Source organism: Podarcis erhardii (genome assembly GCF_964252035.2).
Source record: "Podarcis erhardii genome assembly, chromosome: 5".
Lineage (NCBI taxonomy): Eukaryota > Metazoa > Chordata > Lepidosauria > Squamata > Lacertidae > Podarcis > Podarcis erhardii.
This window is the reverse complement of record NC_138509.1, coordinates 81429175-81496552: the sequence shown is the minus strand read 5'-3', so window position 1 is coordinate 81496552 and position 67378 is coordinate 81429175. Positions and strand designations below refer to the sequence as shown.

The 67378-nt window shown below is 43.9% G+C and overlaps 1 protein-coding gene across 1 annotated transcript; it reads left to right on the top strand.

The window, feature by feature from the left end:
- Window positions 1-19570: 19570 nt before the first annotated feature.
- On the top strand, window positions 19571-49055 carry LOC309342200 (uncharacterized protein). The gene is made up of 16 exons (XM_081862572.1): window positions 19571-19827; window positions 29998-30029; window positions 32893-32940; window positions 33807-33857; window positions 34618-34647; window positions 37290-37340; window positions 38407-38450; window positions 38566-38615; window positions 40493-40713; window positions 40814-41064; window positions 41893-42024; window positions 42220-42358; window positions 44366-44419; window positions 44734-44814; window positions 47148-47420; window positions 48024-49055. The coding sequence occupies exons 1-16, from the start codon at window positions 19790-19792 to the stop codon at window positions 48050-48052; spliced, it is 1524 nt and encodes a 507-aa protein (XP_081718698.1). The 5' UTR covers window positions 19571-19789; the 3' UTR covers window positions 48053-49055.
- Window positions 49056-67378: the final 18323 nt, after the last annotated feature.

The following is a 67378-nucleotide window of genomic DNA, read 5'->3' as shown; positions in this document are numbered from 1 at the left end:
AGATTCATCCATATACTCAGACCCTTCTAACCCAGGGGGCAGAGCCATGGTGTCTGTGCAGTTTGAGACAGAGACAAGTGAGGTACAGAGGGCTCGGATTAGGCTTCATAAGCATCTTAGGGGGTGGCTGTCTCACCCTGAAGATCTGATGCGGAACTGGACTTTGGCAGTCTGTTGGGGTGCTTAAGTTGTACCTCCACCCCTGCACAACCTGTCTGTCGGCAAAATACTCATGCAAAGTAAGCATTGCACACCTGGAGGTTTCGCAGCTGTGTGTGTTTCAGGCTACCTGTGATGTCTATGAGTAATTGGGTGGCTTGGAGAGGATCCAGAAATGATGGATCAGCATAAAACCCAACATCCTTTCCCCCCTTTTGGTTGAACTGTTTCACTTTACTGAACAGATACCATAACTTAATTGCAAGAGTTTTATCAACTAACATTCCAAGTTGCTATGAGAGAGCTCCATCTGCTGGACATAGTTAGAAATTGTATCTCAGGCAGTCTGCAACAGAAGTCCTTTGCATTTATTTAACTTATGCTAGCAACGAATCCCAACATTTGGAACTGGAAGGAACCTATTGGATTTATTTAGTTCAAACTTCAAGATAAGATATATGCTGCCTAAAGTATTATCTTCGCACTGGGGCTTTCAAATGATACTGTTCACTTCCCTAAAAATAAATTATTTACATAGCATCAAACCAACTGGGTTGCAGTTTACGTGAATATAGGCCAGAGGTTCTCAGTCCCCAAGGCACAACTTGGGAGAGTTCTTCATCACGCCAAAGCTATGATTATTCTGCGGTTGCACTAGAGCCTTGCATTTTTCAGGTCCTGCTCTGGGCTTAGGCGTTCTCTGGTGTGACAGTCAGCCATAGTGGGCTTCTGTAGCTGTGGTGGCAGCAATCCAAGCAGTTCTGGGTCAAGCCACACTTGAAATTTCCCACTGTGTAACTTCCCACAATGTCCCAGGATGATGCAGAGTCGGGAGCATCATGAGAAGTTTAAGAGGGTGGTTGGATCCAGTGGTTTGGCACTGCTCATAGGCCAAGCAGCAGCAGCAGCAGCCCCAGCCCGGGAACTGAGCTCCTGGCCTCTGCTCAGTGGTGCCAGATGCTGGTTCTGTCCCTGCTCAGTTTCAAAATAATGCCCTGTTGGTGCATTGACCAGCAAGGCAACCCTGTGAAGGAGGAGGAGCAGGAGGAGCAGGAGGAGCAGGAGGAGCAGGAGGAGCAGGAGCATCTTATCCACCCTTCCTACTTGTCCAGTGGCAAGGCTCTGCCAGCTGCCAGCTTACTCAATGACATGATTGTTGGGATGCGTCCGGGGAGACGGGGGCATTTGGCAGCCCCCCAGCTGGCTCCAGCCACCGGCCGGCAGCTGGGCGGACTCCGGTTCTCGGAACAGGATCAATCAGCGACACAAGCCTCAGAGACCTTTAGAGACTTGGCATGCTCTAATCAGCAGAGTGAATAAATTCTCACAATGGAAGTGGCGGACAGAAACATGTGTAAGCATTATCTACAGCATCAGGAAACAAAGGAAAAACATGTCTGCTTCCCTTCGTGTCCAAGCAAAACAGCAGCATAGCAAAAGCAATATACAAACAGAAGTTCCCAGCAAGCTGTGCTGGAATGTAAACAGACATGTGACATACAACTATCCACACATCTGTTCTAAAGGTGGAATGGAACTATATCCCAACAGTGATGACCTTGTGATGGCTATGGTCTGCCTATACCACTGGAAGCAGTCGTGGTGGCTGGGAGCCACGGGGGGGGGGACAGTTGCTCTTGTGCTTGAGCCTTGCTTGCTAGTTTCCCACCAGCATCTAGTTGGCCACTGTAAGAACAGGATGCTGGGCTAGACGGGCAGGCTCTTCTTCTTATGTACTACTGTTTATTTCTTCCCCTCCCAGGAGTGGGTCTTGCCAACATGGCTCTCTGTCTACTTGCCAACTGGTACAGGAATTATTATGTTTGCTCACAGAAAGCTCATTGCTTACTTGGGTGGTGCCTTAAGTGGCTTCATAGAGTCACAGAATCGTAGAGTTGGAAGGGACCTGAAGTGTCATCAAGTCCAAGCCCCTGCAGTACAGGAATCTCAGCTAGAGCATCCATGACAGATGGCCATCCAACCTCTGCTTTGAAAAACCTCCAAGGAAGGAGAGTCCACCACCTCTTGTAGGAGACCATTCCACTGTTGAACAGCTCTTACTGTCTGAAAGTTCTTCCTGATGGTTAGTAGGAATCTTCCTTCTTGTAACTTGAAGACACTGATTCGAGTGCTACCCTCCAGAGCAGGAAAAAACAAGCTTGTTCCTTCTTCCTTGTGACAGCCCTTATATTTGAAGATGGCCATCATATCTTTTCTCACTCTCCTCTAAACATACCCAGCTCCTTCAACTGTTCCTCATAAGGCTTCGTTTGCAGTCCCTTGATCTTCACATGGTGACTCAGTTGAACTTTGCTGCCCTGAGACTCTCCCAGCCTCTCTTGTTCTGTGTGTCTGTTGACCAGACAGCCAATAAACTACTGCCACCTCCATGGGAGAGAAGCGATTGAGCCTGCCAGTCAGGATGACTAGAGCATGGCCACAGTGTACCCTCTTTTCCCAAAAGGCTGGGAGTGATAAAGTCTCAGTTTCCCCCGTGTTTTGTTTTGTTGGAGCTTCCAGAACATCTTGCCCTGAAGACTAATGGCGCTTCCAGGCAACCAAAAGTAAACTGTTTCTTAATGTATGGGGCCAAAGTCAAGGGTGATGGACCTGGGATCCTCCAGATGTTGTTGGACACCATTCCTGACCGTTGGCCATGCTGGCTGGGACTTGTGAGAGCTGGAAGCCAGCAGTTTCTGAAAGGCCACAGTCCATCAATCCTGGACAAGCTCACTGCTAGTGAACATTAAAGAACCATATTTGAAACCCTCCTCACCTATTTGGAACCCTGGACTTATGAGTAAGCTAATATGATGTCAGGGGCTGAATTGAGGAGGAATGATGGGAACCCACCGCCTTTCCTGCACCTTCCCGAGAACAGTGGTTTGCAGAAGGTCATAGTTCAGAGGCTGCAGAGGGGAGAAGCTGGATAATATTGGGAGAGGAGCAGGAGGGAGAAGACGCACCAGTGGAGAGACAACTAACAGACTCAGTGTCTCTTGAAAGCATTCCTGATCCCCCCCTCTCAGAACCAGACGGCCCTTGAGAGTAGTAGAACAGAAAACTCAAAGGCAGAAAGCACAGATTAGCTGTGCTGGTCCGGGGGGGGGGGGAGGTTACCGTGGGGCGAGGTCCAGGACCTGAGTTGAGGGTCGGCAGACAGTCCTCCTCGGGCGAAGCGGGGTCCACAGAGGGAAGCCGGGCAAGGACAGGAACTCTGGGGGAAACAGGACTGGATGCTGGCCGAAACAGCTCATTAACGACGTTGCTCCCGCAACCTGGGACCGGGCTGACTGGCCTTTATCTTCTCTGAGGCCAGGGGCGGTCCCAGCCCCCAGGAGACCCGCCTCTCCTGGCCTTAAGGCGAGCACTCCTCCTGGGAGAAACCAGTTCCCTTCGCCTCTCTGCCCTGAGCCTCTGCAGTTCAGGAGAGGCTGAAGGGTTACTGGGCCCAGGGGGAGACTCACCTGTAGGCACTGAGTCCTCAACCACCTCTGGAGCCAGAGTGGATTCACCTGGTTCCTGCTCCTGAGCATCCGGCACAGGTGCAGGCGCTTCAGAATCAAGGCCCTGCCCCAGTTCAGCCGGCCCTGGAGGCGGGGACTCCTGTGCAGGCTGGGATTCCTCCGGTTCAGCCTCTGAATCGGATTCCCAGGCCATCACATTAACCAGCGCAGGGGTGACGTAGAATAGGAGGGACTGAGGGGTGGGACTTTACTTGGAGCGATGCCATTATCTAAGAGAAACCGCATTCCTTCATCTCTCTGTGTGAATATTGAATAAACTACTTGATAAGAACTCTTCTTGGGTTGTTGTTTTTTTTGCTTATTCTCACCATGAGGGATAGGGATAGGATTCCCTGAAGCCTTGACACCACCACAGAACCTTGGGTGTGGAGGAAAATAGATGCCCCTTGTTACTTCTATCCAGGGCTCTTTTAGCCAGAACTCGATGAAAATCAGTTCTAGCACCTCTCAGCTGGACGCCATTGCCATTATAAGGGAACAAGGGAGGTGTTCATAGTGACCTCCTTTTCTAGGAAAAATAGCACTGTGTCTGCATGATCTTGTTAATGTTGTTATTAATTCCTATGCAGAATTTTATTATCCAGATAGGCAGTCTGATTGTATACCTTATGAACAACTTCACCTTTTTAGGTTAAAATGTGTTTTTTGTTTTCAAAAAAGATGGTCAATCCCTGCAGAGGAGTCTGTGGCGATCACAGTTTAAAGATAAAAAGAAGGTAACTTCTTAAGATTACCACACATTAAACAACAGACTAATACAGTAGAGGGCTTACTTGCTTCGGAGTTATGATACTGGAAACAAAGGGTAGGGAAGAAAAGTATTGTTTTAAAAAGTGTATAAGCTGCTAATACAGCAGGATATGAGTAAAGCCAAGGGCCTAAAACACCTGCAAGAAATAGACTGGGGAATAGAAATTGGGGGTTGGGTGAGGAGAGAATGGATTTGGATTTGGGAGAAATTCTCATGTCAGCTAAGATTAAAGAGATAATGCAAAAACTTCTGTACATTCACAAAAACATTTTGGCATTATTATGCCAGCAAGACTGTAATGATAGGGGTAGTTATAGCCGTATGTAGTGAAAGCATCAACATTCTGGGATTGGAAAAATGAGGAAATTGGCAAAATCACGTGTCAGCAAGTTATGAAAACCCCAGAGCTGGCACTGTTAAACTTACTTACAAATGAAAATCCGGGCTTGACTGACAAACCTTTCATTGGAGTCCTTCTGGTGACAGCACATGTGGTCATTGCCCACTTCTGGAGAGGCCTTCAAGGGGCTACTTTAAAATCTTTTTATAGAATAGTGTGGCGTGTAGCCCTTACTGGAAAGCTAACACACCAATTATGCCTGGCGAGAGCAGCAAAACCCAAGGGTACTTTTGCTGGAGAGTGGTGGAACTTTATTTCCTTTACAAATACTCTAGAAAGTGGAAGGCCCGTCCCTGGGGTTTGCACTAATATATGGATTTCATGATAACTGCCCCTCATTTATATGAATGCCTGCCACTATTATGCGAGAATAGCGATTATTACAAGGGTGAAGATATCTCCAAAGTTGGGAGCTGTGCTTCTTTGGTTTTAATGACTTTGATGATGTAACACAGCTGCAAAATGACAATAAAAATGTTGTGATTAATTGATGCAATATGTTTTGCGTTGTACATTGTCATCGCTTTTTTCTCATGAAGCAAAATAAAAATATTTAATAAAAGAATGTGTTTGTCTCGATTAATTTAGATCAATCTTCCAATGAGTGGGAGCAAGGAATAATGGCCATTCCCATCACCAGGCTGGGCAGTGTAGATGATGAGAATGACAACAGTGAGGATGAACATTGCTCCATCTCTGCAGGTGCTCTGCACATTTTTCACACACACCTCAATTTGTGGGGAGCAGGTAGTGGCAGGGTATTGGGGAAGGCTTGGAGGGCTAGTTTAGGCTTGCAGGCCACCAGTTCACCACTCTTCAACTAGAAATATTTGCACTCTGAAACATCCTTTCTCCACCTTGGGTCACCAGATGTTGTTGGACTACAACTCCCATCATCCCTGATCACTGCTAGCTAGGGATGATGGGAATTGTAGTCTAGCAACTTTGGGGAATCCAAGGGTGAGAAAGACTGCTCTAAAGGCTGGAGTGTGTATTTTGTGGAAAATACAGGTCTCTGGGTTTTTATTTATTTATTTGGTGTTGTACCGGTTTAAACAGTCATGGCTTCCCCCAAAGAATTCTGGGAAGTGTAGTTTGTTAAGGGTGTTGAGAGTTGTTCAGAGGCCCTGTTCCCCTCCCAGAGCTACAATTCCCAGAATTCCCTTGTGAGGAGGACTTGATTGCTAAACCACTCTGGGAACTGTAGCTCTGGGAGGGAAATCAAACTGGTCTTCTAACAACTCTCAGCACCCTTAAGAGACTGCAGTTCCTAGGACTGGGGGATACCATGACTGTTGGTATGATAATACCAAGGTATGATAATACCTTAAATGTATAGCTTTCATGCAGGTGTATAGTTCCACCCAAAGCGGTGGTTTCAGGGGAACTTACTGTCCACCTAGTTCAGGACACTATAGAATGGAAAAGTAGAAAGAAAACAGGAGGGGGGAAAAGTTCAGTTAATTTTTCTATATCAGGATTGTTTCGCCCCCAGCATTCATGCTTGAAGTACAGGTGGGTTGAATTTGGGTGCCATCCTGCTGCAGAATGCCCCTCTGCAGACAACCTGTCCTCTGCTACAGCAGTATTTCAGCTCACACCCTTGTTATATGTATAAGCAAATGGTAACCTAGCAGTCTCATTAGCTCAGCTCTCTTTGTGACCTTTCCATTGTCTGCAACACTTTACTCTATATAACACACTCAGCAGTTTCTGCTGTTCTGTGATATTCTCAAAGGGAGAGGAGATTAGAGCTTTCCTGAGAATTTGCATTGTACGGCAAAAAATTAAAAATAAATAAATAAAAGATCAAGAAACTTTGAAGAGCGGGAAGGACAGAAAGGAAGAAAGCCAAGACAGAATGAAAGAAGAGGTTGTTTTTTTTAAAAAAAAGTCTGAAATAAGTAGTAAAATAAAAAAGCAGAGTGCAGAGTTATTAAGTTAGGCTTTTACTCTAAAGCTTAAAGCCCCAAGAAGCTATCTGGATGTTATGAAAAATAATGAATAAATATGATATTCCCAAATCTGCTACCTTTAAAAAAATTATATAAGAAAGGGCGTAATTTTAAATCCAGTTTTGAAAAGCTGGCTGCTGAACTGAGTCAGGTTAAAGAACTTCAGGTCAGGGTGATGGTGGAATGTGGCCCTCCAAGCCTCTCTTTGTGGCCCTTGGGATAGTTAAAAGCATGTGACCTGCATAGCCGTGGCAACTCATGATGTCAGTGCGTCCCCTCTAATTGTAAATGCTTCAAAGCCCATTCTGCCATGTGGCTCTCACTGTGGCCAATGGTTCCTTATAGTATTCAAAGCTTCCTTCAGACAAGGCAGCACAATAACTTTGAAAGATTGGCTTCCTGATGTCTGCAAAGGCTTATTCCTTTGCCCCAACACCTGGGTGCTTAAGGAGTCCAGGCTGCTGCTGCTGCTGGCTAACTCAGGTTTTATGGTGATGTGCACAAGAGGGCCTCATTGAGTACATGGGATGTGGGTGGTGCTGTGGTCTCAACCACTGAGCCTCTTGGGCTTGCCAAACGTCAGTGGTTCAAATCCCCACGGTGGGGTGAGCTCCCATTGCTCTGTCCCAGCTCCTGCCAACGTAGCAGTTTGAAAGCACACCAAGTGCAAGTAGATAAATAGGTACAGCTGTGGCAGGAAGGTAAACGGCATTTCTGTGAGCTCTGGTTTCCATTGCAATAGAAGTGGTTTAGTCATGCTGGCCACATGACCTAGAAAGCAGTCTGTGGACAAACGCCGACTCCCTTGGCCTAAGTGCCACAACCCCATAGTCGCCTTTGACTGGGCTTAACTGCCCAGGGGTCCTTTACCTTTTTATCTTTTACCACTGAGGGTACTACATGAAGGCTGGTTGTTGCTGCTTCTGTGCTTTCCAAGTTCACCCAATGCATGGAACAGCTTTATCATTAAAAGTAGCTTTCCACTTTGCTTGTTTACCACGTTCCTTTCTTTGAAGATAAAAGTCCATGCATGCCAACTAGAATTCAGTTTTGGGGATGCAACATCATTTTTATGGACCTGTGAGCATGTGGGAATCAACCTTGGCTTAGGTAATAGCATCTGGATCAACTGAGCCTACTTCTTGCCTGCAGATGTGCTTGGTAGGCACATAAGTGTCATCCAGATGATATAATGATTAATTCCTGGTGGGAAGGATGAGTCACAATTGTCAGGCTTTGAACTGATAATTCTCTCCAAATGTGAACCATAGAATGCTATGTAGTGTTCAGATAATTTGGTCCAAAGTGCTGTTGTGCAAGACATGGCAGGCAACTGTCTATCCGAGTCTGATGGGGTGGCAAAAGGTTAACATTGCTGATGAAGCCAGGTGTAAGAATGTTATGTACTGAGTTGAATAGGATTCAGAATGCAGCAGTCTGATTGGTCCACAGGAGCCACCCAATCCAGCTCCAGGTGGAAGTGAATCCGCGACCTGATTGGCCTACAGCAGAATCCTGGAATTAGCCAATCATGTGGGGCCCATTGTGTAAATAATGTATATAAAGCAGACATTCCGGGACAAGAATCGACCAAATATGGATATCTAGAGGTCTGGCACCCAAGGTCAGAAAAGTGGAAATCTGCCCAAAGACCTGCTCCGACCATAATGCGCTGAAGATGGATATGACATTTTTGCCAACCGGCTCCTTTAGATGGAAGATGAATGATAGCTTGTTTAGAGATCAGGAGATTGTCAAGAAGGCCCAAAAAACTCTAAAGGATTATTTTGAAATAAATATGAACACTACGGTGGAAAAAAGAACTATCTGGGACGCAAGCAAAGCTGTGATGAGGGGGTTCTTGATACAACAGAACACTGTAAAGAAAAGAACACAAAATGAAAGGAAGGATAAGATTTTGCAGAAAATCAAAGAATTGGAGAAGAAATTAAGATCAAATCCGAAGTCACAGCCGATTCTGAGAGAAATTAAACTGTATCAAGCTCAATATTCCAAATTGATAAACCAAGAAATAGAATGGAAGATTAAATTAATGAAACAAAAAACTTTTGAATCGGCAAACAAATGTGGGAAACTGCTAGCCTGGCAGTTGAAGAAGAGACAGAAACTAAATACAGTTACAAACCTAGAAATTGAAGGAAGAAATATCCAGAACCCCATGGAAATTAGAAAGTGCTTCCAGAGATACTTTAAAAAATTATACACTCAAGGGCCGCAAGATGAGGTTGAGATTAAACAATTTTTGGAAAGAAATGGACTAACAAAGTTGTCACAAAAAAACAGATTAATCCTGAACAACAAAATAACACAGCAAGAGATTGAACAAGCTATCCAGAACATGCAATTGGGCAAATCTCCAGGGCCAGACGGTCTGACCTCCAAGTATTATAAGACACTAAAAGACTATCTGATCCAACCATTGATGGAGGTCTGTAATGAAATTATGGAAGGGAAGAAGGCGCCGGAATCGTGGAAGGAAGCTTTTATCACATTGATACCAAAATCTGAAGCTGAAAAGACACAACTTAAAAACTATCGTCCCATCTCCCTTCTGAATGTGGATTACAAAATATTTGCAGACATTTTGGCAAGTAGATTTAAAAGAGTTCTTAATGAAGTAATTCATAAAGACCAGGCAGGCTTTCTCCCAGGCAGACATATGTTTGCAAATACTAGGAACATTATTGACGTTTTGGAACTTTTGCAAACAGATATAAATACAAAAGCAGTGTTAATTTTTATAGACGCGGAGAAGGCCTTTGACAATATTTCTTGGAAATTTATGAAGGGAAATTTGAATGAAATGGGAGTGGGACGGGGGTTTGAGAATGGGATTGACGCAATATATTCAGAACAAAAGGCTAAACTAATAGTTAACAATGTGGTCACAGAAGAGTTCAAAATTGAAAAAGGAACACGACAAGGCTGCCCGATTTCCCCTTTGTTATTTATTTCGGTTCTGGAGGTGCTCTTGAACTTGATCAGAGGGGACCGGTTGGTGGAAGGGATTCAGGTCGGAGCGAAACAATACAAATTGAAAGCTTTTGCAGATGACCTAGTTTTGACTCTGCAGGAGCCAGAATCTAGTACGAAAAGAGTATTACAACTGATACAGGATTTTGGTCGGGTGGCAGGATTTAAATTAAATAAACAGAAAACTAAAGTGTTGGGAAAAAATTTGACAGATACAGAGTCGGAAAGGTTTCAGAGAGAAACAGAACTAACTATGGTTAAAAAAGTAAAATACCTAGGGGTAAACATAACAGCAAAAAACCTGAGTCTATTTAAGGATAATTATGAAAAATGTTGGTCTGAAATTAAGAGAGACTTGGATAGTTGGACAAAATTGAAGCTTTCTTTGTTAGGCCGAATTGCTGCTATCAAGATGAATGTATTGCCAAAAATGTTGTTTTTGTTTCAAACATTACAGATCGTGGACAAAACGGAGTGCTTCCGGAAGTGGCAGAAAGATATATCCAGATTTGTCTGGCAGGGCAAAAAGCCCAGAATTAAGTTTAAGATATTAACAGATGCGAAAGAAAGAGGGGGCTTTGCCCTGCCAGACTTAAAGTTGTACTATGAAGCCGCAGCTTTTTGCTGGCTAAAAGACTGGCTACTTCTCGAAGACACTGACGTGTTGGACTTGGAAGGTTTTAACAATGCTTTTGGTTGGCATGCATACCTATGGTATGACAAAGTTAAGATCAATAAGGCCTTTAAGAACCATATTGTCAGGAAAGCAGTGTTTAATGTCTGGACAAAATACAAAGACTTACTGGAAAATAAAACTCCAAGGTGGCTCTCACCTCTGGAGGCTAAGGCCCTAAAAAGACCCAATATGGAGGCTAAATGGCCAAAATATTGGGAAATATTAGAAAAAGATGGAGACAATTGGAAATTGCAGAGTTTAGAGAAAATGAAGGATAAGGTGCGAGACTGGTTACATTATGCTCAGATTAAAGAAGTTTTTAAAAATGATAAAAAGTTAGGGTTCCAGGTGGAGAAATCGAAGTTAGAAACTGAATTGTTAGAACCAAAGACTAAGGTATTATCTAGAATGTATAACTTGCTGTTAAAATGGAATACACAAGACGAAATGGTTAAATCGGTTATGATAAAATGGGCACAGGACATTGGGCATAACATTATGTTTGAGGACTGGGAAAGGTTGTGGACCACTGGGCTGAACTTCACCGCATGTAATGCTCTGAAGGAAAATGTAATGAAAATGATATATAGATGGTACATGACCCCAGTTAAACTTGCCAAAATATACCATTCGTCTGATAATAAATGTTGGAAATGTAAAGAAAACGAAGGAACATTCTTTCACCTCTGGTGGACATGCCCTAAGGTGAAGGTCTTCTGGGAAATGATATATAATGAGCTGAAAAAGGTATTTAAGTATACCTTCACTAAGAAACCAGAGGCCTTCCTTCTGGGTATTGTCGGCCAGAAGGTGTTAAAGAAGGACCGAACATTCTTTATGTATGCAACAACGGCAGCAAGGATACTCATCGCAAAAAACTGGAAAACTCAAGATCTACCCACACTGGAAGAGTGGCAGATGCAACTGATGGACTATATGCAACTGGCCGAGATGACAGGCAGAATCCGTAACCTGGGAGAAGAGAAGATGGAGGAAGACTGGGAGAAATTCAAGAAGTATCTACAAAAACATTGTAATTTGGTTGAATGCTAAGAAGGATGCTAGATTATAAAAAACTGGCCACCACTAAATTAGATTTGAAATTTGATGATAAGTGAGACTAAAGAAAATATAAAATTTTTTGGAAGAAGTGCTAGATTATATTTGAATGAGTGGACATGAGATTGTAAACAAGTTGATAATTTGTTTGGAAAAAACTTTTAACGATGTAAATGGGAGCGGGAGACGTGAGGAAGTCCAAAGAAGTGATGAAACTATGTCTGTGATAGAAGTAAGACTGTTTATTATTTGTGCATTTATATTTAAAAACTTTAATAAATATTTATAAAAAAAAAAAATATATATAAAGCAGACATTCCGGGGGAACTTCCATTCCTCCTCACCACTATGAGCTGAATAAAGAGCATGAAATCCACTCTCGACTCCGAGTATATTTCAAAGAAGCAGGAGAATGATCTATAATTTTGCCTCATCATTATTATTTATGGAGGATGGGGTCCACCTTTTAACACAGCTATCTACAAAATTGGATGATTTGGGGTGATTTCCCCCTTTTCTAGCAGCCATTCGTACCCTGCTGGTTCAGGTTCTCTGGCTCTGGGTATAGCCTGGGGGGGGGGGGAGGTGCAGGAAAAAGAAGAGAGGAAACTTTCCTTCCATGAACTTCCTCTCGTTTGCTTATCTTAGGCTCCAGACAATTGTCTTTCAATGATGGATGGCTGCCAGCAACTGCATGACAGCACAAGCCAAAAACCCGACTGTGGTTAAAAAAATTACTGTTGTAGAATCAGTCAGCATATAGTTTCAGGTACATACTGAGTGTGAATCACACTTTTGTAAATAAACATGCTGTGTAATTGCCTTAAGATCCTGATAATTTAAAAGATAAGAATTTTGAAAAGCTTCTCTGTAAGAGAGCACAAGCAATAGGGTTAGAGCTTCTTGCTAGTCCTTCAGCTCAATTAAGATACATGCTGGTTTGAACAGATTTCAAACCTGTGTTAGAAGATGGGGGCCAAGCAGCCTTGCCTTGGACCCCTTTCCTATAAAGAGCGGTGTGAAACAGGGTTGTGTTCTCACCCTAACTCTTTTTGGTCTGTTGTTCTCCCTGTTGCTCTCCCATGCCTTCAGCTTGACTGAAGATGGCGTTTGCATCCATCCAAGAAGTGACCTGGCACATCTCCATGCCAAAGAAAAAGTTTGGTAAGTCCTTATGCAAGAGATGTTGTTTGCAGAGGTGTAGCTGGGGGCACTGGGCACCACACTGCGGCGGGCAGCACTGCAGCGCGCCTGAGCCACACATCTCTCCTGGGAGTGGCTCAGGTGCCTGCAGGCTCTGTGCTGCCTGAAATGACAGCGTGGGGCTGCATCTGTCCACCACCTCTCCCTCAGTCACTCTACAGCTGGGGGGGGGCGGGCAGTGAGGGTCCTCCCCCAGCTTGCCCCACCCCCACGGGTGGCTTGCCCCGCCCCTGGGCACAGGGCATACACACCGCCCTAGGCGCCCAAGCAGCTAGCTATGCCACTGATCATTTGCAGGTGACATGGCACGCTCCGAGGAAGGTCTACAGAGACTCATCAACCATTCTGGCCAATATGGGAGTTTGGCCTTAACATTACCCTGACAAAGACCAACATGTTGGGTCAGGATGTTGTCAGCACTCCACGCATCAGCATTGACGACTGCATGCCTGAGGTGGTAGATGATTTTGTCTACCTGGGCTCCACCAGGACCAGCAAGCTTGGGCTCATTGATGTTGAGCTGAACAAGCGTCAAGGCAGCTACAGCAATGACTCGCCTCTCCAAAGGGCTATGGGAGAATGTGATGCTAAAGTCCAATACCAAGATAAAGGTCTACCAGGCTTGTATGTTGAGCACGCTGCTTTATGGTAGTGAGTCATGGGAGACTTAAACCTGCCAGGAGCAATGCCTCAATGTCTTCCACGTGCAATGTGTCAGGAAGATTTGGAGCAGGACAGAATCTCAAACAAAGATGTGTTCTCCCAAGCTCACATTCCCAATACGTTCGTACTCCTGTCTCAGCGACATCTACGCTGGCTTGGTCATGTCCACAGAATGGAAGAGTGCAGGATCCACAAGGATGTGTTCTACAGGGAGCAGGTGCCAGACCTGTTGGCAGACCAATTCTACATTACAATGATGTCTACAAAGTGTGACATGAAGGCTGGCAACGTTAACCCCGCCATGTGGGAATCAAATTTGCAGGCTATTTCAGACAGTCCCTGTTTATAACAAGAACAACAACAAAAAGGAAGTGGGAGTGAATCAGAATTAGTTTCAACGGAAAGTGTTTATGAGCAAATCTGTTCATATCAGGGATATTCAAATCTGTTCATATCACGGAATACTTTTCTTCTTTTTTAAAAAAGGCTCACCTTTTAAAATGACTTTGGTGCAAAAACAAACATGCAAAAGTGAATATCCTACAAAAATGAAAATGGGATTGATAGGAGAGAATGGGCAACATTCAAAGAGGCAAAATGAAGTTCAAAAGGGAAAGTTGAATGAATCACCAATTTCATGTTTGGTTTCTCAATGTGTCTATTGTGCTGCTAGGGGAAAACCCTCTTGAGCAGGTGGCCTGACTAACATTGTAAATAAAAGGCAGGAGCAAAACACAGAATCCTCAAGTTTAGAGATCCAGGCAGTTGCTGCTTTTGTTATAGCTTCCTGCAATTGAAAATAGCATAGTTATAGAACCCTGGGAAAGTAAATATTTGAAACCAAAAGAGAAGGAGTAAACAAGAAGTAGAAGCACATACAGTGGTACCTCGGGTTACAGACGCTTCAGGTTTCAGACTCCGCTACCCCAGAAATAGTACCTCGGGTTAAGAACTTTGCTTCAGGATGAAAACAGAAATCGGGCAGCGGTGGCACGGCAGCAGCGGGAGGCCACATTAGCTAAAGTGGTGCCTCAGGTTAAGAACAGTTTCAGGTTACGAACAGACCTCCGGAACGCATTAAGTTCTTAACCCGAGGTACCACTGTATAGGTAATATATCTGCATTCTGTTACAGAGATAGCTAACTGGTGACCCATGGGCCAAATATAGCCCCAACTAATATTGCCCAGCAATATTATTGTGGAAAATTGCACAATTTTGTGGATGCTACAACAAATTTTAATCAAATCTTGGTTAAGCAATTTCTCCGCAGTATCCCTTCTGAGGTAAAACAAAATGTTTTCACAACTAAAGCAATAGAGAGATTAGGGACACAGGAAGATGCATTATGTATTCTAGCTCCCCATTATTGGCACTGACTGAGAGTGGCTTTCCAGGATTTCAGACAGGGTTCTTTCCCAGTCCTACCTGGGAATTAAATCTGGGTCCTTCTGCTAAGCAGATCCCCCACCTCTGAGCTAAACCTTTCTCTTTCGAATTGTGTGTGTTAGGTGGGTTTAATAGGATGTAAATGTATATGTATGTATGTATGTATATGTCAGTAAAATGAGATAAAACAGCTAACTAGCAGATAAACTAAAACATGACAACTTTAAAATGCCTTGCAAAAGGATGTTAAGTGCTCCTGGGAACATAGGAATCTGCCTTATATAGAATCAGACCATTGGTCTCTCTATCTCAGTCTTGTCTGCATTGACTGACAGCAGCTCTCCAGGGTGTTGGATGAAGCTTTCTCCCAGTCCTACCTGGAGATGCTGAGGATCTTCTGGGAACTTCTGCATGCAATGCAAATGCTGTACCTAACAGGAAGGGCCATAACTTAGTAGAAGAGCATCTGCTTTGCACGCAGAAGGTCTTGTGTCGGCAGAAAAGAACAGTGTTTAAGAAACGTGCACCAGGACTTATTTCTGGGCAGAAATTCATTGCACAATTGCAGAATGCACAAAAATTATGCATTTCCTACAAAAGAGACACAAAGCTTTTGAATCTTGTGTGTATGAGCGCACATATATGTCTTCATGTAACTCATTCACACTTCCATTTCCCCTGCTGCTTTTGCCCAGGAGATCCAATTCTTTAGTGCTGAATCAGAGCAAATGTCAGTTGGGTTTTCTCCGAATTGATATTTGATCTGATTTAGTGCTAAAGAGAGAGTTTTCTGGGGGAAAGGAGCAGGGCAAAGGGAAAACCTCTCAGCCTGGAAAGCACAGAACAAGTGGAAGTGTCGGTGAGCTTTGTCTCTATGGAACTTACATCTCTGGAGGTTTACCAAGTGCATGCAACGGTGCCAGTGTCTTTTTTTCTTTTTAAGGAGAAAGGTAATTTCTGGGAAGAGAGCCAGTGGGTCTTACGCAACAGGGCAGTTTACAGACTTGTTGGCATTTGAGACAGTAACGTTTTCACGCAGGTATAAACAAAGAAGAAGCAATGCAACATGGATGCAACATATTCCTTTGCAAACTTGTACAGACAATAACATCATCTTTCTTCAAACTTCCTGGTGGGAGTTGAAGAAAGCCTTGTAGGCAATTTAGTTCAGCTCCCCTGGTTAATATAGGAAACCCAGATGTTCTTGTGAACAGAAGCTGGTGGATGTTCTTATACTGTGGAATAAACACTCTCCATGACTGCTTTCACTGTGCACACATTTACAGCCTCCAAATTGAAGGTGTACTTCTTTTTCCTCTTCGTTCATGGAGATGTAGAGGGGAAAGGGACCCTGAGGAGTCCAGCTTCCTGCAATGCAGGAAAATGCAGCTGTCCCAGACAGGGATCGAACCTGCAACCTTGGCGTTATCAGCACCAAGCTCTAACCAACTGATCTATCCAGCTAATCTATCAAGCAAGCTGTCCACTTTCCTGTTTCCCCAAACATTTCTAGCATGTTTACTCACAGAAACATTTGTTCAGTGATATCCCCACCCCCAGTTCATCTATCTGTGTTCTTCTTGTTTTACTGTTGTTCTACTGTGACTGACACAATCAGTACTTAGCACAGTCCCACCAGTCACAAATAGGAAGAGCAGGTTTCCCCTGAACTCCATCTGTGTGCAAAGAGGGTACCTGTGTCCACTGAGCATCTTTTTTTGCTAAGCTTCCTGCAAATAACCACAAAAACAGGCAGTAAAATGCAAAGGAAACCGATCACTTCTCACTAGGCATATCTTGCAGCTGTTTCATACATAAGGTTATTTCCCCCCCCCCCAATAGTTTGCTGTAAGTTAAAACAGGCAAACAGGATCCTATTATCTATTTCGTTATCTCTATACATTATTCAAATATTCACTTGCTGTAGCTTTTGTGTGCAAACCAGGGACAAATAATTGCACCAGGAAAAGGAAGGACAAAGTTTCCCTTGCAGCAGGAGAATAAATAGTCCTGTTTGTTTTAGCCATTGCTACTTGTACATGCAGACAAATGCACCGAAGGTAAGCTTTGTAGAATGCAGTGGTCAGGTAGCAATGATCTTTTCCCTATGGAAACCCTAGTCTCTTCTTGCCCCCAGCCCCAGAGCCACCTTGTTTCCCATTACAGCCAGCAGATATCACAATGTTCATCAGGAAGGAGTGCTTTTCCTCCCCGATATGAGTTTCATCCCTTGCCTCCTGGGCAGCAGCTGCTGTTAAAAAAAATGAGAGGCAGAACGTGGAGCTGGGATAGGCTTTTTTCTCCAGCCCAAGGGCCACTTACTCTGATGAACAACCTTCCAGGAGCCACATCCCCAGTGAGGGGCACAGGCAAAAGCATGTGGGGCAATGGATGCATGACTGTGTGAAGATGAATTCCATCCACACAAGTGTCACTGATGTCTCTATCAAGGCAGGCAAGCAAGATCCGCTATCACAGGTCAAAGGGATTCCATCCAAGCAAAGAAGAAGGCATGGAGCAGGGCCGAAGGGGCACATTTGGCTCATGTGGATTCCCCAGCCCTAGTGTAGGGCAAAGGCATAGGCCTGGTCCGTGCACACACTCTCTGCCCATAGATGCAGTGGTTTAATTCATGACATCTTCCCACCTCATTTATTGGAGGGGAAAGAATCATTTGAAACAGGTCACTGTCCACATGGGCCTCTTTGGGCCCTGTGGTGAGCAGTGGGTGCTGCTTCTCTGCCACCCAAATTGTAGCCCTGGCCTGGTGAATATGTATGTGTCAGGCCGTAGAATCGCAACTTCCTCGGAATGTCATTTCAAAGGTCGATGAATGAGTTTATTCATTCTTGGAATCTGAATTATTGGGGGGGCTTTCTTAAAAACCTATTTGAGATTGCATTAATTCATTGTGTATGCAGCTATGCTCTTTTCCAGAATCAGTGTGCTACTGCTCACGTTCCAATTGACCTCATGTTCAGTTGACTAAAGCTGAAAAGTATTTATGCTTATGTACTCTGAAAAATAAGTCGTGTCAGACTAACCTGATCTCGTTTTTTGACAGAATTACAAGCCTGGTAGATGAAGGGAATGCAGTGGATGTAGCCTACCTTGATTTCAGCAAGGCATTTGACAAGGTGCCCCATGATATTCTTGTAAAGAAGCTGGTAAAATGCGGTCTTGACTATGCTACCACTCAGTGGATTTGTAACTGGCTGACTGACTGAACCCAAAGGGTGCTCATCAATGGTTCCTCTTCATCCTGGAGAAGAGTGACTAGTGGGGTGCCACAGGGTTCTGTCTTGGGCCTGGTCTTATTCAACATCTTTATCAACGACTTGGATGATGGACTCAAGGGCATCCTGATCAAATTTGCAGATGACACCAAACTGGGAGGGGTGGCTAATACCCCAGAGGACAGGATCACACTTCAAAACGACCTTGACAGATTAGAGAACTGGGCCAAAACAAACAAGATGAATTTTAATAGGGAGAAATGTAAAGTATTGCACTTGGGCAAAAAAAATGAGAGGCACAAATACAAGATGGGTGACACCTGGCTTGAGAGCAGTACATGTGAAAAGGATCTAGGAGTCTTGGTTGACCACAAACTTGACATGAGCCAACAGTGTGACGCGGCAGCTAAAAAAGCCAATGCAATTCTGGGCTGCATCAATAGGAGTATAGCATCTAGATCAAGGGAAGTAATAGTGCCACTGTATTCTGCTCTGGTCAGACCTCACCTGGAGTACTGTGTCCAGTTCTGGGCACCACAGTTCAAGAAGGACACTGACAAACTGGAACGTGTCCAGAGGAGGGCAACCAAAATGGTCAAAGGTCTGGAAACGATGCCTTATGAAGAACGGCTAAGGGAGCTGGGCATGTTTAGCCTGGAGAAGAGGAGGTTAAGGGGTGATATGATAGCCATGTTCAAATATATAAAAGGATGTCACATAGAGGAGGGAGAAAGGTTGTTTTCTGCTGCTCCAGAGAAGCGGACACGGAGCAATGGTTCCAAACTACAAGAAAAAAGATTCCACCTAAACATTAGGAAGAACTTCCTGACAGTAAGAGCTGTTCGACAGTGGAATTTGCTGCCAAGGTGTGTGGTGGAGTCTCCTTCTTTGGAGGTCTTTAAGCAGAGGCTTGACAACCATATGTCAGGAGTGCTCTGATGGTGTTTCCTGCTTGGCAGGGGGTTGAACTCGATGGCCCTTGTGGTCTCTTCCAACTCTATGATTCTATGATTCTACTTCTCAGTCCCATTGATTTCAATGACAGAAGGAAAGGACATGCTAAAATCATCTCTTGAAATTAATGAGACTTAAAGCGGACTGTGCACCTTGTAATAAAAGGTTGGCTGGCCATCGGTCACAGATGATCTAATTGAGCTTCCTGCATTGCATGATGTTGTTAAGGACAGGAGAGCGCTGCAGGCAAAAACAAGCAAGATGCATTAACAGTCATGAGATTCCTGCATTACAGGGGGTTGGGCTAGATGACCCTTGGGTGCCCCTTCCAACTCTATAATTCTGTGTTAACTCTACAGCTGTGCGGTTTGCTTTTGTGGTGTGGAGAAACACACTCTCCTCGCACTCAGGGACGTTCTCCTCTTCACTGTGGCTTCACTGTGGTAACAACAACTAAGAGCCTCGCTCAATCGGGTCGAGAAGCCCAAGAAGGAAAAGGACTGCCCTCATTTCATATCTGAACTGACGAGGACCACCCAACACCTTTCGGAGCTAAGCGCGGAGTAAACCGCGCCCGGCTTCCCTGCCCTCTCGGGATTTCGCGCCTTTTCGATAATTGCCTCTCGGTTGCCAAGCCAACGCGCGGGGCTGGGCTTCGACCTGCTTGGGCTGCTGCTGCTGCTGCTGCTGCTGCTGCTGCAGGCGCCACTTCCCCTCCGGATGCGTCCTCGCCCGCCCCCCACCCTCCGGCCGCGCTGCCTCGCAGCTCCTCATCCTCCTCCGCGCGAGGGACGTTTCCCCCCAGCGCCTCGCCTCCGTGCACAATGACCAGCGGCCAGGAGTGCGGGCAGGTGCAGGCCAGGTGAGCCCGGGGCCCAGCGCGCGGGAAGCGGGCGGCGGCGGCGGCGGCGAGGCGAGGGTACCTCGGCGAGGCTCGAGTGGCACCAGCGCCGAGCCCTCGCTCTCACTCGTTTCGGCGCCAAAGGTCGCCGACCCCGCGCGCGAGGAGAGCGGCTTGGAGCGCGCGCGCGCTTCCTCACGTCTCCGGCGCCTGGACGCGGCGGCGGAGGGAGCACGCGGCGGCGCTCGGCGCGATAACAACAACAATGCAGGGCGCCATTGCATAAGCCGAGGAGGATAAGAAGTCCTGGCACTGAGGGGAAGGGAGGATGGCGGGAACGTTTCCACACCGTCGCCAAGGATGGGGGAAATGAGGCGTGGGGGGGGGGCATGAATCGATCCCTTCGCTCGAGGGGCGGTGTTCTGTGGTTCTTTGTGCCTTTCCCTCTTCTTCACGGAGGCAGGGGAAGTCTCTCTCTCCCCCCCCCCCCGACCCCATGCTCGGCTCCCCTCTCCCCACAGCCGCTGGGCGCCTCTCTTTCTCCTGAGGGAAGGCGCGGGCGCCTTTGAAGCGCCTTTGGGAGAGGCCGAGGGGAAGATGGAGACGAAGGCTGCGCGCAATGATCCGACCCCGGGGCCGGTGATTTCGCCTTGCTCCTCCGTGATGCGGAGGCAGGGCTGGGCACGGGGAGAGGGCCGCGTTTGCTGACTGGTAGGTAGTCCAAGCGAGGGTAGGGGAGTCAAACCGAAACGGAATACATACAGAAGAGCTCGCCAGGGGGAATGGAGAGTGACATGATAAACCAGAGTCTGGATAGCTCAGTTGGTTAGAGCGTGGTGCTGAGAACAGCAAGGTTGGGGGTTCGATCCCTTGCAGATTCCTGAAGTTGCACGGACTAGAGGATCCTCCGGGACCGTTCCAACTCTATGATTGTATGGTACTACTCACCTACGATTCTAAGTGTGTTGTGGTATAAGTAGGTTTCAAGGGACCTGCACAGAGACAAAGAAATATCCACATCACCTATTTGCACTCTCTATCTGTGGGAAAAGTGAAATGACGGTTGGCGATCTTTTAGGAAAAGGGATCAGAAGCAAAGTTTGCATAGTGCCACTTAACAAGTCCAGGATGTGACCCCTACCTGCCGGAATGGCAGGCGCCATTCTGATCCACTGCACCTCAAAATGGATATTGTAGACAGAAAAAGTTCCCCAAGATGATCTCTCTGCAGAAAGGTTGCAAAGTTTGGGCGCCTAGGGGTTATAAAAAAGGCAAGAAAGGTTGGAGCATGATAGAGGTGCATAAAATTATGCATTGTGTAGGGAAATTGGATGGGGAGAAGTTTCTGTCTTTCATGATACTAGAACCCTGGGCCATCTGCTGAAGAAGCCAATTAGTGGGAGATTCAGGATAAACAAATGGAAGTACAGTGGTCCCTTGGGTTAAGAACTTAATTCGTTCTGGAGGTCTGTTCTTAACCTGAAACTGTTCTTAACCTGAAGCACCACTTTAGCTAATGGGGCCTCCCGCTGCTGCCGCGTTGCTGGAGCACGATTCCTGTTCTCATCCTGAAGCAAAGTTCTTAACTTGAGGTAATATTTGTGGGTTAGCGGAGTCTGTAACCTTAACAGTATGTAACCTGAAGTGTATGTAACCCGAGGTACCACTGTACTCATTTGCACAGTATTTGCATAGCTGGGATGTTAGAGGAGGGGTAGTACTTCTGGTGGGGGACATGTCATTTTCCTTCTGGGGTAGTTAGTCCACCTGCACAGGAAAAACTTTAAGAACTTGAAATGTGCTACTTAAATACTAAGTATTATCCACTATAATCTCCAATAATAGGAGCATCAGCAGTAAAGGTAAAGGTTTTTTCTTTACCTAATAGGAGAATATTGGACTACTGTAGTGCCTTCCTTTAGAGAAATCCTTTAGACAGCTTCAGACTCAGCACTTAAGGTGCAAGTAAAGAAATAGGGACACGGGTGGCGCTGTGGGTAAAACCTCAGTGCCTAGGACTTGCCAATCGTATGGTCGGCGGTTCTAATCCCCGTGGCGGGGTGAGCTCCCATCTTCGGTCCCAGCTCCTGCCCACCTAGCAGTTCGAAAGCACAATTAAGTGCAAGTAGATAAATAGGTACCGTTTTATAGCAGGAAGGTAAACGGCGTTTCCATGTGCTGCGCTGGTGCCAGCTCGCCAGAGCAGCTTCGTCACGCTGGCCACGTGACCCGGAAGTGTCTGCGGACAGCGCTGGCTCCCGGCCTCTTAAGTGAGATGAGCGCACAACCCTAGAGTCGGACACGGCTGGCCCATACGGGCAGGGGTACCTTTACCTTTACTTTAAAGAAATAGGTCCTTACCAGCAGTCAGGATGCTTTTCAGCTGTTTACTGAAATGCCTGAAGGCAACATCTCTTTCCCTGCTCCCCACAAAATAACCATACACTGTTTCTTAGGCTAGACCTCTGTTCTAGGTCTGTAAATTTTTTGACCCACATATTCTGCAACTTTTAATTCAATCAGCTGAGATGTATTGCTTGAGAAGAGTGATACTTTCAATATTACTAATAAGCGGAACAGAAGAAATATAAGTACTAGCAAATGGTGGGTATGAGACAGGAAATACTTTTAAATATTGTATGGCACTATTATATCCTTTGTTATATCCTGCTATATTTCAGAGAAAGGGCGAGTAAGGCTGGATCTAGACACATCAAAGAAGCGATTCAGTTAAATGAATTGTAAACTTCATACAGTGGTACCTCGGGTTACAAATGCTTCAGGTTACAGACGCTTCAAGTTACAGACTCTGCTAACCCAGAAATAGTACCTCGGGTTAAGAACTTTGCTTCAGGATGAGAACAGAAATCGCGCGGCGGCGGCGCAGCGGCAGTGAGAGGCCCCATTAGCTAAAGTGGTACCTCAGGTTAAGAACAGTTTCAGGTTAAGAACAGACCTCCGGAACGAATTAAGTTCTTAACCCGAGGTACCACTGTACAGGAAAATCCCATTGGTGAAAAACGGGACTCCACAGCACCATCTGGTGTCACAGTGTTATAACGCATATAAAGTGCTTTATATTTATGAATGTAGCTGAGTCCTAAGACAGAAGTGTGTAAAATTATGCATGGCATGGAGGAAGTGGTAAGGTGTTAAGTGGTACATCAGTTGCTGAAATAAAAATATAAATAAAACAAGCCATAATAAAATCTGTTAGTGTTTAATGCACCACTTCCCTCTTCTCATCCCTGATCACCTGATGTGCCACTATTTCAAATCTTACATTCTTTGCTGGTGCACTTGAACACAGGAAACAATGGTTTGCAATTAAACAAGGATCCCAAACCATGGTTTGAGCCAAGCTTAAAAGCAAATGTAATTTGGTCAAGCATGTGGTTTTGGACTGGATTTGCTGGGAATCTTGAATTATGGTGCATGGGGGAAAGGAAGGAGCCTGAGGATTGTTTATGCAAGGATTGCTAAATATATGGCTCAAGGTTACATCTGAATGCACCTAGTTATAGGCATGGTTCACACCCTGTTTTGTCTCACAGAGTGATCACTTTTTGCTACCTTGTCAGAGAGAGAAACTTCTAGAGACAAGATATAAAAACACTGAGAAAATGACGGCCACATCCATCTCACACAAGGCCGCTCAGCCAAGTACCCATTCAGAGAGAATTGCTTTTAGAGAAAAGTCTGAGGAGATTATGCAAAAACATATACCTCATTGCCCCTGACAGATTCTTATCAAAAACACATTGAGCTTTTCATGGCCTCATTAATTGGTTTTATAGGTTGATGCTTTCTGTATATACAGCCATACCTCGGGATGAAGTAGCTTCAGATTGAGCGCTTTTGGGTTGCGCTCCGCGGCGACCCGGAAGTAACGGAATGCGTTACTTCCGGGTTTTGCCTCGTGCAGACGGTCAAAATGACGTCATGCGTGGAAGTGCCGAATTGCGAGACGCGTGGACGCGGGTTGCGTTTGCTTCAGGATGCAAACAGGGCTCCGGAACGGATCCTGTTCGTATCCAGAGGTACCACTGTATGGTATATATATTTTGAACTTTTCCAATTTTTGAATGATAAAAAAGTGTTTTAATTGTGGAGAAAGAAGTTGTTCCTTAGCAATTAAAAAAAGCATGAATAGGTTTGTCCTCTGAAGCTACACCTCCTGCCCCCAGTAATTTGGGGCCTATTCTTTTTTGTGTGTGTTTCACGCCTCTAGTTTTTCCTCTCCAGCTGGAATGATTAAAAGCTTACTGTTTCTTTTACATTTATGATCCTCATAAAATCATTAGCTACTGCCATGAGTCAGAGTTAGGTCATTGTCAAGCATGTCATTCTGTGTATCTCTTTATAATACACAGAGGGCTGACAACTCAGGTTTCAAAGTACATACTTCAGTATTATCTCACTTTGGAAGCAATCCTATGCACAAGAAGCTGGTGAAAAGCAAGCAGACATAAAGCCATCGCAGAGCTAAACCCGGTTCAGCAGTAGTGCTGCTGCTGCTGCTCCTCTGCCTAAGCCTGGCAGAGGCAAGAAAATAGTGTTCTCCACCAGGTTGCCAGGTCCTGTGACTGGGCTGAATGGGCCTAGGAACATTTATGGTCCTACCTCCACCATGCTGCTGGAATGCCTCTCTTTTGGGACTTATATCAAGCTCAGCTCAGCCAGCTTCAGCATATCACTAGCTGAGCCAAAGAACGCCAGCTGAGCTGGAGATCTGCTCACCCTGGCAGACATTGCCACCTTATCTGCCAGTTTTTGACCCTGCCCTTGTAGCCTCTTCTGTTCATTTGATACAGAGGTTTTGTGCAAGAGCAGTCTTGATGGACACTTCCATATTGACAATAAAGTTTATTCATTATCATTTTTGTTTACTAAACGACTTACGTAGTTGTAGATTGTGCTGGCTTCCCATACGTAGGATAGATCCCTTAAGATTGTATTCAACTGAGGCTTACTCAGAGTATACTCATTAGAACTAATGCACCCAATGTAATCGGGTCCATTAATTTCAGTGGGTCTTCTCTGATGAAAACATAGTTGAACACTGCTATATTCAATAGAAAAATGAACAACAATCAACGGCATCCTTTTCTTTTTGTAAGTGTGCTTTTATTATTTCTGGATCAATTTGTAGACAGATCTGTGGTCTGAGAAACACTGTTTTTTTTAAAATAATATTTATTACTTTTAAAAGAAGAAAAAACAGAAGCAAAGAAAAAAAAAACAAAAGAAGAAAGAACAGGAAAAAAATACAATAGAATACAACATAAAAACAGTACAAAACACAACCTAATCACTATAAACTAAACTAAAAAAACCCACTCCCTAACCCTAACCCTAAATAAAACAAATCAAAAACAATTTTTTAAAAAAATTACATCCCTCCTTTTCGAAACTCTTTCATTCCCTTGTTTCCTTGACCTCCTCTCACCTCCCTTTTTGTTTTCCACTTCTACTAGTTGTTTCAGCAAATCCTTTCCATCTTTCTCTATTCTCTATCATATTATACATAACATATTTTTTTTAACCTTATTTTAACGTTAAAACTAAAATACTTAACTCCTTATAACATTTCTGCTAAATCCATAAAATATCAATCCACCCATTTTCTATCACTCATTAATTTTGCAATATTTCTATATATAAACTTTAAATTTTTCAATCTTCTTCCATCAACTCCTCTCCCTGGTTTCAGATTCTGCCAGTCCTTTCCGTCAATTCCATATAGTCCATCAACCTGGAGATCTTATGTCCGAGGCTCTTAACTCTTTTCCAGGTCCCTTCTGCCGATCTTGTTCATATTCTTTAATGCTAGAGAGCAAATCTCAAGAAAACTCCATCTTAACAATATTTTTATTCCTTCTGGACAGTTCAGCCAGATTTCCATAGTTGAAGCTAGGGTCTATAAAGTGTTTCAGGTCGTATTTCAAGATTCTTCCAAATCCAAAGGCCCCCAAAACTTCAATCTCCTCCAAGTCCAAGTCCATGTCCCCAAAATCAATTAATCCCTGGATAGAGGGATCATTCCGACTTTCCTTCTTCAGTCCAAACCGGGAACCAATCCTCGAAATCTGACTTTTTCTATATTCAGTCACAAAAGGCATCAATTTATAGTCCTCAATTTGCTTCTGTAAAACTAAGAGTCCCACTTGTGTTATTTTAGGTTCGAAAACAACAACTTTCTCCTTTTCCTCCACCATTTGTTCTGCCAAAGTAGGTTCCTGTGCCAAGTCCTGAATTATTCCTGTGTTGATGCTCTCTTCTCGTATCAAATTAGTCACTTTCTGTTCCAAGTTATCAACTTTAAAAGTCGTGGCATCCGTCTTTTTATTAAGCTCTTCCAGCGAATGATTTATTTTACATAATAGAGTCACAATATCTTCTCCTATCAACATTTTGAATAGTCCAAGGTCAATCACTGGTTCTCAGAATCCTTATCTTGCAGCTGGAGATCCCCCAGTTACACTCCTATAACAGTTTCAAAAGCTCCGTCTAGAGGGAAACAGTCTCCACTTGTATGAGTTCTTTCAAGCACATAAACAAAGTTTCGATTTTCGGTTACTTTTCCTCCATTTTGAATGCAGAAGAGGACAATGGAAACAGTATCTTGCTCTTATTTCAGCTAGCTGTCAAATCCGTTCTGTCAGCGAACTTTCCCAAACGTCATCTGGTAGCCCATCCCAGTTTCAGAGCTGAGGTGATTTGATTTTCCCCTCACTCCTGCAGGCTTACTAAGTTCAAAATTCAAAGCTTCCCCCCTCTTCACCTGCCTCCAAGGGGGGTTCTGTATTTTTAACTGATGGAAATTTTATCTTTTATCAAAGGCTTTCAAAGACTTTAGCTTGTAACGTCTTTGCTTCAGTCTATTTACAAAAGCGGAAGGCGGACTTCCTGTTTATGACCCTCCCGCTTCAGCACCAAATTAAGATATTTAAAGATCCAATTTTCCATTCTACTCACGGGTAGTTATTTAAAATCCAATTGTCCACAGGAAAAAGTCAGCGCTCTCCAGCAACAGCAATGCGGCTTCACTCCATGAAAAAAGCAGTCGATTCAAAGCACCGCGCCGCTCACCCCACGTCGCTTTGGAGTCCCAAAACAGGGTTTCCCTGCGAGTAGGGGAGGCGCAAAAGGTGCCAGCCGAATCCCAGGTTCACAAGCTTTTCCCGCTTGTGATTTCAATGGGTCTCCACCTTCGCCGTGGCGGTCAGACCCTGTTTTCCACGGAGTAAGTTCCTCCTGATCGGAGGAGCTCAGCCATTGCCGGAGGCGCCAACCCGGAAGTCTGAGAAACACTGTTGTTGAAGTGGATAAATAATTTGAATAAATATTTTGCAGTGTTGTAAATGGTGTTATTTTATAATGAATTAAAAAATTGTGTGTGTGTGGGGGGGAGAAATGAAATTCAAACACAATGTAACCATAATTCTGGTGCACACATACCCTTTCATTTGTTATCTCATGCAAGCAGTCACATAAACAGTTAACTGGCACAGAAGGAAAACAAAAGCGTGCAAGGCACTCCTAAGTTTGTATCATTATTTGCAGATGGAAAGCTTAGTCATAAGTCTCAAACGGTTCATAGAGTTGACTGTCAGACTTTTAGGTCAATGTGATCAGCTATCAGTTTTTCTGAAGCTTATTGTTTCTCTAGCAGTGTTAGGAAACTGAGATATGAAAGATAGGAGCTAAATAGCACCTTACTCCTAGGTTATGGGCGCAACAGCAGAACATCTAGATGTGCTTTTTAAATAACAAGAATACAAAGCTGAAAATGAAAAAAAGCCAACAAGATGCCTATGGGGAAACCAGCAAGCAGGTCCCATTCACAAGAGCACTATCCCTTTCCACAGTTTCCAGCAATGGGCATTCAGAAACATACTTGTCTCTGACCATGGAGGCAGAGTGTAGCCATCATGAGTAGTAGCCACTGAGAATTATACCCTTCATGAATCAGTCTAATCCTCTTGAAAAGCCAGTATATCTGAATATAATTTATACTATATTCAGATGTCTCTGAACAGCAATTTAGCTGAATATCGTAGCTGAATATATGTCTTAAACATTCTCTGATTGTCAGCTCTTAACTTTGTTCTTCTGAGGCTGTGACTGTGTATTTTTATATCCAACACTTTTATTTAATGGATGGTTCACAATGCCAGTATGCAATGGATTGATATTTTGTAATCTGCCCCCCCCCCGAATAAGTATCAGCAGGAAACCATGCACAGAACTACAAAACTAGATATACCTTTAGTTTAAAATCGCCGCCTGCATGAACATAATGCATGAAATGGCAACATTTAATATTAGTGACAACACATTTTGAGAGAATTACATTTAAGCTAAGACAAAGGTTTCGTTGTTTCATTTTTAATCAGTGCTATAATGCTTATTGATGTTTTGGAGAAAACAAACAAGGCACTTAAAATGACATGTCTTCTTCTGCCCTACCCTTCACTACTGTTTTCTTCTTTGGTTTCCTAGGAAAGAAAATACCATTTCTCAGTGTCTGTTTTGTGGCTAGATAGCTTTATTTTTTCAGTTGCAGTGGCTGTTTTGTTGCAAAACCCAAAATGACTTGGTGATAAAACTTCAGGCACGAGCAACAGAAACCCAAGATGCAGTGCGTGTTTAAATGTGTAGAGATGTGGAAGAAAAGGCACACTGAAATAAAAATAGCAATTTTTAAAAAGCCACAATTAACAGGATTAAGCAGCATATTAAGGAAGTAATTCTAAGAATGGGAACCTGGCTTAAAGTACATACGGCATATCGAGACTCCGTTCAGGAGCGGGGCTACAGCTGGCTAAGCTGGTCTATGCCTGGCAGAGGGAAAGCAAGCCTTTAAAATAGAGTTTGATCTACAGCACACTTTTTGTGTTATGCTGGGCTGCCAGGTCATGTGACAGAGCTAAACAGAGTTAGCCCTTGCCTGATCTTGTCCCCGCCACTTCCTTAGAACACCCATATTTGAGGGCTTATGCTGGTGTAAGTTGACCCTTTTCCTTAAAAAAATAAAATACAGGTTTGCTGAAGGAATAGGATACATGTGGCCATTCGGGAAGGTGGGGGGGGGGGTAATGTTTACACTGTGGCTCAGAGTATATCTACATCAGCATTTTTGCCAGGGGCATCTGCACCATGAAAGCTGAACCAGAATATTCAAGTAGCATCCCAGTACAGTCACAATGCTGGTTTAGATGATTACAGAGATCTTATAAATTTGGCGTTATTTATTCCTACTCATTTGGAGGAGGGTGAAGTGGCTGTAAGCTTAGAGAGAGTCGGTAGGGTGAAAAAGAGAGAGAGACTTGCTTTGTTGGAGGCAGAGTCCTGGGTGTTATGTACTGAAGTTCTCACCCTGAGCCAGCAGGGGGATACTGTAGATAGTTTTCACTCAGGTCCACATATGCAAATAAGGGATTGAAAGTGACGTTCAGTGATTGGATAGTTACAGAAAGTGGTTACTCTTGCGTTGTAGTGGAGCTCTATATAAGCAGGCTGGCTGAACCCTTCAGTTCAGTTCTGTTCTGGCCTGTGAATAAACAGGAGCTGTTTGAAGAATCGCTGTGTCGTCTGATATGTTCACCCACAACTTAACACTGGGCACCTGAGGTGGACCCCAAAATGGCGCCTCCTTCCCCATCAGGAACGAAGGATGGTCGGGGAAGAGCTATAGTGGAACTCAGGGAGAGGGAGAAAGAAAGATCAACACTGGGATCTGCTACCCCAGTGGACCCTCTTGCCTGAGGCTTCACTTCACCAGGCCTCAAGGGCAGGCCCTTGTCACACACTGATTCCTCAATCAGCAGGATTGATGTACAAAGCCTTGTATTGATGCTGCTGAGCTTTGACTCTCTTTTCTAGACATGCTAGCGTAGAAACAGGACTGTGGAGGGGATAAGGGGTAGTAAATATAAGAATCCTGCACATTCACTCTCCTAAACAGACAACTTATTCATAGACTTCTCTGGTTAATCTGGTTGTTACAGTATAGCTTTATGTGATGGACAACACAGAAATGGTTAATGAATGAATGTATTCACTATTATGTTTGTGACTCAGTTGAACAATTATTTAATGCTTCAAAAATGCTATAGGAGAGCTCATATTTTAGTTCTGCAGTAACCAAAAAAATAAATAAATGGTTACATGTTCTTTATTTTCCAGTGAATCGGAAGTTTCAGCTTTGGATGATAAAGGTAACTAATTTTTGAAAGCCTATCATTTCCCCCCCAGTAGATTTGTTTCAAAGAATCATTAATTCTGTTGAAATAGATGTGGATCATGTTTGTATGCATGGTTGTATTAAATGCTGCACCAGTGTTAGGTCTCTGAAACGGTTTATTTTGTTTTTCTAATGTTTTATCACTGTTCTTCCTGCAGAGCTTTGTTATGTATTCTTATAAATGTATTTGAAATTAAGTAGTAATTTTTGAGACATCATATTCTATAGTAATCCTGAAGTAATACTTCTGAAGTTAATGGTCCCATGATGGCAAACAGCGGATTTGTGTTACAGATAGGTAGCCGTGTTGGTCTGCCATAGTCAAAACAAAACAAATTCCTTCCAGTAGCACCTTAAAGACCAACTAAGTCAGTTCTTGGTATGAGCTTTCGTGTGCATGCACACTTCTTCAGATACACAGCGGATTTGTGGTCAACATTTTACATTGATGCTTCACTTGAACTTTAAAAAGTCACCACTGCCTTTTAAACAAGAAACATTTATGTTTGTTGTGGGTTGATTTTCATGGAGGAAGGGCTGTAGCTCAGTGGCACAACATCTGCTTTGCATGCAGCAGGTCACAGGTTCAATGCCCAGCACGCCTGTGAATATTCCCTGTCTGAAACCATGGCTTACAGTGCAATTCTATACATGACTATTCTGAATCCCATTTCCCTGGAATTGACTCCTAGGTAAATAGATATAGGATTGCAGCCCAATCTTATGCATGCTTTCTCAGAAGTAAGTGTCCATTTAGATAAGTTTAATTCCAGTTCATGGCAATTTTTGCAGCTTCCGTTTTTAATATTTCCCATCCCGTACTATTCCCAAAGTAATATGTGAATGTTTAAAGAGAATTATGCACAAAATACTGAAACTCCGTTTTTTAAAAAAGCAATACAGTGGTGCCCCGCAAGACGAACGCCTCGCAAGACGGAAAACCCGCTAGACGAAAGGGTTTTCCATTTTGGAGGCGCTTCGCAAAACGAATTTCCCTATGGGCTTGCTTCGCAAGACGAAAATGTCTTGCGAGTTCCTGCGGGGTTTTTTCCCTCCCCCCCCTTTTCCTAAGCCCTAAGCCGCTTATCATCTGATCCGCTAAAAGCCGCTAAACCGCTAATAGCGCTAATCCGCTAAGCTGTCAATGGGCTTGCTTCGCAAGACGAAAAAACCGCTATACGAAGAGCCTCACGGAACGGATTAATTTCGTCTTGCGAGGCACCACTGTACTTACTTTTAAGATGTAGTCTTGGGGCTGCCTTAAAAATGTTTTTCTTCTTTCTTAGAACGGTTAATATATGCATACGTGCATGAAGCTGCTATAAATTACAGTTGCTGCAGCAGAAGTCTGAAAAGTATGGCAGCTAAAATACACCTGGGTTGTGACTGGAGCTAACAACATATGTTGTCCCATTGTAATGTTGCCTCGTTGCTCTTCTATCGTTTTCTGATTATGTGTGCTGCTCTGGAAAAAAATTAAATGACAGGGTGGCATGTACACTTTTGAAACAGGCAAGCAACAAACAAATTAAAAATATTGATTGCCCTTTTACTTTATGTAGACAAAGATTACAAGGATTTAGCAAGGATTAAGACCCAAGTTTAATATGTGCTAAACTAAAAGATGAGCTAATCACATATCAGGTTGCTACTGTGCATTGCAGAATAATAGCCAAGTTGACTTCCTCCTGAAAACACTAAGGATATGCCTTGAGGCTAATTACTCAGGCCCAAGCTCTTCCCCTTCAACTTTATTTTGAATGTTGCCTTGAGCAGCAGAATTATTCCCAGGGCAGGGTTGGGAGTAGCCAACTTTTTGCTAAAAAAGCAAAGAGGAATGATGCCTTGATCTGCTAATTCTTATGGATGGGAGGTACTTGCTCAGAGGTCTGCGACTGCAATTATTTTGGGGATAGGGGCAAAACGTGGAGCTGGAATCATTCCCAGTGTTACACATCTGGCCCATGACTCTGTGGAATAAACTTCATTTATTCCCTCGTGTTTGGGAAAAGGTGGGGAAAGACACTGAGTGCTGAATTCCCAAAGCCACTTCCGAACCTGAGCAGGAGGTGGGGTTGCAGGCTTCACGCCCACCCCACGTGAGCGGGGGCTGGTTTTCAGCCCCCGCGAGAGCAGGGGAATCGCGGCCGCGTCGTTCCCCCAGCCAGACAATTGGGTGGCTGGGGGGGCGGGGCCTGCCCTATTTAGGGCCGGCGCGGCCGGGCTCGCCCTCTCTTGCCAGATAGCCCCCACGTTTTCCCACCCTCCCTCCCTTTAGGTAGGTTTTTGACATTGCTATGGACTTCGGTCTGTCGCCGCAAGGGGCATGGTAGGAATTTTTCCCAATTGGCAATTTGCAGCCTTTTGGTTTTTCGCCTACCTCGTAGCAACTCGTCACAACTCCTCGGCATTGGCAGTTAGGATTGGTAAGAAGGGGTTAAGAGGATGTGTGTGTGGGGAGGAACACCATCACCTCCCCCCAGTGAATGAAGGGTGGTCCAATAAAGGACTCCGGGGGGCGTGGCCCTGTCCGAAGCCTATGGAGGTGTGGGCCAAAGGCACGCGCCCGAGCGGTGACCCAGGGGAGCTCCTAGTTGACGTGCCTCAGCAGGAGACTCCCCCCCCCTATGGTGTTAACCCTTCCCGTGTCTCCAGCAAATGGGCTGGAGCCAGATAGTCGATAGGACCAATGCCTAAGCCAATGCCTCTCATTCCTGAATTCAATAATGGCCTAATTCGCCCATTTAACCTTAAATTATGGTGTCTCGTGTCTTTATTTATCCTTGGTGGGGGGTGGGAACTTGCCACGCAACTGATATTTTATCTCCTCAAAACAGATAGTAGCAGTTCTAAAGATGAAGATTCTGCTCAGGAAAACAACTTGGGTAAATATGCTCGTAATGATATACCAAATACATGTGCGTTGTAACGGAAGTTGGAAAATGCTACCAATAATCTAAAAAGCTGAACAAACACAGAATAAATTCACTATTACAAAACAACAACCCAACAGTCTAGATTTAAGTACATAAAAACAAAGCAAAGCAAGAGTTAACTGACACTGATACTGGGCTTCCTGCACTCCAAGGAGCCTGGCTTAAAGACAGGTCAGAGGGGGAGATGGTCCTCTCACCAGGCTAGATGACATAACAGCTGCCGCTAGTATCCTTGCTTGCAGCAGCAAAAATGTTGGAGAGGCCAATGATAGTCTTTTCCCCAGCCTTCTCGAAGTACCAGCTGCTGGTGCAGGTCTTATTCTACAACCTCTTTCAGAAGAGCTGGTAGAATACTTTTTGCAGAGCGGCACTACAGTGTATTGGGGTTGTGTTACAGTATAACAGGGGTGCCCAAACATTTTTCAAAGAGGGCCAGATGTGATGAAGTGAATGTGCATGGGGGCCGACCAAATTTGTTGACCTTTTTTTAGGGTTGAAGTTGTTGAACCTTTTTAACGGTTTTACCCCAAAGTTGTTGAGCTATTTCTAGGATTGAACTTGTTGACCTTTTTTTTTAGGATTTGAGCCCAATAAATAAACTGCCCCAGGGGGGCTGGATTAGACCCCCAAAACAGACTTTGGACATGCCTGAAGATCAAACTACTACTACTACTACTACTATTATTAGTGTTATTATTAGTGTTATTAGTATTAGTATGTGTTGTGGTCTTAACTGCACCATTTAAAAAGTAAAGCTTAATGTTAAATCATTGTTTCAAAATTGCCAAGGCTAAATAGATTTTCATTTTGTCAAGGTAACGACAGTTCCCAAAGCGACTCGGAAAGCAGCTCTGAAAGCAAATCTGGTCAGTAATTGAATCATATTCTATATATTAACAGTGAATTTATTTTCTAGTGTGAATCTTTAACTGAAACAGCACCATTCACAATAACTGCAACCATTCACAATAACAGCACAATAACTGAAACAGCACCATTCACATATGAGAGGAACGTATTAAAGGTCGGAGGGAACCCCCCCCCCGGGAAGAACACTCTCCCCCACAATTGTCCAATGGCATCCCTGCCACACCATCCCCTACTGGATGGGGGGAGAGAAATGGAATGGATGATACCAGACAACAGCAGCTACCTGGCTGGCTGGAACCTTGGTGGGAGCACCCCATGCTGCAACACTTTGTTGTAGATCACACTTGTTTATATTCCCTTAATGTCTCTTTAAAATACATCTTAAATTATTGAAATGATAGCCACCAGATATGAATTTAAGCCACCTGCTTGCGTTTCGCTGGGCATTCCTTTTGCTGCATTTTGTGCGTGCGTGGCTATTTATCAGTAAAGAGAAAAAGGGGGAAGAAGGCAAACGCGACATTGCATTTGTTAAATATTGGTGTTTAGCTGGTAGTCACAGCAACAGCAGGCCATAAATATGCTTAGAAGTTGGCAACAAATGTGGCAAAACAGGATGACCAGGAAAACAATGGGAGGAAATGGCTCCTCACAGTAACTGGCAAATGTATTTTGTTGTTAATATCCCTGCACTTATTTATATTTTAAACAAATGGACACTGCAGTTTATGTTTAATGAGGCCTTTCCATTTACAGATACAGATGAGGCAGATCTAAGTGAACCAAGTGAGTGCTTTTTAAATTTTTATCCTTACTTTGAGAAAGATCTATAAGAGGATTCTTGCAAGGTAGTAAAAGCCATGTGCATAGATGGGAGTGAGTGACTTTTGAGTGTTTATGTTAAGCGGGACATGAAGTAGTTTAAGGACAATTCTTATTGAAAATTTAGCTGAGACCATTGTATATGGCCATTATTGAATGTACCAAAAAATTGAAGAATACCCTTTCATAAAGCATCATGGCCTTACAGTTAAATACATGGCAAGATTAAGGAAAAATGGAGGACCTCAGTGCTACTAGCCATGATGTCTAAACAGAACCTCTATATTCAGGTCTGGATAATTATCAGGTATGGGGGATCATGCACAGATAGGCTCTTATTTCTTAAATATACAAATACAAACAAAGCTTTCATACAAATATGTGTTGCAAATATTTATTTATGCAGGCATTACAAATAATAATGTTTTACCTGAGGTAAAAATGAGGGGTGCTAGTTTTTGGCATGTATTTACACATTCTTTTCAGTGATGCCACAACACACTGAAATTTAGTCCAATAAAGACCTTAGAAGGACAGCTGCTAATTCCATCAAAAATCCATAAACCTTTTCATTTGTTTTTGTTTCAGTTTGAAATTGATTATTTGATTTCTCACTTGCTCTGCACCAAAAGGTCCTACAGCAGTTTACAGCAATTTTTAAAAAATAAATAAAAACAGTTTAGAACAAATTACAGTTACAAGCATAGGGTGGGTCCTGAACTAGCTATTGTTACTGTGAATTGTAATGTACCTTGCTGGGTATGAGTAGCACTGAGTATGAGTAGTGCTTACTACACTGTTAAACTGATCGTGGAGAGCAGGTGGCACTGTGGTCTCAACCACTGAACCTCTTGGGCTTGCTGATTGGAAGGTTGGCGGTTCGAATCCCTGTGACGGGGTGAGCTCCTGTTGCTCGGTCCCTGCTCCTGCCAACCTAGCAGTTCGAAAGCATGCCAGTGCAAGTAGATAAATAGGTACTGCTTTAGCAGGAAGGTAAACGGCATTTCCATGCATCCTGGTTTCCATCACTGTGTTCCATTGTGCTAGAAGTGGTTTAGTCATGCTGACCACATGACCCAAAAAGCTGTCTATGGACAAATGCTGGCTCCCTTGGCCTGAAAGCAAGATGAGCGCCACAAGCCCACAGTCGCCTTTGACTGGACTTAACTGTCCAGGGGTCCTTTACCCTTTTTACCTTTTTTAATTAAACTGATCAGTCAAGAATTATAGAATGGCAGTCATGATATACTTCTAAGGCTGTGTGGGATACCAGTAGAGGAAGGTATACAAACAATTCTGCACACTTTTTTTTGTAGTACAGGACTCAGAATTTTTTTGTAGTACAGGACTCAGAATTTCCCATAACATGATATGTGACCTCTAAGAAATCACCAAAATGGAGGGTTATAGACATAGCCTCTGTTACTTCTTCTTTTTCTTCTTCTTCATCATCATCATTTCATTTCATTTCTATGTTGCTTTTTATTTTTAAGGGGGGGGGGGACTCAAAGCAGTTTACAACCCACATTAAAACATCAAATAAAAAACCCCAGAATAAAACATTACTGAAGAAATTCAAATATAAAGTATACATTTAAAGACAATTAACGTTCATTCAAACATAATTAACAGGAAACTAAAATAAACATTTTTAAAAAAAACACTACAGAGGATGTCAATTGCAGAATGCACATTTAGCAGAGCAAAGTTAACAAAAAAAAAAATCTTAAATATTTTAAAAGAAAGCATTACTAAATGAAGTCAAATATAAAAGGCACATTTGAAACAGCATAACTAGCAAAAGAATAAAATATTCTCGTAAGTATAGAACGTATCTACTGCTGTAGCTGCAAATCCTGCCAATAGTGGTTCATGGCAGGGGCTGTGAATGCTCATGTTCAGTGAGCTGGGTCTCCACAAAAAGACAACCAAGAGCAGGCTTCCTCAACCTCGGCCCTCCAGAGGCTTTGAGACTACAATTCCCATCATCCCTGACCACTGGTCCTGCTAGTTAGGGATCATGGGAGTTGTAGGCCAAAAACATCTGGACTGCTGAGGTTGAGGAAGCCTGACTAAGAAAGTCTCTGGCCTCTTCAGCAGCATCAGCTTTTGTAGCTGGAGTCAGTCTAGGCCCTGCCCTCCCAGGCCAGGTTGAAAAAGGCCTGCAAGGCAGGAGCAGGTCTTCCAGGACTCAAATCCAGCTTAGATGAGCAGAAGCACTTTAGCCTGGTGAGGTGTAATTAATGATGCCAGGTTCCACTGTTAGGGGAAAAGATAATATATACTAATAGTAATGCTGCAAGAAGAAGCACTATACAGTATTATCAAACATGAATAGTGAAGCTGGGAGAATTGTGCCTTCATCCCTGTGGCACAAGCAGATCTGAACAGATTTTTGCCCAGAACGTTGAAAGATGTATGATGAATAAAAAGTGTAATATTAGAAAATATGAATTTTAAAACCAAAGGAGCCTTCAAATAGCCACGGTGTCATTCAGAATGTCATCTTTAGATATCTGCGGAGAAGTCTTGCTTCAGTTTATGATTCATTCCAAATAATGATGTACAGAAACAAATCAAAGATGCAGGATTTTTTTGGTTTATAGATGAGGAACTGAAAATGAAAGAAGAACCGCCGCTGCATTGTGTTGAATCAGGTATAATACCTTTCTTTAAGAATAACATGTATCTGACAGGAGGAAGGCTTCTGATTTCCCTCCGAATGTGATTTTAAGCATTTTTTTCAATTCATCGTAGACAGGGTTCCAATTTTTTTAAAATTTTGTTGCACCCCCACCACATATGTAATATCGTTCCTTCCTCATTGTTATGCCTCCAGTATTTGTTTGATTTCGATTTATAATTTTTTGCCAGTTTACTAGGGGTCATATACCACCTATATAACATTTTTAAATAATTCTCTTTAATTGTGTAACATGCTGTGAACTTGATATCCTTTTGCCAGAACCTTTTCCAGTGTTCCATCTGTATTGGGTAACCAAAATCCATTGCTCATTTTTACCATTGCCTCTTTTATCTCCTCATCTTTTAAATCCCAATCCAATAATACTTTGTAAGTGTTTTATAACAATTTCCTATTATTTTGTAGTAATTCTTTTTCTATTTCTGAGATTTCTTTTTGGAACCCGATTTTAATGTCTGATTTGAACACCTCATTCAACTGATGGTACTGAAACCAATCTGTGTATAACTGTCTAATTTCCTTGAACTTTTTAAAATTTAAGTTGACTCTCTTCTTCCTCCTGGGAATTATGAATAGCAACATCCCCAAGCGGAAAAAAAGTATTTTTATACAGCACAATGGTGGCGAGAATGCTAATAGCAAAGAACTGGAAAGGGGATAGTGTTCCAACAAAGGAAGAGTGGCAACTCACAAATTTTGTGAATATTTAGAGTTAGCAAGAATGACAGAGGTACCGTATTTTTCGCTCCATAAGGCACACCTGACCATAAGGCGCACCTAGTTTTTAGAGGGGGAATTCAAGAAAAAAAAATTATTTAATGGGAGCGCTGAGCAGAGCTCTGCTCAGCGCTTCCTTTCACGAGCCGCATGGAGCCGCATAAGAATTTATGCTGTAGAGAAATCAAGAATATATGTATATGTACAATTTATACTCAATAAAAATCATAACAGAAAAAAAACATGTATCTGACAATTTAAACTATTTTCAGTTTAAGAAACTTCTCTCTCTTTCCATTTAGAGGTTAATACTCATCGACACTGTGAACGCTGCAAGATCGCACAAGTAGGTGGTTTTTTTTAATCCAGATACGGACTAGTGTTAAGAGTCGTTTCATAAATCCAATACTAATGTCCTACTAATTCACTTTTCCCATTTTTATTTTTATTTTAATATAAAGAACCAGCATGAACAAGTAGCTCCCAGAAAGCTTTCTAGAGGACGATTCTGGTAAGTTTTGGTCAATATAATTGAAAATTACATCCTAAAAAATGTCTTTGTATTATTATTATTATTTTGCATGATTACACAGTACACAGACATATATTTGGCAAATCCGAATGCACACTTGTCTACTATTGTGCAGTAAAGGAAGTGGAAGAGCAGAATGGGACCTACAGGGTGGAAATAAATGTTGCATTCTTCCAGTTGTTCTGTCTCTGCAAGCACAACAGCTTTCTAAACGAAGCAGTCCTCCTTTCTCCCCGTGCCTGTGTGCTGTTTTGGGGCTACCCCTGACCTCCTCCGCAGAGCAAATTTTGGAGCGTACACAAGAAGAGGAAGGGGAGCATGACATCATTATGAGCATCTGGACCTTCTGGACCATCTAGAGGGGCTGTGAGCTGGGGGCACTGTCATACAGTGGTTCCGCTCCTTCCTCCTGGGCCGTGTTCAGAAAGTGGTGGTGGGGGATGAGTGTTCAGACCCCTGGGCTCTCACTTGTGGGGTGCCTCAGGGTTCTGTCCTCTCCCCCATGCTTTTCAACATCTACATGCAGCCGCTGGGAGAGATCATCAGGGGGTTTGGGCTGGGTGTTCATCAGTATGCGGATGATACCCAGCTCTACCTCTCTTTCAAATCAGAACCAGTGAAGGCGGTGACGGTCCTGTGTGAGTGTCTGGAGGCGGTTGGAGGATGGATGGCGGCTAACAGATTGAGATTGAATCCTGACAAGACAGAAGTACTGTTTCTGGGGGACAGGAGGCGGGCAGGTGTGGAGGACTCCCTGGTCCTGAATGGGGTACCTGTGCCCCTGAAGGACCAGGTGCGCAGCCTGGGAGTCATTTTGGACTCCCAGCTGTCCATGGAGGCACAGGTTAAATCCGTGTCCAGGGCAGCTGTGTACCAGCTCCATCTGGTACGCAGGCTGAGACCCTATCTGCCTGTGGACTGCCTCGCCAGAGTGATGCATGCTCTGGTTATCTCCCGCTTGGACTACTGCAATGCACTCTACGTGGGGCTACCTTTGAAGGTGACCTGGAAACTACAACTAATCCAGAACGCAGCAGCCAGACTGGTGATAGGGAGCGGCCGCCGAGACCATATAACACCGGTCTTGAAAGACCTACATTGGCTCCCAGTACGTTTTCGAGCCCAATTCAAAGTGTTGGTGCTGACCTTTAAAGCCCTAAACGGCCTCGGTCCAGTATGCCTGAAGGAGCGTCTCCACCCCCATCGTTCTACCCGGACACTGAGGTCCAGCACCGAGGGCCTTCTGGCAGTTCCCTCACTGCGAGAAGCCAAGTTACGGGGAACCAGGCAGAGGGCCTTCTCGGTAGTGGCGCCCTCTTTGTAGAATGCCCTCCCACCAGATGTCAAAGAGAACAACAACTACCAGACTTTTAGAAGACATCTGAAGGCAGCCCTGTTTAGGGATGCTTTTAATGTTTGATGTATCATAGTATTTTAATATTCTTTTGGAAGCCGCCCAGAGTGGCTGGGGAGGCCCAGCCAGATGGGCGGGATATAAATAATAAATTATTATTATTATTATTATTATTATTATTATTATTATTATTATTATTATTATCTGCTCATGCGAGAGTGGCGAAACCTGGAAGTAACGCGCTCCGTTACTTCCGGGTTGCCAGGGAGCGCAACTTGAATGCGCTCAACCCGAAGCACATTCAACCCAAGGTATGACTGTATATAAATGTATTTTTCACATGTATTTGGAAGGACAAGAAAATGCAGAGGAAGCACATGCATATATTATCCCCGTTTGTCAGAGTCATCCGCGACTGGACTTAACAGTCAGGGGTCCCTTTACCTTTACCTTTATGCTGTATCACCTGCTGAAAACTACACTTTATGTGTCACATACGCAGGCTGAAGTTGGACGACGAAGGAATTTATCAGTGTACAATCACAGGGTTGATCTTCGAAGTAACCAAAGCTGCAGTCATTGAGTATTCCCTTTTGTCTTGGACCAAGTATGCTGCTTACCTTAAAGATCCCTGGATTGTCGTGGGCCCCATATTTGACGTCAAGTGCAAATCGCCCTCTGTTCTTACTTCCATTCAGTTTCCACACGCCCTCTGCCTGAATGGTAAGACTTGCTCAGTGAATTTAAACATATTTGTCTATCTGCTGGGGGCACTTACTCTGCTTTTAGGAAGCGTTAAAAAGCGTTCGATGTTTCTCTGCAGACCATTCCTCTGACATGACCTTCAACGTGTTCCATTTCAAAAGCAACGGCCCAGAATTTGAGCGTTCTGCTGATCACTCAACCACACATGTCAAATGGCGCGTGAGCTCCCTGTCCCCTGTTGGCCCAGTTATTGAGAAATACGATCCAGTGTGCTACCACGGGGTTGTTATTTTATACAAAGTTGTCAACGACCACCCTTCCTTGAAATTCCATGTGTATGTTGCCGGCAACAACAGCTCGTTTATAAAGGTAAGATCAACTTTTGGGCGATGCCTAAATCAGTTTCTTTGCTGCCAGCATGGCATTTCCCTGTACAGTGGATGCTCGGGTTGCAAATGTGGTCCATGCGGGATGCACGTTCGCAACCCGCAGAGTTCGGAACCCGCAGCTGTGCGTCTGCTCATGTGCAGGTTGCAATTTGGCGCTTCTGCGCATGTGTGACCGCCAAAACCCAGAAGTAACCCATTCTGGTACGTCCGGGTTTCGGTGGTCCATAACCTGAAAAAACGCAACCTGAAGCATCTGTAACCTGAGGTATGACTGTATTCCAGTGCCCACTGGAGCTGTCAACTCATGAAATAAAAAGTTCTAGCAAGTAAGAAGGACCTGGTGGCTGTTCAGAAGGTGAAGGCTTGTAGGACAAGGTGGAATTTGCAGACCCCTGAGGGCAGAACCTATAGGAACACTGAGCTCAATTGGACACTGGATGAGGAAAGAAGGCTGTCTTTCAACGCCTCCTGTCTGGCAGCTAGAGCCCCAGATCTCAAAAACCTGCTTTCCCCCCAGTGAGTTGGAAACTCTAGTGTGTGCAGCCAGGAGAATCATTAGGGTTCCAGTTGCTACAACAGGATATTCAAATGAATACTGCAGAAACTGCTTGGTGAATCATCCTAGTAATTGTCGTAAGAATCACATGACTGTTGCATTAGTTTGTTAGAAAGCGAGGGAGGGAACCGCAATTTCTCAGTAGAAGAAAGAAGTTTAATATATAGACAAAATCTCCAACAAGTCTAGGTAGGTCTTTGATTTATTGACTTAGGCTATCATGATTTTTAAAAAGATCTGTTTTAATTTTAGGATGTGTCAAAAACCATACAGCGCTCTTCCAATAGATTCATTAAAATTGAGAAACCCCCTTGTCATAAATTACTCCAAGTTGGGAAGAAATACAAATTAACTAGTGTCCCAGAAGCTGACATAAACCCTGAGGTATGTTCTTTATTCTTCTATAATCGGATTGTCAAGATGCATGTCCTTGTCTAAAAGATGATGATAATTGTCATTTGTGCAGTGTTCCTGACATGTTGTGACATCGTATACATGCATTATATAAAAGCTGAGCTAGGAAAACAAACTTTTTGCTTTGACAAATGGGTTTTCAATATTCTGATATTCACTTTCTAGGAAATGGAGTTTGTTGATGACTCTACGCTAGCACAGAAACATTTCTTTGAGGTATATTTAGAACATCCAACAGAACTTGTGTTATCTTTGATGGATGTGGAGTCAGAAGAAACTGTGTGGAAAGCAAAGCTACGAGAATGTGAGTTTTCCTTAGACACAATTCAGTACACAGTATGTGCACTTAACAGTGTTTGATTTATTTGGGACTTCACTGATGTTTAAATCTGTTTCAATTTTTGTACAGTATATTGCATGTTGTTTTTCTTATTTGCATTTTTCAGATGTGGTAGAAAGCGGGGTATAATTTTTAAAAGCGAACAAATAACCTGATTTACAGTTCAGTCTCAAGTACCACTCCCAAGTAAATGTGCATAGAGCCTCAATAATGAATTGCAGCCAACATATTTGGCCACAGTCCAAATGAGACTATGCATATTCCGGTCACAGTCCCACTCACAAACAGAGGTTTTTTTTTCTTCTTCTGATAAGAAAGCTGCCCTCCAAAACATTGCAAAACTAGAGAAATTGGGTTTTGTGAAACAGCAGATTCAAGAAAAAGAATATTGGGCAAAAATATGGCATGTGATGAAAGTACGCTGCCGTTAATGCAGTCTACTTTCTCCCCAAATCACTAAACTTGGGAAGAGTTTAGAGACTAGTCTGAGGTATGAGTTTAAGGGAGCAACTCTGCAAAAAAGAAAAGTGGAAGCATATATTGCTATTTCTGTTTTCTATCAACAACAAATAAAAATATCAGTGGGAGGATATTATTTTGAATAGGCAAATGCTTTAGATATACAAATTTTTAAAGCATTGTTTAATTTGTTTCCTCCCTCATTGTGTACATTTCCCATCTTTTTAAATTATATAACCAATACAGCGGTACCTTAGTAATCAAACAGCTTGGCTCCCAAACAAATAGGCTCCCGAATGCCACAAACCCAGAAGTAAATGTTTCAGTTTTCAAACGTTTCTCAGAAGCCAAACGTCCAACGCGACTTCTGCTTGAGTGCAGGATGTTCCTGCAGCCAATCGGAAGCTGCACCTTGGTTGTCAAATGGTTTCAGGAGTCGAACTGACTCCCGGAATGGATTAAGTTCAAGAACCAAGGTACCAGTGTATACAAATTTAAATGAATCTGTGCAATTATTGGCCATATTGACACTCATGCTCCAGCATTCTGTTTACTCCTTCAGTAGTTGAAAGATGTAGCACGCGTGGAACCAAAAGCACATTACTCTCATTTTACTGTCATTTGGTTCTCATGCAATGGCAGTTATTACCACATCATTTAATTCCCCCAGCAGAATCCAGTTTCAGTCAAGCTTCCAGATTCCTATTTTTCTGTAATCTGTAATCGCTACTATCCAAAGCAGGCACCCCCAACCTTCGGTCCTCTAGATGTTTTGGACTACAGTTCCCATCATCCCTGACCACTGGTCCTGCTAGCTAGGGTTCATGGGGGTTGTAGGCCAAAACATCTGGATGGCTGCAGGTTGGGGATGCCCGATCCAAAGCTATCAAAACAGTTCACCATGAATAGTACGGACTCACATGTGACCTATGGACGATGCATTTTCAAATTACTGAATTTACACGTATGATGATGCTTCTCTCCAAATCCAAATCTCCAGGTGATAGGTCCCACCAGCTTCATAGGTTAATTAGCTGTCTGTTCAGGATGGACAGCTCCTATGGTTCTCAACAGAAACCCTCCCATAATTACTTGCATGCTATGCTAAGCATAACAAGCTGCACAAGGCAGTCTCTAGGCGTAGGGGCACTGACCACCTGATTTTTTTCCTGATTCCATGTGATCAAATGGTTTTGAATGTCCTCCAAAAGCCCTGCACGACCTTCTGTTTGGGTTCGCAGAGAGTGTTACTTTTAAGGTTGGGCATTCTTTTTTTTTTAACTTGTCACTTATAATACAGTCAGTGAGATGCAGCTTCTTTTGTGGCTAAAAGCCATAGAGCAAAGATAATTGTAAAAAGTCCTTTGATTTATTTTATTTGTGCTTTACTGAGAAGCGGGGGGAACAGATTAATACTTCTTCTTTGTGAGAATTGTGGCATATTCGTTTGCACTGCCAATTACGCGATACAGCAGGCCTTAATTTTCTTTTGAAAACATTTCTATTTAACAGGTGACTGGATCCTACATAACCAGAATAACAATAAGCAGAAAAGATCCACTAACAGTAAGTTATTGTAAAGCAGTATGCATGAAACAATCAGCTGGGAACTTCTCCTGTACAATGTACAGCTCCCAATTGACTTATGACTTGTTTAGAAGTTTCCAGTGGGACTGTCCAAGCATCTTTGCAATGTTAAATATATTTGCTTAGTTCTTCAGGATTCCACTACATGACTAGCCAGTACTGTTGTTAGTGCACAAGTTGCTTGATTTCCCTCTCCTCCATCTGTGGCTTAGATTCAAGCCCACATATCCCTATTTAGAAAGCACAACAACTTACTTATTTTGAAACTATGTCCTTTGCCATGTGTTCCTTAGGCATGAGACGACGAAAATCCAGCACCAGTCTTTCAGAAGATGAGCTTTGTAACAAACGGCTAAAAGCCATCAACACTTCAGGTAAAGGATTTTGTGAAATTAAAGAAGATTAGCATCAAGCTGTGTTCTAAGCCTTTCATACTGCAAGGTATTAATGTTACATTTTTCTAAACCTGAATGCAACTATAGTTTCAGCGGGAAAACCCATGCATTTGTATTTGCACAAAGATTCTGAACACCTAATTTGAATGCAGCTATCTATATGAAAGCATAAATTTAACCTGTATATTACCGTGTCTTTAGGAATCCACTAGAGGGAGTTCTTCGATCATTTCAATACATTTTAACAAACCATATTTTTAAAAAATTTACGTTGATCAGTATACCAAGGTTTGAACTAGATAAAGAACTAGTTGGCACAGGAACAAAATCAACCCTTTAACTCCAGTAGAAAATTGCTCATGATGCCAAAGGTAGTAAGAAACTGTTGCCATAATAATAGGGTTCTCCATAGATAGGAAGTACTTATTTTTGTGGATTTGTGGTATCAAAAAGCCTTGAAAAATAGCCTATAGGAAAATGGAATGCTAGAAAAGTGGGTGATGAGAGAGATGGCTTATTTTGAACACAATGCGACCACACTTGGAATACTGTTAGGTAAAAGAAAAGGGAACCCTGACCATTAGGTCCAGTTGTGACCGACTCTGGGGTTGCGGCGCTCATCTCGCTTTATTGGCCAAGGGAGCCGGCGTACAGCTTCCAGGTCATGTGGCCAGCATGACTAAGTCGCTTCTGGCGAACCAGAGCAGCACACGGAAACGCCGTTTACCTTCCCGCCAGAGCGGTACCTATTTATCTACTTGCACTGGTGTGCTTTTGAACTGCTAGGTTGGCAGGAGCAGGGACCGAGCAATGGGAGCTCACTCCGTCGTGGGGATTTGAACCGCCAACCTTCTGATCGGCAAGTCCTAGGCTCTGTGGTTTAACCCACACCGCCACCCACGTCCCTGGAATACTGCTACCTCACCTCAAAAAGGATATTGTAGACCTCGAGAAGGTTCAGAAAAGGCCAACAAAAATTATCAAGGGAATGGAGGTTACAACATTTGGGGCTTTTTCGTTTAGAGAAAAGGCGGGTGAGATAAAGTGTACAAAACTACACACAGTGTAGAGAAAGTGGGTGCAAAAAGGTTTTTCTCCCTGTCTTGTAATACTAAAACTTGGGGACATCCAAGGATGCTGAATGTTGGAAGAGTCAGGCCAGACAAACAATTTCTTCACACAAGTACTTCTTTACACGGTTCAACTAAGGAATGTGCTCCCACAAGCAGCAGTGATGGCCACCAATGTCACTTAAAAGAGGATTAGACAAATTAGAGGATAAGGCTATAAATGACTACTAGCCATGATGGCTATGTTGTACTGCAGGTGGTGCTGTGGTCTAAACTACTGAGCCTCTTGGGCTTGGCGATCAGAAGGTTGGCAGTTCAAATCCCTGCGACGGGGTGAGCTCCCGTTGCTCTGTCCCAGCTCCTGCCAGCCTAGCAGTTTGAAAGCACACCAGTGCAAGTAGATAAATAGGTACCGCTGTGGCAGGAAGGTAAACTGTGTTTCTGTGTGCTCTGGTTTCCGTCACGGTGTTCCATTGCGCCAGAAGCGATTTAGTCATGCTGGCCACATGACCTGGAAAGCCATCTGTGGACAAATGCCAGCTCCCTTGTCCTGAAAGTGAGATGAGCGTCACACCCCATAGTTGCCTTTGACTGGACTTAACCATCCAGGGGTGCTTTACCTTTTACCTTTACCTGTTGTACCTCTATGGTGGGAAGCAGTATGTTTCTGGAAATGCAGGACAGTGCTGTTGCAGTCAGGTCCTGCTTGTAAGCTTCTCATTGACTTGTCCACTATGAGAACAGAAGGCTGACCTAGATGGGTTCTTGCCTTATCCAACAGGCTTTTCTCACGTTATTGTGCAACATGTGTCTAAATAATCAGAGAAATTGAAAAGGTGGAAAGAAGGCAAACTCATTATCCTAAACACATTGTGACACTGAAAATTACCAAAAAGTTATACAAGTCTAAATGATGATGATGTTGTAAGCCACTTTGAACAGTGTGAAGGTGGCATACAAATCAAATTATGTATGTATATGTTGCAGGCCTGGCATGTTCATTCTCTTTGTGTTTCCTGATCTGATAATTTTGTGTGTATGTGTGTAAGTCTCTTCCAAACAAAAGTCAGTGATTAGCTGCCCCTTCCTAGGATGGGAAGGAGCACCCCAAGTTATATTTGAATGCTCTCCTTTCTTCTTCAAGAATAGAAATAGATAGTAATTTTAAAATATCCATTCCTCCCCCCTCAGGCCAAGTAAAAGCAATAACAACATAACATATTTGTATTCTTCTGCTTTTAGATGGAACGAAAGCTTCAGCAGTACTAACTGATCAGCAGCTGATGATTCTTGCAAAGAAGATGGGCAAAAACTGGAAAGTAATAGGCATTGAATGCCTTAGCTTGTCCATCGAAGACATCCAGCAGATTGAGGCAAAGGAAGAAGATGTGAATATGTATAAATGCATGATGTTGCGGAAATGGAGAGATTCGGAACAGAATAATGGAACTGCCCGCAGTTTATATGACTGTCTTAATGGCCAGGCATCCCATGATGTGCTAGAAATTCTGACAGGTAAATATCAACACTCTTTATACTTTGCGTATGATGTTTCAGATATTTAGGGTGAAGCAGAATATTTTTAGCATAGCCGAAGTGGTTTCTAAGGCTGGATATAGACACATCAAAAAAACATTTCAGAAAAACGTGTTGTAAACCTCAGAGTGGGAAATCACATTGGCAAAAGATGGGACTCCACAGTGCCATCTGGCGTCACAATGTAATAACACATATAAAGCACTTTTTCTTTACTAATGTAGCTGAGGCCATAGTGCCTTCACTTTATGGAAAACGCATCACATATATTTTAATGGCCTGGGGCAAGCTGTGGGAGTGGTAGATCCTGCAAATTTCCAGCATGTTAAGAGAACAGATGTTTATGGCAGTCACTTGGGGAGTGTCTCTTCCATAACCACCATCCCTTCAACTTCCGGAGCAGTTTTGCAATTGATTTTAAATGTATTTATGATATGGCGAAGGATGGACACACATGGATACAGATGCCTATGCCACATGTGGACCTGAACTTTGTTACTACTGTAAGAGGTAATAACTGTCTGTTACGCCACACTTAAATTCTAAGCAATTCCTTAATTCTCATTTATTTTTGTTTTACAGGTTTTTTAAGAGCAGATGCAAAGTCATGAGGAAACAGCTTGAAAAAGAAGAAACATCAGGAATGTTCTTCCATGTACATTTTCCAAAAAAAGATGAAAAGGAACTTCATCGTGCTCTGCAAACTGTTTTAATCTCTGGAGGGTTTCCATGAAGTGACAAAGATAGGCCAGTTGTGGAAACTTTGGAGCAGAAGAAAGAAAGAAGAAAAGCATGTGGAACTGTGAACTCATGCAACTGCTTAGCTACTTGTTGCTTTTTTACACATGACTTCCCAGCCTGCCCTGCTGTCGGAGATTCGACCTTCATGTGTGTTTTACCCGTGCAAGGAGAATTAATGCCTTCCAAAACCTTCTCAGGTCTCCTTGGGTTGCACTGTCTGGATTAACTGGGATCTTCGCTATCTTGTCTTCCATGTTCATACCAGAGTTCAGGGACGGACTGTGGTCTTTCACATTTCAGCGGTCAAATTTCACTGCCCTCTACCTGTCACCTGCCATTCTGCTCAGTTCACTGTATCATAGTTGCAATGCCCTGTGGCTCCCCCAGGCTTGGAATTCTCCTGCGGCAGAACTGGTTGTGCTGCCCTAAATCCATCTCTGCAGCGTTATGCATTAGACACACACCTGAGAAGGGATTTTTCAACATCCCCTTTGTGAAGATACAAACAGGTTTGTCTTTTCACTCCCCATGGGTGCAATTGCACACACTGTGGTTCTTCATGCTTTCCCTCTGCAGCATTCCTGCTATAGACTTTCAAGGTCCCTTGCTGAAGGGAATGAGAAGAGACTGAAAGCTTCCACTTAGACATATTATGTACAGTGGTACCTCGGGTTAAGGGACGCAGGTGGCGCTGTGGGTTAAACCACAGAGCCTTGGACTTGCCAATCAGAAGGTCGGCGGTTCGAATCCCCGCGATGGGGTGAGCTCCCATTTCTTGGTCCCTGCTCCTGCCAACCTAGCAGTTCGAAAGCACCTCAAAGTGCAAGTAGATAAATAGGTACCACTCCGGTGGGAAGGTAAACGGCGTTTCCGTGTGCTGCTCTGGCTCGCCAGAAGCGGCTTAGTCATGCTGGCCACATGACCCGGCAGCTATACGCCGGCTCTCTTGGCCAGTAAAGCGAGAGGAGCGCCGCAACCCCAGAGTCAGTCACGACTGGACCTAATGGTCAGGGGTCCCTATACCTTACCTTACCTTGGGTTAAGAACTTAATTCATTCTGGAGGTCCGTTCTTAACCTGAAACTGTTCTTAACCTGAGGTACCACTTTAGCTAATGGGGCCTCCTGCTGCCGCCTCGCGATTTCTGTTCTCATCCTGAAGCAAAGTTCTTAACCCAAGGTACTATTTCTGGGTTAGCAGAGTCTGTAACCTGAAGCGTCTGCAACCCAAGGTACCACTGTATAATGCTTTGAGCCACATTGAAGTCACCAAGTGGTTTTGAAACTGCGCACCAAGCAAACATAGGGCACTTCAGAACCTTAGCAGGAGTTGCTCAGTGACAAAAGTGTTAATGACAAAAAGCTCTCTGATGAGCAACTTGATTACAGTTTCTAGTCTTCTGCAATGTGTAACTGTGGGGCATGCTGGGCATGCTTTCAGGTATATGTGGACTGACAGGCACAACAGACCTCACAGTCAGCTCCCGGTGTTTTTATTGTTGTTGAGGGGAGTAGGAAGTGCAGCTTGGCAAAATACATAGGCAACTCTCTTCCCCAACATGTCACGCTATTGAAAAAATTATGTACCAAGAAAAGCTGGATTCTGAGACCTTTATACGTAATCAAACATAGCAAATTTGCTTAAATTCTATTTAGCTGTTTTATATAAGCTGGTTTTATTAGCCATAGGGTGGTGGTGGGTAAGCAAGCAGTGCAGGTCACTGAAGCCCTACCCTGAGAAAGACTTGAAATATCCAACCATTTCTCTGGCGTCTGACATTTTAGCAGATGTTCCTTGCAAACTATATTTTTTATAGCAATGGGGACTAGAAACTTACCTTTCTGAAAAGAGTGAGACTCTCAGGAAGATGAGTATTCTGCATTCAACACCACACTTTGACTTTTTTTATTTAAAAAATGCTCTTGTTGAATTATGGTGTACGTACAACCTTGCTCTTTGTCTAAGAGCTTTCTAATACCGTATTGGCCTGAACATAAGTCTCACTTTTTCCACACATTCCGACCATGAAAAGTTAAAGTGCGGCTTATATTTGCGACCTTGCTGTGGGCAAAACAGCAGCAGGATTGCGGCAAAACAGTGCCTGCCCCACACATAGACCCCCAACCTCTCTCCCAAGGACGAGAAGGGAGAGAGCGAGGAAGGGGAAAGGCTGCCGGCAACACAGTGTGGCTCCCCCCCCCCCCGCCCAGTATGCAGCCAGGAGCTGTGAGGAATGGAGCGGCTTATATTCGGGTACTTTTTCTTTCCCCCCTCCTCCAGTTTTAAAGGTGCAACTTATATTTTGGTGCAGCTTGTGTTCGGGCCAATACGGTAATACTTGATAGTAGATTCATCATCCCCAGTAAAGTGGCAATACTGTTGTTGTTTTTAAAGGATGCAAAACGCTGTGAATCAAGTTTTAGATCCTCAAGGAGTCATGTAGTATCAAACTCTACTGCGCTTGGGACACATCATGTAGCATAAAACCAGCATCCACACACTGCCTGTGTCCTTTTAGAAGGGCAGAGTAGCTCTAATCATTGTAAAACCACTTTACAGTTCAGCATTGGCACTACGGGAAGATTTTGCATCTCTCTGGAATGTAATTTACATGTCACCCCCCCCCCAAAGGTCACCCATTTCTTATGTGGTACATTTCTGTGTTGTACATATTTCCTTGGAAACAGACTTGACTGTATGTTGTGTTAATCCTTTTTTAAAAAATAAAATAAAAAAAAAATTGTGTCAATCCTTTTTTATTTAATGGAAATGAAATGGTGAAACCAGTTTTGCCTTATTAATGACCTTGGGCCAATTAGGCTGAAATCTAAGTACTGTAACTGTTCAATTAGAGCTGTCATAAAAAAACATCTTTAGCAACAACAAACGGCTGGGTGGTTTTTCCATCCAACCTGCTGAAATAATGTTATTTGATAGTAAGAGTGTTGAAAACCACACTTGTGATTTCAATAAATGTCTCGCTGCCAAATCCCTGTTATGGAAAATGGCGGTTTGCAGACCATAGTTAGCTGGCTCTGGCCTTCTCACAGTTCCTGGTAGTGTCGTAGAATCATGGAACGGTAGAGTTAGAAGGGACCCTGAGGCTCAACTAGCTTGATCCCCTGCAATGCAGGAATATGCAGCTGTCCTGTATGGGGATTGAACCTGCAACCTTGGTGTTGTCAGGACCATGCTCTAACCAACTGACCTTTTAAACCAACTACCACCCTCAGAAGGGATGTGGGTGGTGTTGTGGGTTCAACCACAGAGCCTAGGGCTTGCCGATCAGAAAGTCGGCGGTTCGAATCCCCGCGACGGGGTGAGCTCCCGTTGCTCGGTCCCAGCTCCTGCCAATCTAGCAGTTTGAAAGCACATCAAAAGGCAAGTAGATAAATAGGTACCATTCCAGCAGGAAGGTAAACGGCATTTCCGTGGGCTGCTCTGGTTTGCCAGAAGCAGCTTAATCATGCTGGCCACAAGACCTGGAAGCTGTACGCCAATAAAGCAAGATGAGCGCCACAACCCCAGAGTTATCCATAACTGGACCTAATGGTCAGGGGTCTCTTTACCTTTACCACCCTCAGTAGTGTAGAAAGTGGCTGCCAGGGAGGGGGCTTTCTTAGTAGCAGTCCCTAAGTTGTGGAACTCCCTCGCTCCACAGATTCGAACCTAGGATCTTCATTGCACAGAGTTTGCTGCATGCTGGAAACACAACTCTTTATCCCTCCCTTTGACAGCATAAAGTTTTGTTTTCCTTCCTTGTTGAAATGAAATCATAATGAAAAGGAAAAATAAAACGAATGAATAACATTGCTCCGATATAATTTAAACAAAAATTTATTTGGCCATAAATATAAATAAGTTTTTAAATACATTATATAAATTACTCATAAATTACTTATAAAAATAGCTTATTTATAAATACGGCTACGCACTGCTTCCACTACGGGAGGCTGCAATGCTTCTGAATGCCAGTTGCTGGACTTCACAGGAAAGCAGAGTGCTCATGTGCTTGAATCCTGCTTGCTGGTTTTTCCTGCAGGCATCTTGTTGGCCACTGTGAGAACAGGATGCTGGACTAGATGGGTCACTGGCCTGATCCAGCGGGCTCTTCTTAATTGGACAGCACCATAAGTGCGCAGAACGCTTGACACTATTAGCAAAAAAACCAACCCCACCCAAAAACCAACAGACCTCTGTGTCCTGAATTTCTTACTTCTAAAGAAAGTAGTTTAAGGTGCAATATGACCAGATTTTTAACCTGGGAGGGGACAAAGAAAAAAAGTGGAATTCTTCGTAAGTATTTTGTTTTTCTGCAACATATTTTCCCTACACACACTTATGAAAGCAAGGCTGAAATCCTAGACCATTTACTTGGGAGTGAGTCCAACCAAGCTCAATGGGACTCACTTCTGAGTAGACATGTATAGGATTGCATTATAAATCCCTAACATTTTATTTAAGAAGGCACTTGGTTGTAATCTACACAGCAGGTAGCCACCTGACTGGCAAAGGAATGCATGTAGATTCTCAGCCTGCTGCTGAATTATGAAGATTTCATTTGGGAAGGAGTTTTCCTACCAAAAAAAAATTTGCCAATTGATTCTGGTGCATTTCCCTACTTCCTCTAGCCTATGTGATGCAGCACACTGGTTTCAGCATGTAGATCTCTTATCATGCACACATGTCGTGGTGGATTTTGCTCTCTACTTGTGGTGCATCATAAACCAGAATATGCATGATAATCTGTTATGGGTGCTGCTAATCCTGTTTCATTGCACTGTTTTGGAATAGATGAAGTGTATTTGAGCTGTTTCTATCTATGATTCTATTCTCCCCACCACCTCCCTTTAAAAAAACTAAAATATTTGAGGATCAGTATTACATTTGCATTTCTAGAGACTTCACATAGAGGTGGCTCAAGGTTCTGTCGATGGTCTGAGTGAGCTGCTGCAAGGTTAGAAGAATTTCGCATTCCTTCATCTCCATTTCAAATGTTTTCCTGGAAGGCTGTTGTGGTGAGGGTGGTGGCTGCTCAGTGATGTGCTGGCTGGCTTTCAAAGCCTATAAAAGATGCACAGTCAAAATAAAAGATGAATGCAAGGGACACATTCAAATAATGATAATAATGATAATGATAATGATAATGATAATAATAATAATAATAATAATTTATACCCAGCCCATCTGGGCGGCTTCCAACAAAACACTAAAATACAATAACCTAATGCAGTACCTAATTGTTTTAAACAGTATAACGATGCCTCACATTTATGAAATGGAAACAGAAAAGAATGCTACCATGAGGGGGAATGGAATGGAAGAGTAAGAGTAAGAGTCAAAGTTATGTTAAGATCTAGAAAGCCACAGGTTCTCCATTGCTGTTTGTAACTGCTTAGAATATCAGACATGCTAATTGCAATGAATCATCAGTGTTTGTTGACATCATAATCCATCCTTCTGGATACACACACACACACACGCCCATGAAAAGTAAAGATTTGAGTTTAATGCAACTATAGGTATTTTCTGTCTGATTAAATCAGTTGGTCTGACTATTACATCTTTCATGAAGTTTATGAAAGAGTTACGGAATTCAGTAAAATTACAGGATTCAAAGAAGGCAAAGCAATATTAATAATAGTTCAAATATATATATATCTACCTGCATCATAATGCTGACAGCATGAAAAAGATCTGAAGAATTAAAATCCCTGATTTCCGCCATATAGCGTTTCAGAATTTTATAGATGGTGTCCATGCATGCAGTCTGCAAGAAAAAGCAACAATAAAGATATAAGCAAAAGTTCTGGAAGATTCCTTTACACAAAACAAATAAACTTGCTGCCATCTGAGGATGGAAATTTACCTGATCAACAGCATCATTTTCTCCTGAGGGACAGAGTCCAGGCTGAAATCAAAGATGCAAGGTGAGAAGCATTAATTTCACTGCAAACATGAATTTGGCTAACCCATTGCATTTGTTAGAAAGTACTTATTGTAATACCTTCAGTGAACTTCCTCCCATACAGGCCTTCTGGATCTTCTCTTCATTCTTAGGATTTTCAGGAACGTTATATTCCACTGTACAATTAAATTGCTTCTATAAAAGTGAAGAGAATATTAATTGAATCAGTACAGTTACTGGGTGCAATGGGAATTGTGTTGAAGACCTTGCATCACTGCTTGGTCATGGCTACTGACAAATATCCAGAGAGCACAGGATGGCCTAGGCTTTCAAAGAAAAGGAAGTGCATTTGAGTTGTACTTCTGTTTCCCATGCTTGTTTGCTTAGAGGTTCAGCCTGCAACATCTTCCCCACCCCTTTGGGGTGTAATATGCACTATGAAGAGTGACATATGAGCTATGCTGTACACCTTGTAAACTGTGGGAGTTCAGAACTTAACTGGTTAAGTGTTCTGAGCTGTGCGTCAGCTTTCTGACGTCAGCTATGGAAGCTGGGAGGAGTCTGGGAGGAGACTGTACTGTTGTTGTTCTCTCTGTGTGTCTTGAGAGAGACGGACATGTTTTTAACATGGCTGCAAGCAGTGATGGACAAATGTTTGAATAAAAGCTGTAAATAGACGGATCTGTCTGTGTATGCTTGCATGGAGCAAGGGAGAAAAAGACTGTTTTACACCGCTGTAAGCTACTCTGCTCAGCCGTGGCCAAAGAGACAGCAGACTTTGGTGCGCAGCTAGAAGGAAGCGTGCCGGACGCTGCAAATGACTGATTGGGATCGTAAAGCTGTCTGAGATTGCGGCTCCATCGATCTAGCTCAGAGATCGTTATCTCTGACAGGTTATGGGAAGGTCAGACAACGCTCGTAAAACAGTCGGTGTGAGCTCCAGGAACGCTTTGAAGTCAGCGTGGATGCCGGTGAGCCAGAATGATTAATTGCCTGCTTCCGAGAGACAGTGAGAGCTTCTGATACAGAAAGCTGGCTGGAGCTGGAAGCTGAGACGCAGCTGAAAAATCGTTTCTCCACAGAAGGGTGAGGCAGAGAAGCTGTACCTGATCGTAAGTAAGCTTGGGCCCCCTTGGGAGAACGGGAAGAAAATGGCAGAGAGCCAAGATATGCCGGTGGAAAAGCTCACTTTAAAAAGTTGGGCAACCTGGAGCAGAAGAGTAAGGGGCTGGTTCTTGGTCACTGGGCTTTGGGAAGGAAGCCAGTCAGAGCCAGGTGAAGCAGGCTGTGAATCTGCGGTGCCTGGAGATGGCAAGCAGAGAATGCAACAGGAGCTGAATATGCTCAGAGCATGTGTTGATGCTTCACTGAGGCCTCATTTGGAAGGTGTACAGACACCAGGGGCTGCCTGGAATGTGCTGCGAAGTTTGTGTGAAACTGCAGCAGGAGGCCAGGGCCCTGGAGAAGAAATGGAGAGCCCCAAGATGGCTGCGGCCCCAGTTCCCGGTACTTCAGTCTCAAGGAGCACTGTTGAGCAGATCGGGGGGGCGGAGAGTTCCAAAGGCAAGTTTAAGAAACTTTCCACTGTTGCTGAAGCGGAGAGCAACTTCAGCAGGGGCCAGGCTGGTGGGAGGTGCCGTTCCAGGAGAAGGAAGGCCAGGCCAGCTGGGAGGAGCCCCGGGCAGTGTTTTTCCACTGGAGTACAACGTCTGCATGGCAGCTGCCCCCACCGGAGCACAGAGCCGATGCAGGATGTTTGCAAGGACACTTCTCATGGGAACCAGGCGGGTTTCCATGGCAACAGGCCTGGGAAGACAGGCAGGCGTGGAACTGAGCCAGGTGGTCGTGGTAAACAACAGGAAGAGTCTTTTCAAACAACTGCCTGCATGGCCTTGTTTGAGCACAGCTGTGTGGAAAATTCCAAGCTTAGCTTTGTCATCGACTCTACAGCTAACCGCAACATGGTTCCAGAGACCCCTGCAGTCGAGATGTGGAATTGCACGGCAGTTCCAAAAGGACAAAGGACTGATAAGTTTGCTAATGCCTATTTTTCTGTTTTGCAGGAACAGTTGGGTTTTTGTATCGTCCCAGAGGCGGATCATTGTGTGTTATCTGTGCCTTATTTGTTGAAAAAAGGGTTTCAGGTTTGTTTTGAAAATGATGTCTGCACAATCTCCAGAGGAGGGAGGTTACTTGCCAAAGTTAGGAAGGGACAGAATGACCTTTTCATTCTTAAAACGTCTCTTGGGGGTGAGGGGAAGGTTGAGAGAGCACAGGCGCAGCGTGCTACAGTTCCCACTCATGTTCAATGTGCTTGTGCATGGCATCAGAGGACCAATCATAGTTCTCTAGAAGAACTGCAAGTACTTCCTGAGGTTACCAGAGGGTGTAAAATTAGAGATTGTGGACGTGCCATTAGTTGCGCCACATGCAAGCAGGCGAAGGTGAGGGGGTGCAGTTACCCAAAGGTGGAACGGGTAACCACTAAACCTTTTGAGCTGGTTCACATAGATTTGGCCGGTCCTGTCAAGGAACCAAGTCTGGGAGGGGCCAGGTTTCTGCTAACCTTTTTGGATGATTTTTCGCAGAGCACCTGGACCCACGGCCTCAAATCCAGGGAGGATGCAGCACAGCTGATCAAGAGCTGGATTGAGGGGGTGGAGCTAAGATTCTCCACCAGGGTTCAAGCGATCATTAGTGACAGAAATGCTAGGTACACTGGTTCTGCTTTGCAGCAGTTCTTTCACAGAAGAGGGATACGTCACACAGTTACTTCACCCAGTAAGAGGGGGGTGGCAGAGCTGAGAAGTGAAGCTCTGGTTAAGGCTGGACAGGTGATGCTGAAAGACGCCAGGTTACCTCCAAAGTTTTGGCTGGAGGGAATCCGTTGTGTGTCGTTCACCTGGAATCGTGTCTACAACTCACTGGTAGGTGACACACCGTACTCGTTGTTAAATGGCCGCAAACCCCAGGTTCACTTTCTGCGCAAGTTTGGATCTCCTGCGGTTGTCCCTGTGCCTAAGGCTTCACAAGGGCCAGATGGAGCCAAAGTCCAGAAAATGATCTTCTGTGGGTATGAGCCAGACGCTCGTGCATGGAGATTTGCTTATCTGTCAGGTGATCAGAGTAAGGTGCTGGTCAGTAAACACGCTGAATTCTTTGAGCAGTATGAAAGGCCAAAGATTTCTGCACAGCGTGATGTTCTTTCAGAATGTCTCTCTGATCCAGAGGACAGTTCTGGTGAGGAGGAAGAAGAGGCTGAGTCTGCTGATGACGACCAGGTCACTGACCAGGGTCAGGAGCAGGGTGGGGTGTCTCCACAAGTTGTTAGGAAAGGACAGCCCAAGAGTGAGCCTAGTTCTCCTGTAAGTGTAATGGAGAGGATTCGAAGACGCTTTAAGTCAGAGGGAGAATCCCGTGATGCAGAGGACACACCTGCTGGTGACAGTGAGCCAGAGGAAACACCAGAGTTTGTGCCTAGGCGATCCAGTCGCACAACCAAGGGTATTCCACCTGAGAGGTACCAGGCCACAGGTACGTGGGTAAGTTTCGCACAGTGTGATTCTGAGAGTTGTGAGGTGATTCCACAGATGCCCAACAGGTACGCCAAGGTAGGGCGCAAGGCATTGGGGAAGGGATTGATCTCACAGGGTGTTGCTGAAGATGTTACACAGGTTTTGTCAGAAAGCAACGCAAGGGGGTGTGTGGGAGTTCAGAACTTAACTGGTTAAGTGTTCTGAGCTGTGCGTCAGCTTTCTGACGTCAGCTATGGAAGCTGGGAGGAGTCTGGGAGGAGACTGTACTGTTGTTGTTCTCTCTGTGTGTCTTGAGAGAGACGGACATGTTTTTAACATGGCTGCAAGCAGTGATGGACAAATGTTTGAATAAAAGCTGTAAATAGACGGATCTGTCTTTGTATGCTTGCATGGAGCAAGGGAGAAAAAGACTGTTTTACACCGCTGTAAGCTACTCTGCTCAGCCGTGGCCAAAGAGACAGCAGACTTTGGTGCGCAGCTAGAAGGAAGCGTGCCGGACGCTGCAAATGACTGATTGGGATCGTAAAGCTGTCTGAGATCGCGGCTCCATCGATCTAGCTCAGAGATCGTTATCTCTGACATAAACAAGTGTGGGAACCTCTGTCTGAACCTCTGAAACTGCTAACAAAGAAAATGCTGCCCTTACTTTCAAACTGAGTTGGTTCTAACAGTGTAACCCTACGTATGTCCCACCGTGAGGCGTACTAGTGATTGGGTTTAGGATTGCAGCCATTCTTTTTTCTTTCTAGGGAACTTTCAGAGAAATCATTCCAACTCACTGTGCTTTCTATTAAGTATTTAGCATAAAAATGCACGAGAGAATGTTACAATAGCGCTCAAGAATATGAACCTGCTGCGGTACAGCAGGTTGACCCAGTTATTCCAGCAGTTGCCATCATCACCAGATTGGCATGGCAATGACTCATTCTGTTGCATGGTTCAGAAATCAGGGAGGGAACATAGTAGGTATTTGTTTCTGAATGTGTGAGAGAAGCAAGGAGTCTATGCTTATATCTCTGCTAACACTGCAGATTATTCATTGATCCCCACCACTGTCTCTTATTTCCGGAGTTCAGAGGTGAGCGCCAGTCCTTCAGGCAGCTAAAAACAACCCAAGGAGGACTGAGAATGTTCAGAAGGTATGGAGCACTGACTAACTGTTGGGTGCAAGAACTGTTATGGAAAGCTGGAAGACAATATGGCTGGAACTCAACATTTTGTAGCATTTTGTTGCACGTTCCACTTGTAATATTCCACAGTCTTTTCACCTATTGCACTGTTTGGTCCTTCCACCTTTTCTGAGACAGGAGATGCTCTTTCACAGGTTCAGTTCCCATAAGGAGGAAAAAACTGAAGGCATAACAGTGTTTGAGCAATAAGTATTTACAAATATTTTAAGTGCAGCGGGACAAAGAACATGCAGGTCCCTAGACAGGGAGTGCTACAAATCAGCTGCAAGGATTTGCTAGATTCAAAACTGCAGGATGGGTTTTGCTGCCCCCACCCTGGCAGGTAGGTGTGGTCTGTATTCTGAACTCCAGGAACAAGTCAGGATCAAGGCAAAGTAGAGAAATGCATGAATTCAACCCATGGCTGTGACTGCAAAGGAAGAATCAGGAACGTACCTAGAGGGTGCTCCTGGTTCCTCCTTTTGAATTCGGAGTTGCTATTTTACCTGTCATAATGGTGTCAGGTGATAACCAACCAGGCAAGTGTGGTTTGGGCCAAACCACATTGCAAGCCAAATGGGGAAGACTGGCAGTCCTAATCAGGCCCAGGAGCTGAAGTTTCCCCACCATTGCTGCAAAGGAATAGGTGGACTGTGTCCTAAGTTCTCTGCTGACAGGTGGCCTCAGTGGGCAAGAAGGACCTATCCCCAGCTATAGCTGTTTGTGGACTGGAATAGCCCTAGTCCATGTCCTGATAAAAGAGGCCATTTTACCCAAACCACACCCACCTGTCCATCAACTGACATCACTTGTGACATCACCTGATGGGTGGGAGTATTGGCTGAGGGGGGCTGTTCCTCGCAGGGAACAGGTGCTCAAGGGTGCCATGGACTGGCCAAAATGGGACAATGCAGATGGACAATTGACCAAGCACTTGGGGAAGGGCCCAGGCTGGATGTGGGGACCTCTGCCAGGAGTGGAGGAATCTGCAAGCAAGGATCCTGGAGAGGCCACTCCCTTGTGTCTCATCCATTGTTGCTACAGGAGCCACGAATTCTGCCTTCCTCTCCATCCCTGACTCCCATGCCAAGCTTGTCAGAGCTTCTCTCTGATATGCTCACCTTGGCACGTCAGATATTGGGAGTAGCTCTGCCCAGAGGTGGTTGTTTCACCTGTTCCAGCCACCTGTCAGGAGGCAAACACCTCCCCTGTCACGTAGGCCCAGGAGGAATCAAAAGAGAAGGAAACAGAGTATAGCGAGAGATTGCAGAAACACTTTCAGCCTTAAGGTGAGCTCACTCCATTCCTATACAGTGGTGCCTCAGGTTAAGAACTTAATTCATTCTGGAGGTCTGTTCTTAACCTGAAACTGTTCTTAACCTGAGGTACCACTTTAGCTAATGGGGCCTCCTGCTGCCGCTGCACCACCGGACCACAATTTCTGTTCTCATCCTGAAGCAAAGTTCTTAACCCGAGGTACTGTTTCTGGGTTAGCGGAGTCTGTAACCTGAAGCGTCTGTAACCCGAGGTACCACTGTATATAGGATAGACAAGGTGTGTGACAGCATTGGATCAACATCCAGAGCTGTAGCTGTATTAAGGACTAACCATGCATATCGCCTGAAGTGCCTTAAGACAGAAATTTGCATATGCACTAGAGTAATATAGAGATTAAAGCAGGCTTCCTCAACCTCAGCCCTCCAGATGTTTTGAGACTACAATTCCCATCATCCCTGACCACTGGTCCTGCTAGCTAGGGAACATGGGAGTTGTAGTCCAAAAACATCTGGAGGGCCGAGGTTGAGGAAGCCTGGATGAAAGCCTTTATAAAGAACTCTCCATCAAGCCTTCAGCAACTAGGAGCCAGGAAAGCAGCCAAAGCAGCAGGATTAAACCCTTGCTCGGCAGATGCCACGCTGTTCAGTTCGGCTGCATCCTGCTCAGCTTAGCTGCATGCACCTGTACCGTGTTGGGGACGAAGCACAGACAGCCAAAAAGCAAGCTTTTTGCAATCACCTGCAAAAAGCAGGTTTCTCCCTTCTTTTGGCAGATTGGCTGTAAGAGAGATGTCTCTCAGATCACACACGATGTCTGTAAAATATAATGGGTGTTGCCAGCCTTAAGTGGAGGGGGGAGGGGGGAGGTGGCAGAAAGAAAGAAGTCTGTAAAAAGTTTTGCAATGTCAGTGCCAGGGAGCATATGAGGGCCAATTCATATGCACACCTATTATCACTTATAAACTGCTTTCTGAAAGTCCACTGAAACTGCTCTCAGCCCAGCCAAAACCACTGGCACTCTCCTCATCTTTCTTGACTCCCTGCTGCTTAGCTGTTCTCTTTCTCCCAAATCACTCATTCAACATTTCTGTAGGAGAGGAAATACTTTCTCGGCTTTCCCCCTTTTTGACCAGTTAAACTCTGTAACGCTCTTTATATACTCATTGTACAAGATCACCTCTAGTCTGTCTGCATTTTGCAGGAAGGACTTGGGCACCTACGGTACAAGAAATTTAGGTTTGTGCAATTGAAACAGATCAAAACGCTTGTGTCACCCTGCTGCAACACATCCACTTTAAAACCAATGAACAGTTTGCAGTTAGGAAAGTGACAGTGAAGCACACTGAAAAATTAATTAATTAATAGGAACACGTATAACCACTGTGTAAGGAAACCAAGGAAACTCACTGTCGTATAACCTCCCCACAAACAAAACAGTTTAATCTCTGTGTTTGCTTTCTGCAAGCAAATCAGGATGAATGCCAATGCCAATGCTAATAATGTTATGTTCTTCCAAGAAATAATGCTATACCTGGAGCTGCTGCAGTGCCGTATCAGCTGCGTCCATCAGATGCGAGGAAAGAACCAGGCAATCGCTTAAATTGGCTGCCAGGCCTTTGGTGGCTTGTCCTTTGGTGTGAAGATGATAAGCCAATGAGCTGGGCAGGCTTAGGCAGATAAAAGCTACCAGGAACCAGGATCCTGGAACAAAGTCAAGAGCCACATATAGGAAATGGAGGTCACAAAGATCCCTCTGACTTGGCAAATTACTTCCAACACTTTTTTCAGTTTCTTGTGCAACATCTTCCTGTCTATATCAGAAGCATAAAATAAAGAGAGAGAAAATGGTCCCAAACTCTCCCCTGCCCCCTGTCACCATATACAGATACTGCAGTAGCATTGCAAAACTTGTGCATTTATTGATAAAGCCCCAAACTTACATAATATGTAAAGACCATGTTTAGCTATTGCGGCAGGCGATATTGCACATATATGTGCTGGTACAGCTGATTTTAAAAATAAATAAAAATCTGAGCATGATATACTATACTGTGGCTTGCATACAAAACAGGATTATAAGACCGCAGTACATAAAGTCATTAAAAACACTAGGATATCTTGGAAGAATCACACCATTGTTCTTTTTCGAAGTTTAAAGCAAAACTTGGGCACAATGTCCAAGGACCAGTGCCTATAGTCCTTGTTTCGTCATCCTATTCAGGAATGCTGAAGCAGGGAGGATCACAAGGTTTTCTTTGGGGGGGGGGGAGGGAACGTAGGTGAGTAATCTGCAGATCATTTGTAATGGGCTGGGTTGTAATAACTCCTGCCTTCAAAAAGAAACAAAATCCTAAAGGTGTTAATCCCATCTCTTTCCCTAAGGGTGTGTTCTGAATGCACCAGGCAGCAGTATTTCACAACAAAGTACAGGATACACACACATTTTGGATAACCTGATGTGAAGACAAATTCAAAATTCAGCACTGGAAACAGCCTAATGAAAGCGCTGGTGACGTGCTGTTTTTATTGGAATTATCCGTATGTTTTTAATAGTTATTTTATATTTATATATTTTTGTAAATTCTATTAATGTGTAATTGTTTTTTAAATGACTCCCGCTATGGTTTTAGCACTTCCTATTGTCTCCCAAGACAGACATATGCCAACAAAAATAATTTTTATCTTAAGCCATATAAAAACTAATAATAATAAATGCACAATTTTAAATCCACACATACACCAACATATTCTACCCCAAAAATCCACCTAAACAAGGTGACTTGGCAGTAGTTAATCTCGAACACACTGCTGTACCAGAGAATAATAAACACCACTTTAAACAATGCTCTTTTTTGTAAATCAGCACAGCTCTGCAGGATATAAACCTTACTTCAAGCATCACAACTGACCCCTGGAAGCACCACCGGGCATGCTGACTCCTCCACAGTGGGGAGACGTCAGTGACTCAGTCTTGGCAAGACAGAGGGATGAAGGGAAGAGCAAAAATAGGCCTTAATTTATGCCCAAGGCTCTTGATGTTTACAGAGCCAAGGCTTGCCCTTGGAGCATAGAGAGTTAAGAATAGACAAGGGTGCCCCAAAGGAGAAGTCAGGGATTGGCTTTCCAGAGCCTTTACCATTTAATCCCCACTAACTCTTCCCATGGGGACGCGGGTGGTGCTGTGGGTTAAACCACAAGAGCCTAGGGCTTGTTGACCAGAAGGTCAACGGTTCGAATCCTGTGATGGAGTTAACTTCCCATTGCTCTGTCCCTGCTCCTGCCAACCTAGCAGTTTGAAAGCATGTCAAAGTGCAAGTAGATAAATAGGTACCACTCCGCTGGGAAGGTAAACAGCGTTTCTGTGCGCTGCTCTGGTTCGCCAGAAGCGGCTTAGTCATGCTGGCCACATGACCCGGAAGCTGTACGCTGGCTCCCTCGGCCAATAAAGTGAGATGAGCCCCGCAACCCCAGAGTCGTCTGCGACTGGACCTAACGGTCAGGGGTTCCTTTACCTTATCTCTTCCCATAAGACGAGGCTTGCTGGATCAGACAAGGGTGGCCCATCTATCCCAGCATCCTCTTCTCACAGTGGCCAACCGGATGTCCACAGGAAGCCCACAAACAGGATCTGAGCACAACCCCCCCCCTTGCGGTTCGCGGCAGCTGGAATTCAGAAGACAGTGGAGCAGTGTTTCCAAAACTTGGGTCTCCAGCTGTTTTGGGACTACAGTTCCCATCATCCCCGACCACTGGTCTTGCTAGTGATGGGAGTTGTAGTCCAAAAGCAGCTGGAGACCCAAAGTTTGCTTGCTTTTTGGAAACACTGAACTGGATGCTGAGTACACCTGCTGCGATGTTTGACATTGAGCGCTGGGCGTAAGAGAGAAACTTTTAACCGGCTCTTTTCAAGAGGGAGATAACACCGAAGAGCTTAAACTTCAGACAACTCCTCTCGGTAGCTAAGCAACTTCCTCGTTCCTCTCCTGGCTCAGCACCAGACCCCCGACTCGTCGCGCTCTAGCCCCGCCGCGATTTGCATATCGGACGTGATTGGCTGAAACGGGGTCCGCTAAGGACCACTCACCTGGAGAAGCGGGTCCGGCGCTGCTGCTGCTGCTGCTCTTGCGCATCTTGGCTGCTCTTTCCAAGCTGCTCTCTGGAGGTGTTGCTTCGAAAGGGGCGCCAATCGTCTTGCTACCGTCTCCGCTGCCTGCGGCAGCCTTTATAAGCCAGCGCGTTGGAAATGGATTTTCCCCTTTTTCTCTTTCTCCCTCAGCCTCGGCTGACTCATCGGTAGAACTTCACCTTCATTCATTTTTCTGCGGGCTTTCCGCGCCACCCGCTGCGTAGGCTTTTCTTCCAAACAATCCCGAAGGTGCGAAAAGAAATCAATACATTTCGTTTGCTCTCAGTTCCAAGTATTGCCCGCTCGCTGGAATTGATTGACAGATGGAAGGAGAGAGCCTCCCGCATCAGGCCGAATATGCTGCCATGCCCAAAGGCAATATTTGACGACAGGGCGTTTCGCAGAGCTGTTTCTTTGGGACTCATGGCGTGTTCGATGCGACTTGGGCTGTGTGTATACGCTATGTAACTTTACTGTGGCCAGAATTCTCTGAGGAGGAAAATAAAATAATAATAATAATAATAATAATAATAATAATAATAATAATAATAATAATACTACTTTTATTGTCAATGTACAACCTGTGTACAATGAAATTAACTGAGCCTCCCTCCCTCCCACAAACACTCAGTCTCATTGAACTCTGTGTGCTTGTCACACAACACACACCAACCCCAAAAGTCACATTGAAAATTTGTTTTCAATGGGCTTTAAAAACGTAAGTGTGCAAAGGATTGCAGCCTGATAGTGTGAGCCTATGCAGATCACAAAATCATAGAATTGGAGAGCTGGAAGGGACCCAGAGGTCAATCCAACCCTCTTCAAAGCAGAATAAATATATACTCAGAAGGAAGCCTCAATTGAGTTTGATGGGACTTACTCTGAGGAAACTGTATGTAGGATCAAAAGCATACTATTAGAGAAGTAAGGCACAGGTTGCATCCAGACAATCTCTTTATTGAGCATTTATCCTGATTTGTTTGCACTAAGTTTGCAAGGACATCATGCAGCTTCCCATCAAGCGTTATCTCACACAATTTCCAATGCATTTCCCCCATCACTTACTCTACTCCATTGAAGAAAAAAAAAAAAGGGGGGGGAGCAGGTTAGTTGTGCAAGAGCACTGATTTCACTTCAATTGTGAAAACTGGATTTGTGGATATGTGATTGAATCCCAGTACTGAAGTAGCCAAAGCAACCTTTGGGGGCTAAGCCACCATAGAGCCACCACAGGTGTTGCTTGCATACATTGCTGTGGGATCTGGTTGTCTCCCTCTGGATGGTGTGATGGTTATATAGTCTCTGGGTGCCTGTCCATTCCATCTGGAAGTTGGCCCAATCCTAACCAGGTGTGCTACACCTTATGCCATCTCACAGTTACATACCTGGCAGTATTCTCCATTCTTCTCAATGAGGAGGATTGTATTGGCCAAAAGACATGGATGCAAGGTGGTTCGCCCAACCCAGGTATATTCTGTAACATGCCATTGAGTCAATAATAGTGAGCTAGTGGTGGATTTATCTAGACTATCCACACATTGTTCCTCTTTACTTGTTATTCTGCAACGTGTTCCTGCATTTTTGCCAGCTGGAGTGGCACTCATGCACCAGAATGTAACAAAAGCTAGACACTGACCTGGAACATTCATGAAAAGTTATCGGGCTTTTATCCTCAATTAAGAACATTCATACATAAACAGAAATAGCAGAAGAGAAGCTTGAGGCAGTTTTAAGGCCAAACCACATGCCATGTGGGAGATCTGTGATTTATAGACACACATTCCAATTTGAATGGAGCAGCAGCAGTGGTGTGTGTGTGTGTGTGTGTGTATGCGCAAATAATCCTTCCTATCTCATTCCATTCCCTGTATTTAAAATGCCCTGCAGCTGCTGTAAGCCACAGTGAGGAAATGTAGGTATGATGATATAGACATCTGTATCTTGCATGCTACAGGCATAAAACCAGTTTTGGTTGGAACAATTAAGATTCCCCCCCCCACCTTGGTTTTACAGTTAAATGTACATTAAATGTGCACTTACTGTTTTAATTTTGTAGTTTGCTTTTTTATTTTTTTGTACACACAGTGGGTTTCTTTTTTTAATGGTGGGCAGTTCATAAATTCTATAAATAAATAAAACTCCCTTTTCCCCATATATTTCGAAGGTGATGAGTTTACAGTGTGCTGTTTAGGTGTATTAATTGAAAGATGTATTAATACTGTTTGTAGATGTATTAACTGCTGTAAATTTATTAACTGAAATGAAAAAAAAGGAATGCAAAATTGTCTATCTCCAGCTGGGAAGGCTAGTCAAGGTCTGGGTCCTTTTTCATTTTTATTACAGGGGGCTTTTACCTTTTATCATAAAATAAGCACTAAACAGTTGGATTCAGTATGCTTGAGGATTTGGTAAAAAAAAGGGAGTAGCATCTACTAATCTTTCTATCTTTTTAAATTTGTATCAGTGCAATATGGAAATGCTACACTTTTCACAATGCAAATTCATACTCAGAATTGGAGTCACGTTGTGTGATGTGGCCATTGGCATGTTGTGTGAAAATGTATAAAATCCCAATGTTGTCCTTGAACCATACATTAAAGGTAAAGGTAAAGGGACCCCTGACCATTAGGTCCAGTCGTGACCGACTCTGGCATTGCGGCGCTCATCTCGCTTTATTGGCCGAGGGAGCCGGCGTACAGCTTCCAAGTCATGTGGCCAGCATGACTAAGCCGCTTCTGGCGAACCAGAGCAGCGCACGGAAATGCTGTTTACCTTCCCGCCGGAGTGGTACCTTGCACTTTGACGTGCTTTCGAGCTGCTAGGTTGGCAGGAGCAGGAACCGAGCAACGGGAGCTCACCCTATTGCGAGGATTTGAACCGCCGACCTTCTGATCAGCAAGTCCTAGCTCTGTGGTTTAACCCACAGCGCCACACATTGCAAACATACATTTCAGTTCCACTTGATTGTGGGTATAACAGGGCTAGGAAGAGAGTTAGTTCCTAAATTATCTTGAATTGTGAGGACTGATTTTTCCGCTTCAAATATATGTATATCGTGGCAACAAAGTGAGTTCTGTGGTTTTAACTTATCTATTTACCTGTTCAGTGTTAGTGGGCCAGATAGCTGTACAATGCACTACAATTTGACAATGAAATACCAACTTTAGTACACATGTTCAGG

Bases quoted from the DNA above. Each gene is read 5' to 3' on its own strand.
- LOC309342200 (XM_081862572.1), top strand. From the start codon at position 19,790: ATGACCAGCGGCCAGGAGTGCGGGCAGGTGCAGGCCAG. The intron at 33,858-34,617 runs GTCAGTAATTGA...TTCCATTTACAG, and splicing joins CAGCTCTGAAAGCAAATCTG to ATACAGATGAGGCAGATCTA. The intron at 42,359-44,365 runs GTGAGTTTTCCT...TCTATTTAACAG, and splicing joins GAAAGCAAAGCTACGAGAAT to GTGACTGGATCCTACATAAC.